Below are 72,089 nucleotides of genomic sequence, written 5' to 3'. Positions count from 1 at the left end.
CGCAGAAGCTCCGGGACTGCCTGGGGAGCTGCGATTTAAACACCCGAAAGTAAGTACTCCTAGCTAGTTCCGCGCATCCCCATTGATTCTAGCTAGTTTCATCAATACCATTTAGCATGCTTGCTTATCAGTTTGATTGACCTCTGTTTCTTGTAGAGTGGTTGTGGCAGGAACCGGGGAATAATTACTATGGATACTACATTTGCGAGTTTATCCGCCACACGACCTGTGAGCGGGGCTACTCTAAAAAACAATATGAGGTGTGTAAGCAATTATATTCACAATTTTATTTTATTACCAGCATTTGTGTTGAGTTTCATTCATATATATGTATTGACCCCTTTCTTCAAATTAGATGTTTCATATGTGGGATGAACTCCTACCACAAGATCGCATACGAGCAATTCAAGAGGAATTGGCGAGATTCTTTGTTGACCAGGTCATCAATGAAGACGGAGAATACCATGTGGAACTTGAGTTTAGATGTTAGGGGATTGTAAGAGATTTTATATTGTATATATGTAGCTAGTAGCGTCGGATAGATACACGAAAACTTGTTGTTCGACCAATCTCTCGGAGAAGGAGAGGTCGATCACTTCTCTCTGTATATGTTTATGACGATCTTCTGTACTTAATAGTTTCCTTCATTTGCTTACTAGCTAGCTAGCATGTCGAGTCCTCTCTATACGTATAGTACGTAGCGGCTACCAAGCACGGAGATAAGAGAGGGCACTTCTCTATATTAGCTAGCTAACACAATATATGAAACGCCTAAATTAACCCTACAAAACCCCAACACCCCCTCCCCCCCCTAAAAAAACCTGCCCCTAAACTGTTGACGCGTGGATGCCTTTTGGTCCCGTCCCGGTTGGTGGTACCAACCGGGACAAAAGGCCCTCCTGCCTGGGCAAGGCGCAGCGGTCATGTGAAGCCTCATATGTCCCGGTTCGTAGACGAACCGGGACTAAAGGTATTGGACTTTAGTACCGACACTTTAGTACTGGTTCGGGAACTAGGACAAATAGGCCTTATGAACGAGGACAAATGGGTCTTTTTCTACTAGTGCATGTGAGATGTTTTCTGAATTTCTCTTGAATAGGGTTGAATAGACCATCCTGCATGCGTTCCTCGCGTGCTGGCAGCCGCCAACACTTGTCCTCGAAACCAACCTTGTGAATATGCCCTGAGAAACTGCTGGGTGTCACATTACAGACAAGGCCAGAGGCCAAATGACACGAGCTAGCGTGAATGCAACACATCAATTCTTGGTGATAACGTGAAATGAAGAGACTTCCTAAGAGGCTCAATTGAACCGTACGTGTAGTTTCGATCGAGCTTGACGATGCTGACCTGCACGACGATGTCATGACGAACAAACCCACGCATGCAAACGCAATTTACTGCGCATGGGCATATACCAGGGGAACAAACTGACTGGATTTCTCTCTTTCAGGAGCAGTAAGGAGCAGATACCAATGCTCCCCAACTTATAATATTTACTAATTCAATTGTGGACAGTCATTAGTTTATGCTATATACACAGCCCATGACAAGATCAAATAGGAACTTTGATTGGATTACCACAAACGCAGATATATGTTCGCGTCGCTATCCCCGCCCGCCAGGCCTTCACCGTCCAGCATGAAGCCAGTGCAAAAACGGCTACAGGTCGCCGCGTCCCAACTTTCTAATCTATTTATAACCGGAGTTTTCAGAACCAAAGCTCAGCTCGAACCCAAATAATTCCCGCGCGCTACACTGCGGCGGCCAGCAGCAGCTGCCCTGCGTTTCGCCCACCCTAAGTTCTTCCAAGATTAACTTCAAACCCATACTACATGCCAGCATAGATTCGAAAACCCAACCTTCCGATGTACACCGTACGTACGTAGCGGTCGTCGTGTTTTCCTGACCGTTCGATCGAGTAGGTACAAGTGCCACTGCCACTTATACCGTTATAGCTAGGTGCGATCATCAGTATCAGTCAGTGGTGATGCATGCATACCTCTACGTCAACTTTCTTACGCAAGTGTGTTGTTCATCAGCTGACGGGCGGGAAGGCGTCCGTGCATGTGGCGGCATGGTGCACAGCCTACGGTGACAACAAGCCGTGCAATGTGCGTTGTTCAAATATACTGTCTACCTTGATTTTACAAACAGTTTTGGCTAATAATAGCTATGGATCGAGTAAAATGACCAGTGCATCTCTTCCACAATGACCCGGGACAGATCTTAGCACATGCGTAGGCTTCGTTAAGCTCCATCACAAACTTCATTTCTCTTAAATATACAGTTATCTAGTAGGTCTGCTTTTGCTCAACCAGCGGAGACAACGGCCATACGGAGAGCTTGACTCTTATTACGTCTGTGTAAGGAAGAAGACGAGTGGTTACCGGGCTTGGGCCGAGGTTTTGTGTCTATAATCGCTAGTAACAGTGAGCAACTTCAGTGGGCTGGATATATCGCTCCGTCATGCACTTCTGCATCGCTAACCGATCGGGCTTCAACAGCTAGCTCGATCCATACAACTGTAATTCTGGTATCCCGAAAAAAAGCTGTAATTCTGATTTATTTTTAGAGGAGCTGCGATTTTGATTTTATTTATTTATTTATTGCGTCGAAGCTGTAATCACGTCGTGACAAGGGATGCAGTCACTGTATTCACCCTTGGAACTTCTTTCAGCTTCTTCCAAGAACTGAGAGAGGACATGCAGAAATACGGAGAGAAAGAGAACGACGAAACCGGCAACAAGGAAAACACCTCGCCGAGGAGCTAGCATTTCTATATTGTTGTACACGTACGATTGAGCGGGACACAATCTCAGCTTTGTTCCGCACGTCCATATACGGGCATTCCTATGCTCCGTGCATGGATAGAAACGTTAGTTTTGGTGAGAAATGATATTCTAACATGCACTAGTGATTTTTGGTGTATGGATCCATCATCCATTGTTGCTTTGAGATCTGTGTTATGTTTTCTGATTTTGGCAAACTTTTGTTTTCTTTCAAAATACTACATTAGTGTTTTCTTATTCAAATTGTACCATAATGTCTTGTTGTGTCCCCCGCAAAAAAAAGTCTTGTTGTGACCAGTAAATCCTCTGCGAAAAAAACACACTGTTAGTGGTGGTACACAACGGAACGTTATGATACATTTTGAAAAAAAAAATCAACCTAAACATTATGTAATGCTTTGAAAGAAGATAAATTTTGCCAAAAAGCAGAAATGGTGGCACGGATATCAAAGAACTGATGAATGGTGAATGCATCCACCATATATCATGTGCATGGTAGACAAAACCACCCTCCAAAATGTGTAGCTTGTAATTGATCCCAGAAAATTTCTAGTTTTTCATCAAGTTGGGCCGAAAAGCCTCTCCTATCTAGAAGATAGGAAAGGAGAAAGAAACAAGGTTAAATTAAAAAAAGCAAATGTGGCACGAATCTTAAAGCAATGACGGACAATGGATGCATGCACAGTATATCATGTGCATTGTAGAAAAATCACTCCCCAAATATTTTAGCTTTTAATTGATCCAAGCATATTTTCGTGTTCTATAAAGTTGCACCAAAAAGTCTCTCCATTCTAAAATATAGGATAGGAAATCCATGTAAACCGGAAAAAGATAAATTTTGCAAAAAAAGAAAGAAAATGTGGCATGGATCTCAAAGCAAGACAAAAGGTGGATGCATGGACGTTATATGATGTGCATTGTATAAAAATCACTCTCCAAATTTTGTAGCATATAATTGATCCCAATCAGATATCTAGTTTTTCATAAAGATGGAACAAAAGGTCACTCCTTTCTAAAAGGTAGGGAAGTCATAAAAACCCTAAACAAAATCAATTTTGTTAAAAAATGGCATGCATCTGAAAGAAATGATGGACGTTACACGCATGCAGGGTATATCAAGTGCAACATAGAAAAAGCACTCTCCAAATTGTGTAGCTTGTAGTTAAACATAACTGATTAATAGTTTTTCATAAAGTTAAGCCAAAAGTTGTCCTTTCTACTCCCTCCGTTCCTAAATATTTGTCTTTCTAGATATTTCAACAAGTGACTACATACGGAGTAAAATGAGTGAATCTACACTGTAAAATATGTCTATATACATCCGTATGTGGTAGTCTATTTGAAATCTCTAGAAAGACATATATTTAGGAACGGAGGGAGTAGAAGATAGGAAATCCATTCCCAAAACGGAAACATGCAGCATGGATCTCGAAGCAATGAGGGTTGGTGGTAACATGCACGACAATCATGTGCATTGTAGAGAAGTTGTGCAAGGATCTCAATGCAAGGACAGGTGGTGGATGCACGCACTATATATCGCATGGTAGAAAATTACTCTTGGAATTTTATACCTTGAAATTGATACCAGCGGCCAAGTTTTTCCGTGAAGTTGGGACAACATTTTGCTTCTTTCTAAATTATAGGAAAGCCACATAAAACTAAAAGAAGATAATTGTTGCAAACAACCAAAAATGGTGGCACAGATCTCTAAACAGTGAATGATGATCTATTGATGCATGGCATATCATATACAAGGTTGAAAATCACTCTCCAAATTTTGTAGCTTATATTTGATCCCAACAGATTTCTAGTTTTCCATAAAGTTGGACCGAAAAGTCTTTCCTTTCTAAAAGATAGTAAAGCCACATAAAATCGAAAAAAGTTAGATTTTGAAAAGAAAATTAGAAAAGGTGGCATGGATCTCAAATCAATGACGGACGATGAATGAATGCAATTTATATCACATAGTAGAAAAGTTACTCTCGAAATTTTATAGCTTGTTTGATAGCCGCGGATTCTTACTTTTTCAATAGAGCAGGGCCAGAAAGTTTCTCCTTTATAAATGATAGGAAATCCAGATCACACCGAAGCAAGATAAATTTCGTGAAAAAACACAAAAGTTGTGAAAACCTCAAATCAATGAATGATGGTGGATGTATATCATGTGCAAATTAGAAAATTCACTCTCCAAACTTTATAGCTTGTAATCTATCCCGATAGATTTCTAGTTTGTCAGAAAGTCAGACCACAATGTCGCTCTTTCCTAAAAGATTGAAAGCCACACAAAACCGAAACAAGATAAATTTTGCCAAAAACTAAAAAAATTGGACGGGTCTCATAGTAATGAGGGACGACGGTGTATACATGCACTGTGCATTGTAGAAATATCATTCTTCGGAACTGTAGCTTGTAGTTGATACCAACAGATTTCTTGTTATTCAGCTCGCGAAAAATAAAGATTTCTTGTTATTCGTAGAGTTGGACTGAGAAGTCGTTCGTTTCTAAAAGATACAAAAGCCACTAAACAGAAACAAGATAACTTTGCAAAATGGTTAAATGGGATGTGAATAAGTTCATAGTATCTGATTCATAATCTACATTTTTGTATTATACGGTATGTCAGTGGCACGTATGGTGGCCCCACACAACGGGCCACCAGTCGGTTGATCTTACTAGGAATTGGATGAGTATGGGTAAATTGATCTAGCCATGTTTGGTGAGGCGTTTTATTTTTCGGCTCGAGCCCACTTTAACGTGACTACTATGACGCCATTGACAAATGATGGAGATGGTGTATACGAGTCGAGACGGCGGCAGTTATTTGATGGAGCTACTGAAATGGTGGTTGGTGTCCAGTTCCTTTACCGCTCTGGTGTCGACTTCTCCCTTAGTTTGTTGGTCCAGCCGGACTATAGTCTCGATGACTTCCCCGCCGAATGCAGACAAAATTAGATCGGCTCAGAAACTTGAGAGACAATGGCGGTACGCCATCGGCTCGTTGTAGAAGTGGAAGACGATCAGCTTCCAAAGGACCCGGAGGCAATCTCTTGTTTTCTAAGGGGTGCTTTGTACTTTTGGACATTGGTTATTGTATGTTTTGGCCCCTTCGCAGAAGACATAAGTTTGTTGCGAAAAGTTTAGTTATTAGTTTGTCTGTTTTGTTTTTGGACGTTCACTTTCTGCTTCAGTTGGGGCATGAAAAACAAGGCAGGAGACTTTATTTTGGACGCAGGCGAAGGTAGGCGACATTGGCCTATCGCTATGCAGAGCGGGACCCTCGTCGTGGTCGTGCAATCGGGTTGCTAGTTAAAAAGGAAAAATTGACGAAGGCCTCTGAGTGACTGTGCGCCAAGGCAGATGGGACGCTCCCCTATTACCACTAGGCGCACGGCCGGCATATACCATCGTCGTGCTCGTGCATTCGATCGATCTATATATTGACACGTGCACGGATCCCGGCCATATGCTTTGCACAACACACAGAGAGAGAGAGAAAGAGAGAGAGGGGGGGGAGAGAGAATGGACGAGGAACTAGAGCTTGCTCTTGCTCTTGCTTCCCTCGCATCCTCCGTGCTCATCAGGTCACTCACCGCCAGATCATCGTCGCCGCCGCCGCCGGCAGACAGCCTCGCGGCAGCTTATTCGCTCATGCCCATCCTCATCATGTTCTTCCTGGCCGTCAACGCCGTGCACATGAGGGCGGCGGTGCCGCCTCATCGTCCCCGCGGGGCTGCCTGTCTGGAGGAGCTCCTCGTTATCGTCGCGGCGCTAGCCGCTGTCATCTCGCTCTTCCACCGTGTAGCCTGACTGCATGCATGCACAAACGTACGTACATGTGATAAGTGTATCCACCTGCTCCTGCTCTATATATATACTGCTGCACGTACACTGTGAGTAGTGGCAATCTCTCAACTCTCAAGCACCAGCGGAGTAGCCGTCTGGAGGATCCTTTTTTTTAGATTATTATATGCTGTTGGCAGTTTTGTTTAAGAACCCCATCGTGAAGGCAGGGTTCCTACTGTTCATTAAGAAGAAGAGAGGAAAATCGGACCCAAAAACTGAAGATATATACATACTCCCTCCATTCGAAAATAGATGTACTAACTTTGTATTAAAGTTAGTACAAAGTTGAGTCATCTATTTCTAAACGAAGGAAGTATTTCTTATTTCTATTGTTAGTTGAGCATGTTTATATACGTAGTTCAAGTCTTTAATTAGTGGCACCGATATGCTAGAGAATAGAGATGAGGTTCCAAATTAGTATGAGGCGATTGACCAGATAAACTTTGTCATCTAAATCAGGTGGAGGTGGTCTACGGGAGCGACAGCTTGTTGCGGTCATAATTGGACACACGTGCCGATACTGGAACCGAAGGATGATATAGTAGTATATGATTATATGTGGGGAGTAAACACACTTTGAGAAATATTTGCTACCAGCCGTTGTTGGCGACTTGGTGTATTTACCTAAGGTTCTCCTTGATTACATTTTAATTATTTCGTTTGGACTAGCTATATATCTGGTTGTGTAGCCGTGGGAAATTTCATTCTATTCATCAAACAGCTGTAATAATATAGTCGAGCCGTATACGGTTTGTGTGTATTCCGGATACTGTCGAGTGAAGAACAAAGTTAGTTGTAAACACTCCAAAGCGCAAGCTTTTTTGCTTGATGCATGGATGGAAATTTGAGTACGTCTCATGCGCATGCCTGGCTGGCGACTTGTCATCTGGCACTTACATACTGATTCTGATTGTTATGCTGCGCTCTGATCTAATCAAGCCGCTGTTGCGCTCTAACTAGGTAGCTCAACCTGACGGCAGAAGCCCTGACAAGCGTTTCACAAATTAATGGGTGGTGTTGTGTGTGACAGGACTTTTTTCATGCTTCTTGTCGTGCACGCCACAGTGCCAGTGTCACCTCTTCTGTCTCATTCCCAGCAATGCAATGGAGACAAAGGTGTTGCTCGGACCTTTCGATGTCCCGCGAGCCTTGGTCTGTCCATCCATCCATGCATATCTGTCCAACGACCGTGTAACTAATTAAGAAGCATCCATGTAACTGCTCTCCTGGCTCCGCTCTCCTCGTTGCCAAGCGTGCATATAGTGGCTGGGTCGGCCGTCCGGGCCGTAGGTGCCTCCGCGCAGCCGACTGATCGACCGTGTCCTCGGCCGCATCCTGCTCACCGATGGACTTGCCGATGCTCAGGTACGTCTGCCGTCACCATGTTTCTAGGGGAACATGCCGCTTCTTTTGAATCATAGCCCCAAACAGCTTCATCATGTCTTTGACTCGAGAGGGTTGTTTTCTTCGTCTCTTCTTGATAGTCATATTCTCTTCAACTTCAAATCTTAGTCTTCTTGAACTATTTCTTTTTAACCCTGATCATGCCTCTTTGGTACTTGAAAATCAACAGGGGATGTTGGGTCGAGCTAGAACACAGACAACTAAGGGGGCCTTTATTTAAATCTTAAGACTTTGTTGTTCGTGTTCACTATACAATTTAACCCCGTCTTTCCTTTATCAGCATTCTTCAATCAAGCTGACAACTTTGCGTTCATGTTCATTTTCGTTATTATTTCTTGCTCCAAACTTTCTGTTACTTATGTAAGTTGTCAGGCGAACAAATCCTGACCGGTTGATGGCTTCGTTAATTCAAAGCCGGGCTCAGTTCAAGTTTCTCTCTATAAAAAACCAGTGGACTAACTTGCAGCTCCTTGAAGAGAAGCAGATAAATGAGTTCACCAATGGATGCTGGCGTTTCTTTATGTCTTGTAGTATGGATGCTGGCGAGACACCAAACCAACGTGGCATTTACATGGCAGCTGGCTAAGAATCTAGAAACACAAGGAATAAATCATTTTATTAATTTCACAAGCAAAAAATAATGCGCCTGCTACATACATGTGCCATTTTTCTCCGTGACCCATTTACCACTGCACCCGGCCGGCATAGTTCCTTTTACACAACTAATGGATATGTATGCCTATATTGTAACCTCAGACTTTATACTAAATTCAAAGAAATAATAAACCAATATTTTGATTAGGCTAAAACTCATTGAAAATTTGTTGAATTTTGACATATATAAAATTCTGATTCTGAAAGCATTTTCCACATTTTGGTGAGGCCCGAATTTTTTTTCTAATATCAAATTATTAAACATTGGATGCTAGAGCTAGAACAAAGGTAACTAAGAGGATTTTGATGTCTTTTTAGATTTTTTCCAACGACTTTGTTGTTCGTGTTCGTCACCGTTTACCAACGCCATTTACTTGCTCTGCATCATGTTTACTGGATTCATTCTATTATGCGCTAAGGCCGAGGATTTCATCATTTGTGTACATTGGCATTTAGTGTCGTCCTTACTTGCTCCATATCATATTCACTTACTCCCTTCGCATGGGAATATAAGTAAGTCATGGGTTTTTAGGTCCTCAATTTTACTAGCTAAACCTGTGTTGTACGCCATAAAAATTATATCTCTAGATTGGTCGAATGAACTTTTTAGATATATATTTTGTTGTGGCCTATTATACATATTTAATTTGTTAAATCTATGGCCTAAAATTTGCATGCCCGACTTATATTTTCGTCAGGAGGGACTAACTAATTCCCCTTGGAGATAAAACCAAAGGCTTTGTTTTTCGTGTTCATTGTTGTCCTTTGCTCCATTTTTTTTTTACTTTATAAAATTTGGTAGGCAATAAAACCTCGGACAAATTGTATGCACCTTGGTAAGAAAACGTTGTAGAAGTCTGCCTACTACAATTCTCTAAAAAGGAAAAAAAAGAAATAACCCAATTTCTGCTTGGAAATGTAGGAGTGCAATCGATACAAATGTACGAAGCGAGAAGTTCAAAGCATGTGTTGCCTACTATGATTGTTCATAATTTTTTTAGATTCTCGTCTCTAAGAATAGGCGACCCTCTTGAAAATATGTTAGGTTAGTACTGCTTGTGCACAATGAGTATTCTGTTGTTTCTTCATCTAAAGCATGAATGTTGGATGGAGCTACAAAAAAATACAGCTAAAAAGACTTTGATGTAAATTTGAGATATTTTTGATGACTTTATTGTTCATGTTTGTGTTTTTAACGTGGCGTCGTCCTTGCTCCACATTCTTCTATAACACCGAGGACTTTGTTGTTGGTGTTCTTTCTTTTTTTTGCATGGTGTTTTTGTGCTTGTTATTGTTCCTTTCTTCAAAGAATTTTTACTTAATTAATTAATGTGTTAGGTGATAAATCAGTGACAAATACTCCCTCTGTCCCGTAATATAAGAGCGTTTTTTACACTATACTAGTGTCAAAAACGCTCTTATATTATGGGACGGAAGGAGTAGCTTGCAACATGTTAAAAATATTTTTTTGTACAAACATACCCCAACATATTCCTTAGAAAGATAACAAAATAACTCAACTTATGCTTGCAAACGTAGGTGCGCAACCGATACATGTGAAACCCTGTACCTGCACCTTGGCAGACACTGAACCAGGGTGGCAAATGAAGTAGCGGATGTGTAAGGTCTCTAGAAACACAAGAGAGAGAAATCATTTTGTTACTTTTGCACACAAAAAAAACATTGTATGCACCTACTCCTATATGTGCTACTTTTCTCTGTCGCCCATTAACAATTGCACCCTCTTCTTCCTTTTTAACACAGTACAATCAAAGTCCCTCAGATACACGAGCATATACTCACCCCTATGAACGAACACACACACATCTTATCTCTATTAGCACCTTCGAGAGACTGGGCCGGCATATCACCTTCAGATTGACGAAGTCGACGCAAACGCTTTCGTGGTAGATGGGAACGTCTCCTCCCACTGAACGCACATTGCTGAAAGGCCTAAAATAAATCCAAATAAATATGAGCACCAATGTCAAGTCTAGGACTTGAACACTGGTTGACTGGGGTTATCACTGTCCTCCTAACTATCCAACCATAGATTGGTTCGCTATAGAATTCTTTTTTCTACGAAACCATGATGTGCACACCTATTTTGTAACCTTAAAATTACAGGCCAACTTCAGAAACCTTCAAACTAAATTTCCATTAGGTCAAATTCATGTTAAAAAGTGAATTATCATAAATTGAAGTCTAAAATCGTTTGGATAATTTAGTGAAATCCAAGAAAAACTGTTTATGAAAATTTTAACCTTTGGTTACTGCAGCTAGAACAAAGAAAACTCAAGAGGACCGATGTGATTTCTAGAGAATTTTGTTGTTTGTCTTTGTTTCTGTTTAGTGACTCCCGTACTTGCTCCACATTCTATTTTAGTTAATTAATTCTATTAGGTGAGAATGCCGACGACTTTATTCTTAGTGTTCATCACCGCAAACTAACATCCTTATTGCACATTTTCTATTTAATTAATCAATTCCATTGGGCGATAAAACTGATGGCTTTGTTTTCATGTTGATATTGTTCCTTATTTTAATTTCTTAGGAGATAAAACCATTGAACAAATAGCTAGCACCTTGCTAAAATAAAATCAGCTGTAGAGACCTACCCTACCACATTCCTTAAAAAGACAAATAATAACTCACGAAGTGGAGCTGGCTAAGCTCTCCAGAAACACACATGAATAAATTATTTTGTTAATTTCCCCAAAAATAATTTATTTACCCGCTCCATATATTATCTTCATTTCTCAGTGAAACATTTTACCATTGCATGCTGGTCCTGTGGACCCTTATTTGTACCCACCTCATATGGGTGCGTGCTACTATTTTGTAACGTCAAAATTTTAGGCCAAATATGAAATAATCTAGCCAAATTTAAATTCGGTCAAAATTCATGATAAATTAGTCGATTATGATTGATGAAATTCTGAAAGTATTTTTGACAATACGGTGAGGTCCAAAAAAATGTTTTTCAAATTTTATCCTTAGATGCTGGAACTAAAACAAAGACAACTAAAGTGGACTTTCATGTTAATTTTGAGTTTTCATGAGGACTCCATCATTCATGTTCGTTACCATTTCACGGAGGTATCACTTCCTCAACATTCTATTTACTTAATTAGTTATGTTGGGCGATAAAGATGATGACTTTGCAGTTCTTGTTCTTCACCGTTAACTGGCGTCCTTGGTTGCTTCATATTATATTTGCTTAGTTAAACCCGTTAGGTGATGGAACCAAGGACTTTGTTTGTTCGTGTTTGTTATTTGTTCCTTACTCCAAAATTTTAATTTTATTTTGTGAGTACCAACTTTTTACTTACTGAATTGGTTAGGTGATAAAACCGGTGCTTGTGCGTTGTTCATAGATAAAAATAGTTGTAGAGACGCCTCCTTACTCCTTAAAAAAATACAAAAAATACTTGGGATTCACTGAACCAATGTGTCAAAGTGTGGCAGCTTGCTGACTAAGCTCTCTCGAGGCTCATGATATGTGGCAATAACAAAAACGTATGCGCCCGCTCACCATATATATGCCACTTTTCTCCGTAGCCCACTTACCATTGCACCCCACCCCTATACAGTTCTTCCCTTTACTCAGCCGCGCCCATGGATGTGCACGTCTATTTTGCCGTCACTCTGGCCAACCTCGCGTTTGGTAGGTCTCTCTCGATCAAAGTTGTCATCAAGCCCGTGGAAGAGCATTCGCCGGACTGCATCATCGTCCCGACCACGGAGGCCGTCACGCTGATGGATTTCACCTTCTCCGTCGGCACCACCCTCGTACAGATCAGGGTTGCTGTGCTTGCCGAAGTGATGCATCCTCCAGATGAACAGCACGGTGCTTTGGTGTTGGTGTTGGTCGTCGCCGGCTTTGTCACTGGAGCAGCTGCTGCGGCAGCCATCGGATCTCTTGTCACTGCAAGACTAGAGAACACACATGACAACTAGCTGGCGAGGACACTTTTAGCTAGAGATTTAGCGAAGGCGAGCTGCTTGAAATGTAAATATGGAAATACGTAGTCTTGAGATTCAGCGTGTGGACTATATAGGACATCTTGTTTTGATGTTGCATAATTACATTTAGGTTAGTTTTTACTGTCCTCCCTTCCCAACAGCCTCCGCCACCCAAAGTAAGTCGCTGCCTCCAACTTCTCCGTCCTCTCTTTTCCTTGCCGCAAAGTTCCTTCCTAGCTCGGCCTCCATGGTCCCTCTTATCTACACCATTCGTTTTGCTTTGGGATTTGTGCAGGAAAGCACCGTCACAAGCATGCAGCTGTTTCATGCAGTGTCATTTGCAGGCGCTGTCCTGTCCGTTGCAGGCGCCTATACCAACGAAGGTTTCTTCTTCTTCAGAAACATGAGGAGGAGGGGCCTATATCAAGAGGAATTCCTGAAGCACAAAGACATGACATGTCTTCTCATGAATTCTTCTAGAAGTCGTCACTCAAGAGCGACAAAGCACAAAGATATTTTGGGTTATGGCATGGATGAATACATATCTATGTGAGAAATGTTTAATTATGTGTGTATATTGTGAATTTTAATTCCAACATTTATGTGTGTGTGCGCGCGCGCGCGCGCGCAATGTTATGTGTCTATTGCTCTTATGTATGAAATGTGTTCCCTCGACACCTGGGGTTGCTGAGAAGCAGTGCGTTTGGGGCAGCCCTAGCTGCTAGCACTAGGAAACAAATCACCACTAACGGGATGCTCAGAGGCCGTCAGTGGCGACCTGTTCCCTACTGGTATCTGCTGCTAGTGCGGCAAAAACTCACCATTGACAGTGCAGCCAATGCTAGTGCTACCAATTTTTATTACTTGTATGGCTTACAGTCCAAGAACTGCAAACTTGTTAGTGGACAATACATTACTGATGTTGAGCACATGAACCTGTGAGCGATGACTTCTACAGCTTGCTTCCCATTGTACACTAGAATAGTTTCAATTATGTGTTGAACTGTCACTGCTTCATCCTCTCCTCTAGTTTGTTAGAGCATCTTCACTCGTTCGGCCCCCAGCACATAGGCCGACGCATTTTAGGGCGTCCACCCGGCGAATTTTAGACCCTGGGGGCGACTAAGGCCCCAGCCACGCCCCAGGTGCCGCCCCCCAAGGCGCCAGGCACGCGCCAAATATTTAAGCTCGATCGTTCCCGCTCCAAAAAGGCCACAATCCAGCGATCATCGCAATAGTTCAGTGATTCAATGCCACAGTTCGGCGATCAAATGGAAGTAGTTCGTCGCATAAACAAAGGAAGGACGCGAAAGGAATGCATCAGGCATCGAGCTCAACCTCCAGCGTCGTCGGCGGCATGCGCGGGCTCGGAGGAGTCGGCGCGGCTTCTGGACTGGTCGGTGCGGCTTCTGTGCTGTTAGGCGTCGCAGAGATATCGTCAGTCGGGCTTGGCGGCGGCGGCGGTGTCGGAGTCGCCGGTATCTGGCTCAGGATGAGGCCTCGCTCCGCCAAGAACCACGCCTTGAGCTTCTCGTCGCTGCCCTGGAGCATTTCCGCGCCGCCTGTTAAGAAAGCTAGGTCGTTGTTCCTCTTCTTCGCGGTGACGTTGGACCGGAGCAAGTCGAGTTTGACGGTGCTGTTCGTCATCAAAGCAGCCCAACTTGCTTAAGTTTTCTCTTCTCGCTGGGCGGCCCTGGTGTTGGCGGCGGCGAGGCAATGCTCGATGGACTCTTGCACGCGTGCGGCAGCCGACTCGGCGTGCTTCGCCTTCTTGGCCCCTTTGTTGCCGTCTGGGTGCCTGTCTGCCGCTCCCGGTGTCGGCGCGTCCGGCTTGTATGTCTCCTTGGCCTTGGCGAGGGTGCGCCGGATATCCGTCCACTTCTCGCACTTGTGGATCCATTTGAAGACGTGATGGTACTTGAACTCCTAGTCGCCGTTGTCGTCGTGGTACATGGCGAACATGCGCAGCAGCTGCGCCGAAGAGCGTGCATCAGTCGGCACTGGAGCGCAAATGCGCGCGTGCACGGCGAGAGGAATAGGGAGAGGACGGCGTGTTGTACCTGATCTTTGACGCTGGTGCCGCTCTCCGGGCGAGCCGCGACCTCCTCGATGATCACATGCCATTTGTTGCACGCTGTTTGGATGAGCCCCCAATGGTTCGCCATCGCCTTCGACCACCGCTGCATGTGGACGCCTTTGAAGTAGGGGTCGACGATTTTGCGCTCGTCGAACTCGGCCTTGATGCAGTACCAATACGTGTCGAAGCTCTGGGTCGTGCCCGTGATCGGCTCGAGGCCGACGACCTTCCACGCTTCGGCGAGGCACTCATCTTCCTTGGTCGCCCACTTGATGCGCGGCTCGCCGGTCTTGGCCGCCCCTTTCTTCTTCTTCTTCTTGACTTTCCTCGTCGGCGCCAGCTCCTCCACTTCCTCCTCCTCCTCTTCCTCCGGCTCTTCCTCGCTGTAGTCGAGCTCGGCGTCCATGTCGCCGAGATCAATCGAGCCGTCTTGGGTAGTGAACTCGGGGGAAGCGACGGCGGCGGCCGAGCCGACTGCGATGATGTCTTCCATGTCGGCCTCCGTCGCGTCGGCATCACCAAGATGCAACAAGGAGGAGGCTTGCGAGTAGAGGTCGCGGCGGAGAGGTGGCGTCAGTGAAGTTGCGTAGTCCGGTGGCGAGTACGCGGAGGGTACTGCACGCCGGCGAACGCGGACGATGGCGTGCGCTGGACCGGGCGCCCATGGTGAAAGGTGATGTTGGGGTTGAAACCATCGTGGACGTCGCTATCGGCATAGCCCGATGACGGCGTGCTCCATGGGTGCGGTGACGACGAGAACCCAGCCGGACAGCCGATGCTTTGCTGGCTCCAGGACGCGTGCGGGCTGTGCCCACCGGGTGGATTCATCATCGCCGCATGAGTCGCCTCGGCTTGTTCGGCCGTGCGCTCCACCTGCTCCGTCGCCGCCACGGCGGCAGCCGCGTGCGCTGCCCTCTCCCTGGCCTTCTTGGCCCTGTTGCGCCTATCGATGGTGACGGCATCCCGGCACTGCTCATCCACCTTCCAGTCGGCGTTGGTCATGCCCGGGGGCTTGGACGGCGGCGCCCTCGACTTCCTTTGCTTCGGCTGGGCGACGGCGACGGCTGTGGAATCCGTCACAGCGCGAGGCATCACGTTACTTCTTCGGCGGCATGGCGGGCGGCTTGGAAAGGAGGAGGTGGAGTTAGGCGGGAGGAATGGAGAATGAGAGGGAGGCCGAGGGTGGAAAGCGGGAGTAAACAGCGAGAAAAGGGCCTCCTCTCGCCGACAGAGCGGCCACACGCCACTTTTCGCTTCTGCCAGCGCCCCCAGGCAACACCCGGGCGCTCGGGTTTGAGGCGGGATCACTGACTCTGGATTTGGCCCAAACCGGCGCTAAACGAGGTCGTGGGGGCGCGACTGGTCCGATTTTTGGCCACCTGCGCTAAAAATTCGCCTGGGGGGGGTGCTGTTGGGGGTGCGGCTGGAGATGCTCTTAGTGGTGATAGACTCAGCACACACGAATAACTCCTGACAGTCCCCAACTCAACCTTTCAGTCGAAGGTTTTAGTTTTTTTTTCGAAAAGGGGGTTTGCCCTAGCCTCTGCATGAGAATGATGCATACGGCCATATTATTGATAATCAAAATGTTCAACATAAGTCTCGTGGTCTCAAACAAAAGAAAAAAATGCTCATAAAGAGCACGAAAGCAAAAATAGGACATCCACAACCGGCAGGCAAAACAGAAGATAGGAAACTAAACACCTATACTATTACATGACCGCCATCCAAACCGGTTGAAGATAACCCGTGCTATCGTCTCCCACCGGATAGATCCAGTAACCAAATGCTCCCTGGCCTCCATCGGAGTGAGTAGCAACCACATACGAATGAGTGTAGTGGTCTTGAAAACAACCGGCAAGAAATGAATATTTGTTGTTCTGTTAAAAACAAGTCGTTTCTGCAGTTCCAAACTGCCCATAATAAAGCACATACCCATATACGGATATGCCTCCCTGTTTCTACATCAATCCCATCTAGCCACGTCCCAAATAACGTGTTGATGGAATTCGGAGGAGTAATATTAAAAGCTATATGGACCGACCTCCCCAATTTTTTTGCCAATGGGTAGTCAAGAAAGAGGTGTTTGATTGATTCATCACTATCACAAAAACTACATCTTTTAGATCCAGTCCAATTGCGCTTCGCCAAATTGTCCTTAGTTAGGATGACTTGTTTGTGGACAAGCCACATAAACACTTTGATTTTTAAGGGCATTTTGACTTTCCAAACATGTTTCGAACTAGGAAGAACGGTAGTGTTGATAATATCCAAATACATGGATTTAACTAAAAACTCACCATTCTTAACTAGTTTCCAGCGCAACTGCTCGGGCTGTTTAGAAAGGTGGACATCGATCAATCTTCTCACAGGATGGAGCCAAGCTTCCCAACGGTTCCCGCTAGCGTCCTCCTGACTCGTTAGTGATCGGTTGTTCCATAGTTATGGTTTAGGTGAGAAGTGATTCAATGGATGTAAATGACAACCAGTGAGAAGAACAATACTGCATGGATCAAGGCAAGGTTTTTAATTTCAGACCTCGCCGAAATATGAAAAATTTCAGAAATTTCACATATTTCAAAAATTATTTCGGATTTTGAGATTTCAAATTTCACTTAATTTTAACGAATTCTAGCATATATAAATTTATTTTGAAATCAATTTGGATCTGCGTTGAAATTTCAGGGTTAAACATATTTTGGAACCCACTGAAATATGCGAAATTTCGTTGAAATTTTAACCCTGGATCAAGGCAAGCCTTCACCCTGGGTTTTTAGAACCCTGTGTGGGCTCTCTCGTCAAAACCTTCATTAGTGGAAATAGTATAGACGTTATCGTTGTTGCATTTGGTGCAGCAACAACCCCCTTTCAAACCATAGATAGTATATCACTATACTTGCCATCATAAAACCATAACTAGTAACCACCCTTCCATACCACATACTCCATGCCATATACAAGTGCAATACCATGTACAACCAGGACTTCAAAATGTGCAATGCCATGACCATGATAACATCAGAACAAAAGAAAATTTTCATAGACTAAACACCTTTTTTAGCCGGCAAAAAAAAAGACTACACACTTTTTTCAGAATTGCATGCAAATTAGTTCATGGTTTTTTTTTATGATTTTCAAACAAGCACAGCTCAAAAAAATTGTAACAAAATATAATTCTTAAGGAATATTTTGAGTCAAAGAGGCCATTAGTCTTTCTTGTGTCATTCTATAATGCGAATAAGAGTCCAACTATTTCAATTTGGTAGACTTCTCTTTGTGAATCCAGCATTAACTGCAAGGGTCTCTCTATGTCACATCTAGATGTGAGATAATATCTCACATCTAACATGATGTCACATTTTGTTTGTGGCTCTCTTTCATTGACAACTTTCTACAACTGGTTCGTTTATTTTATTGTTTGATGGTTGTCCAGCCAAGTTTCTCCGTTGGTGCTAAACAAGCTGAGTCGTCTCGACTGGGCCGGTATACACAGCTAGGCACCGAAGCTTGTTGGTTTGTAGCACACAGGAAAAAAAATCCTAAGTGTGTTGTTTCGTCTCAGAAAAAAACAAGAAAAAGTTGCAAGAGAAAAGCCACAGTTAACAAGGAATCGAACTACCAAGCTCCAACTACTTAACGCCTGTTTTCTAGCCACTAGAAAATGCATGTTTGTGATAATTAATCAGCGTCAATATTTAGGAACTCACTACATCGTCAGATTTGAAACCTTTTTGAACATTTATAAAAAAATTGTGAACAAATTTATAGATGCAGAATATTTAATAAAAATGTGAACAAGATTTGTAGTTGCAAACATTTTTTAAAACACAAACAATTTTTGAAAAAGTAAATAATTTAAAAATCTCAAAAAGTTTTTAAAATGCAATCAATTTTTTAAAATTTTGAATATTTTCTGAAACACTAACACTTTCCCAACAACATGGACAATTTTTTTAATGGTTATGTCACATCTAAGTATGACATCATCCCACATATTGTCTCTTGTTCGTTTGTCCAGAAAAATCACAATAGCGGACGAGTGTGCCTGGGCCAGTCCCTCCGCACACGGACAATTGTGAGTCGATGGCTGACTTGTAATTGGGGCCACTACAAAATATACGCCCCCTAGTTGCGAGTCGAAGGTTGACTTGCAATTGGGCCCCTAAAAAAACTACATGCCTCGAGTTGCAAGTCGGGCGTGGACTTGCAACTAAGGTGAAAACAAAACAACACCCCCGAGTTGCAAGTCGAGGGTGGACTTGCAACTGGGCCAATAGAAACCCCTAGTTGCAGGTCCAGGGTCTAATTGCAACTATCATGAAACAAGAACAAAAAAACAACACCCCCCCCTCCGAGTTGCAAGTTGAGGGCAGACTTGCAACTATGGCAACTACAAAAATACATACCCGAGTTGTGAGCATATGGTTGACTTGCAACTGGAGCAATTACAAACTACATCCATCGAGTTGCAATTCGGGGGTGGACTTTTAACTTGAGTGAATACAAACTACATCCCCCAAAGTTGCGAGTTGACGGTGGACTTGCAACTAGGGAAACTACTAAACTACATCCCCGAGTTGCGAGCACATGGTTAACTTGCAGTTGGGCCGAATACTAAAACTATATCCCTCGAGTTGCAAGTCGGGTGTGGACTTGCAACTGGGCCGACAAAAAAACCCTAGTTGCAGGTCGAGGGTCAAATTGCAACTACCATGAAACAGGGAAAAAACACCCCCGAGTTGCGAGTAGTGGGTGGATTTGCAACTAGGGCAACTACAAAAACTACATCTCGAGTTGCGAGCACATGGTTGACTTGCAACAGGGGCGATTACAAACTACATCCCCTCGACTTGCGAGTCGATTGTGGACTTGCAACTGGAGTGAATAGAAACTACATCCCATCCCCCGCCCCCCGCCCCCCTGAGTTGCGAGTTGAGGGTGGACTTGCAACTACAAAACTACATCCTCGAGTTGCGAGTAGAGGGTGGACTTGCAACTAGGGCGATTACAAAAACTGCATGCCTCGAGTTGCAAGTCGGGGGTGGACTTGCAACTGGGTCGATTAGAAACTACATTCCTTCGAGTTGCGAGTCGATTATGGACTTGCAACTGGGCCAGTAGAAAATCCTAGTTGCAGGTCAAGGGTCTAATTGCAACTACCATGAAACAAGAACAAAAAAGACCCCCCCTGAGTTGCGAGTTGAGGGTGGACTTGCAACTAGGGTAACTATAAAATTACATCCCCGAGTTGCGAGTATATGGTTGGCTTGCGACTGGGGCGATTACAAAAATTACATGCCTCGAGTTACAAGTTGGGGGTGGACTTGCAACTGGGGTGAAAACAAAACAGCACACCCGAGTTCCGAGTCGAGAGTGGACTTGCAACTGGGATAAAAGAGGCCGGGACCCAGTTGCGAATCGAGGCTGGACTTGCAGCTGGGGCAAAAAGATGTCTAGGCCTAGTTACAAGTCAAGGGTGAGATCACAATTGGGACAAAAACAATGTCGGGTCCCAGTTGCGAGTCGATGCTGGACTTGCAACTTGGACAAAAAGGTGGGGCCTAGTTGCGCGTCGAGGGTTGACTTGCAAAATCGGACAAAAATAGTTTGACCCTGGTTGCATGTCAAGAATGGACTGGCCCTTCAATTGTATGTCGGGGTGGAGTTAGAACTCAAAAAATGAAATGGTTGGCCTCCCTATTGCGTGTTGATAGTGGACATGAAAAATGGGGAAAAATGAGGTCGGAGCCTATTTCGTATCATGGGTGGACTTGCAAAATGGACAAGAAAAAACGGCCGCCAATGTGACAAAAATGGATCGGTCCACTTGCGTATCGAAGGTGGACTGGCAAATGATGGACAAATTGGTCGGGTCTATCGAAGGTAGATTTACAATTGGTAAAAAAAATGCATTTTAGGGTTGGAGTTCCAAGTAGAAGAACAAATTGGTGGCGCCCATTTTGTGTTCAAGATGGACCTAAAACTAGGACAAAAAATTTGATCGGACCTAATTGCATATCGACCGCAGGGCAAAGCCTGTCTTTCTTACAAAGCATGTTTCGTCGGCACCGAACTTAAAAGAAAATAGAAACAGGCAATGACAAACGACGTAGCATGTTTCTTCCACTTCTACAACACAAAACAGATAAAATAAGGCCACAAGAGTGCAGGAAAAAAAAGTCCACCAAATAAACAGACATGCACCGCGAACAGGTCAACAGGTGGAGAAAACAAAACATGTGACGCATGAAATACATTAGTCGACGATGCGAGATCAAGAATTTGCGTTAAAATTATCCAAGAGACAACAACTTAGATGAGACATTGCTAAATCTCATCTTCATGAAGTTTAGAAGGAATGGGGGGACAATGTCAAAATGATCCGGAAAGACGACGACGATGATAGAGCATATTTTTTTTCTTGTCTCCTCAAATTCTACGTCACCGACTAAAAACAACACAAGAAACAGATTGCCAGAGGGGTGTGATAATGGGCCGACAAAAGCGAAGCTAAATAGGCCTAGGCCAACAAACAGGACACGCAACAAACAAACAACGAAAAGCGTGACGAAAAAGAGGGCTTGCATAAAATTTATGAAAACTAAATCAAATGATGACAAATTTAGATGAGACATCATTTAAGAAATAGTTGGGAATTTAAAATCTGCTAATAAAATTTTTAAAACCATGGATTTTAAATGATAAAAAAATAAAAAATAATTTAAAACCAAAAGAAAAATTAAAAAAAAAGAACGAAAAAAACAAGAGTTATGTTCCAAAAGACCGAACAAAAAATACGAGTTGGCACCCTAGCGTTCTATAACTCACGGAACTACATTCAAAAATAAAAATCACGCACCTACCAGTACCTTGTCTTGCCTTTTTCCACTCTAAATCACATTGCTTCAAAAAAACTATACAGGCAACAAATACGCGGACAACCCAGTCCAAAAAATGCGTAAAAAGGAGTCCACAATCGAGACAAACAACGGCTGCCAGCCTGAGCCCGCGAATTAAAAAGGAACGACAACAGCCCACTACCACTTGCATGGCCGGGACACAGGCCGGGAGGTCCTATACGACGCATTATGCGTCAACTAGGCAGGGTTTCGCACAGGGGAGTTCGTATCTGGGCTTAGTGGGCCGCGATGCGCTGATTTCTGTGCTTCTTTGTTTGGCGCGCGTTCTTTCGGGCGTGTTTCTCTGTTTCTCACGTTCTTTGAAAACTTCCCTGTGATGTTTCTCTGCTTTTGCTGTTTCTCCGTTTCTCTGTTCTTTTCTGTGTGTTTCAACTGTTTGTTAAATTGTTGTAAAGAAGATTTCCAACAAGACCAGACACAAAGACAAGGAACATACAAACGAAGATTTCTGCTGTTTCAACTGCTTGTTAAAACAGTTGAAAATCCAAGAAAGTATGAGTATAGAAGCATGTTCAAGCTTCTTTACAAACTTATTCTGCAGCCTTAAACCTTCTTTACAACTGAAAGTAATGCCACAAAATATCACCGGGAAACCAGCAGAACAGTTTCATTAGGAAACCTTCTTTATAACTGATAAAGAAACAACAGAAGAGTTCCCTCACGGTACTATTCCTTTGAGTTGGAAAAATTTGTTGCATTGGGACCCTTGATAATAAAAAGGGAAATATGTTAGTTGGTACAACGAAGTAAATTGGATGTTGCACCGAAGGGATGTGTATAAAGTTACCTAACATGTGTTCATATGTGGGTTCAAAATGATTGCCTTGAAATCTTTATTTGAACATGCGGAAACCCTGTTGAAGCAAAAATAATTTGAAATTAATTGCAACCTACGCACCAACGAAAACAAGTGTCTACCAGAGAAATTATGGTCGGTTGTACTTGCGTTAAATAGAAGTAGGGATTTTAATACATGTCTCTGCAGGAAAGAAGTTACAAATTGCAGCTGAATTTCATTGTCCTTGCAAGTGACAATCTCGAAAAGCAATTTCCCACGTAGACCTTGTAGATCATCCTTCAAAATTTTAGGAAAGTTGCAGTTCAATTTATGTTATGTTCCGAAGAATCAGAAAAATGGAATGGAACTGTTTTCGTTGGAGAAACTGGGGTGGGGGTGGGGGTACATACATTAGAGAAACCCTCGATTCCGAGACCTTTGTAGTTGCTAAGATACTGAGAAGGAAAATTCCTGAGTCATACCTGTACAAAAAAAGAAAGACATGGAAATTCCAGTCAATTCAAAACACTTTCTATCTTTTATTGAGAGTATAGAACAAAGAAGTTGTTCATCACTCATATAAAAGCACATGGGAGAGTTCCAAAAAAGATAGAGAAGGCGCCTGAAATTGACCTTCAGAGCTGGTACAAATCTCGACTCAAAATTTCCTATGTTAAAAGTAGTATTTCCATATGTAGCAGCAAACAAAGGCTTGAAGTTGTGCACTAATTGTAGGCAGAAATGCATCTCCAGTTTAGTATGGGTTCATGATGTCAAAAAAATCTGCTCCAAAGAAACATTTTCCAAGGAACATTATTCAAGTGTTATTCAAGGAACATAATTCAAGTATTTAGGGAACATTATTCGATGAACAATTTCCAAGGAACATTATTTAGGAAACATTATTGGAAGGGGCATAATTTAGGGATCAAATATTGAAGGAACAATTTTGTAGGGAACATTATTTAAGGAACTATTTCCAAGGAACATTATTTAGGAAACAAATATGAAAGGAACAATTTTGTAGGGAACATTATTGGAGGCATAAAAAATTTGAGCGAAAAACTTTATCAAAGGAACATTCCCAAGATAACATTATTTGGGAAACATTATTCAAGTATTAGGAACATTATGTAGAGAACATTTTTGAAGAAACATTATTTATATACCAAATATTGAAGGAACAATTTTGTAGGGAACATTATAGAAGGAACAATTTGAAGTGAACATTACAGAAATTAGGGAAACATTTTTCAAGTATCATTATTTAGCGAACACTATTTGAACAAAGGGTCCAAAATATTGAACAAACATTATTCAAAGGAACATTTCGAAATGAACAATATTACGGGACATTATTCAAGTATTTAGGGGATATTATTTACGGAACAGTTTCAAACGAACATTATTTATGAAACAATAAAAATTAAAGGAACAATTTTGTAGGGAACATTATTGGCGGAACATTTTTTAGGGATATATAAATGTTGAGCGGAAAAATTTATCGAAGGAATAGTTCCAAGTGAACATTATTAGGGGACATAATTCAAGTATTTAGGGAACATTATTCGGTGAACAAATTCGAGGGAACATTATTTAGGAAATATTATTGAAAGGGGCATAATTTAGGGATCAAATATTGAAGGAACAATTTTGTATGGAACATTATTGGCGGAACATTATTTAGGGAACTATTTCCAAGGAACATTATTCAAGTGTTATTCAAGGAACATAATTCAAGTATTTAGGGAACATTATTCGATGAACAATTTCCAAGGAACATTATTTAGGGAACATATTGAAAGGGGCATAATTTAGGGATCAAATATTGAAGGAACAATTTTGTAGGGAACGTTATTGGCGGAACATTTTCCAGGGAACATTTCGAAGTGAACATTATTATGGGACATAATTCAAGTATGTAGAGAAACATTTTCCAAGGAACATTATTCAAGGAACATAATTCAAGTATTTAGAATCACTGATGGTTGTGCTATTCGCAGAAGAAAGCATGATAATGAGAACACTAAATACATTATCATAGAAAAAAGGTCAACAAACTATATCAATGACAGTAAAAAGATCAAACGACTATGTTAGTACTTAAAAGGGATTGGTAGACAAGTTCTGCTTTTGTGTGTGTGCCCAAAGAATAATTGCTAAGCAACACAAAGGACAAGAACACCATGAATAATCATGTTATGATAATACTTGCAAGGAAAATGATACGGAAGTATGGTAGATGAATGACACCATACTACAAAATCATTGTTAACTAACTATGTCCACCCAAAATACTGCAATTAACAACAAAATTTGTATCTGTATAATTTCACAAATATAGTGTGAAAAAAATCGGTAGTACTGCTCCTAGAACAACAGAGGAAATTACCTAAAACACCAGAACACTACTGTGCAAGCAAAGGACTATTTAGGGCATCAAATGCAAATTAAAGAAAACTTTTTAACATTAAAAAAACAAAGTCGTGCGGGTAGGATGCAACACATGCATCGTTTATCAATACAAACATGTGAATAAATTCATGGCCTAACATTTACAAAATTACTCCAGCCTATAATATGGACAAGCGACCTAAATGTTAATAGATGCATGCTTACCAATGGTTGAATAGAAGAAAACCTAATACATGCTAACAAGTCTCCAGAACTAATCCATGTTGCTGCTACAAAATTCATAAAATAAACATAACATTTATAAAACATAGAAAAACTTCTATGTCAACCTACACAAACCACCCTATCATCATCAAGAAACAAAAACAGAAATCCCAAGGCCAAGTGCTAGAACACACAACCTCCTAACAACAGCATGTTGAATCATACCCCTAAATCCGAAATCTCTGAGCACAACCCCTTGTCTAATCTCAGAAACATCCAAATCAAATAAAAAAAACGCTCCACATGACATTATGCACAAATTCAGGAGTCCAGATGTTCAGTTGAGTTCATATTTCAGTCTATGTATGTCCCTACCGCTGCTTGTCCACAAGGCCGGCCATACGCGGTAGTAGCCCTCGAGCCTCACGTCCGCGCCTACCCCCGTGTGCAGGATGGGCTGCAGAAGAACAAAACACAACACATTCAGAAATCAGAAACCAACCAGAACTTAGACATTCAGAAAGTAGACATAATTCAGACCAAAACATGAGACAGGTTACAGAGTATGAAAAGAAAGGTGGCCTGGTTGTGCGGTTCATCACACAAGCATCATCATTCATCATGGCATGTCATGTGCATGTCGGATGGGATCTGAGTTCAGCTTGCTACTTACATGCCTCATTTTAGAACTTTCTTTGTGAGAGAATTCAGTTTTGTATAGTACCTAGAAGACCTTTTTTAGGGAAGAAGACTTGCTACCTTCCAAAGCGGCAATCAAGCCCGGGATGCCAAGGACAGCTTCTGGTTTACAATCCAAACAAGCTCCACTCCCCGCCGCCTCCGCCCGTCGCACCTGCCGCCGGCAAAGGGGTGAACACAGTCAGATGGGAGTGTCGGTGCAAGTGGCGCCGGAGAGTGACGCGTACGGGGATGGACCTTGTCGACGCCGAGCAAGGTCCATAACATGGGAATTTGGGCGCGTTTACCTCGTCGACGCCGAGCTTGACGAAGCTTGACGGGGACCTAGACGGTGCTGACCTTGACGGAACCCTAGACGACGCCGACCTTGTCGGAACCCTAGACGGCGTCGACGCCCACGCCGGAGATACGGACGACCTGCAAATAAAGATCCAATGCGACGAAGTTAGCCAGATCTGATGCGGTGGAATGGATGAGAAAGAAGCACAGAGACCCGACGGCTCCTTCGGAGGGCGGCGGTCTCTTGCCGGAGTAGGATCCCAGAGGAAGAAGCAGGTGAAAAAGCGGTCGAACGACGGAGGTAAAGGGAAGCGGTCGAGGGAGGAAGGGGGACAACGAACAGGAAATAAAAAGGCCGGCCCAAACGAGTCGAGGGATGTGCGGTACCTCGACAATTTGACGCAAAATGCGTCAAATAGGATATTCCACACAGGCCGCTGCGGCAGACAACACGAAGCGAACGGGTGCGCCAGGCGAGACGATCATGTTTGCGCGAAAATTAAAGACAAACAATATCAACGGTTCTGGACTTAGATGTGAAATAAGTATTTCACATCTAGATGTGAAATAGCAAATCCGTAACTGCAATATCGAACAAAATTTATGGGCAATAGTTGCACAGCTGTTGGTTTAGTGCCCGGGTTTATACCAACAATTTTTCGTAACCGTCTCAGAATTTGATCCTGTTTATACTTTTAGATAGACTTTGGCCATGCTTAGTGCCCGAACAAATAAATATCTCCTCGAGATTTGATCGACAAACTTTAGACAATTCATTTTTCGTGAACTACACATCCGGCTTGACGGCTTGTGAATCAAGTGATTATTGTGTCAGGCGACCAAAGCGATGGAGAAGTATCTGGGATTGCCGATGTATCTTTCTTGTTCGTGGATGCTTCCTTGATGACAAAAACATCTCACTATACAGCTTGGGAGAAACCGGACCACCTTAATAATAAAGAGATTATCTTGGTGCTGTGTCATCGATGGCCGAAGGTTCCAAGCTTTAGCGATGACATTAAGCAATTTGCTACAACTAAGTAATTTTTGTTTCACTTTCAGACACCGAACGAAACTGCAAAAGCACTATAAATGCCATGCCTTTTGCCCCCAGAAATACAAGAGCACTGCAGCCGTCGCCCCTAGTTCGCCATTACCGTACGTGCACGTCTACTTCGCCATTACCGTGGCAAACCTCGCCTTCGGCCTCCCTCTGGGCTCTGGATCGAGGCCGTAGTCAATGCCCCTGGCGCAACATTGGGCGAACGACTACATCTCGTCATCTTCCCGGCCAACGTGGAATCCGTCGTGCTGTTCACCGTCGGCACAAACATCGTACAGAGTTACAGACCAGAGGTCCCGTGCTCACCCAAGTGATGCGTGTTCTCGCTGCTTTAGTGTGGGTGTTGGTCGTCGTCGCCGGAGCAATTGTGGCTGCCGCCATGGGGTCGCTTGTCGCTGCAAGACGGGGGAACTCCCGCGACAATTTCACACCGACCTAACCAGGATTTTAAATGAAGAAGCTCTCATAGTCTGTCGTCTGAGAGATGAACGCTGCTTTTTAAAACGTACAGTTGAAATGTATGCAGCATTTGGGTTAGCTCTGCCATTGCTGAGCATGTGTACTTAGATATTGTTGCTGTGAGATTGCATCGAGTACACTTTGGCCATTACTGTGGCCATCCTCGCCTCCGTCGGTGTCTCTGGATCAAAGCTGTCGTCAAGCCACTGGCTTTTTTTCCTAACGACACCATTGTCAACGCTCCAGTGTCGTACGTGCATATCAGAGGTGCCGTTCCCGTGCTTACCTAACCAGGCGCAAGTTGCTTTGGAGTGGGTTTTGGTCCTCTGCAGCCATTCATGGGGTCTCTTCTCACCGTGCAGGGGCGGGCCCAGGAATTGAAGACTGTGTATTCAAATTTTGAAAAAAAATGGAAGCCATAACCTTCCTTTTGGCGTGTATAACTGATTTTAGCAGCATATTGTACTTGTTCTAAACTATATAAAATATATTGCATAGTATATTATATTCATACATATTGATCATAACTTGGTATAGTTCACCATATAGAAGTAAACATTGTTTAACATATTGTGGCAAAATCTAAGATATATAAATGATAAGAAACCTTACAAATTACAGGAAAACTTTGCCATCCTTGATGCTTTGAAAATGAGTGATGATATCCTCATGCTTAACTTGCAAGAAGAATTCCCTCTCAATGAATGTGACCAAGCAATCATTCAAGTATTTTTGCCCCATCCTGCTTCTTAGCTTGTTTTTTTGTATAGTTCATTGATGAAAAGACCATGTCAATACGTGTTGCAACAGGAAGAACTAGCACCAATTTGAGAAGTTTGTAAACAATCTCATACCAAAGAGCCATCCCTGTTTTAACAAGCATCATAGACAACTGTGTTAAACTTCTCAAGTTTGTGAAATTTTCATCACGTTTTAGAGTACCATTCTTTAAGATAATGCTCATTGTAACAAATTCTAAATTTATAAACATTCTCACATTGCAGATTTAAATGGAAATTTGCAAATTCTCATGTATAAATAACTCATAATAGACTGGAAACACGTTCTAATTTCACTGTACTCAAATAGACAGACAAGTGTTCACACTAACTTACTTTTGTATGTATGTACTGCAGCATATTTACGAGAAGAAAACAGTGCCCCTGCCTGCAGCGATAGATGATTTCAAATCGAGCAAGAAATAATAATTGGTATGAGAGGAGAGGTCCCAATTTCAAAAGTGAAGGGTTAATACATCTAATTAGCAGTTATAACTGAATCTAATCGGTGGGTTGTGGCTTTGAAACTGAATCAATGCCTGCTGGCAGCTGCCCGCTACTGACTACAGCTGCAGGGATCAGAACCAAGGTGAGCGGGGGATGGATTGCCGCGCCGCCGAGCGCACGTGTGATTGCCGAGCAGGCGATGGCAACAGCCCTGGCCGCCAGGCGGCTGGCCTTCGCGTGGGAAGAGAACAGGGGAAGAAAGATGTCGGTTCATCTCTGTCTGATCTGATCGATCGATGTTTTTTTGGGCAATGGACTGATCGATGGTCTGCGTGCGTGCGTGGGTTACAGCTACTTGGGCCAATGGGCCAAGTCGTGGAGTTTTGAGCGGAAATACTAGACGAGTAGGTTTTAGTGTACAACTTCATTTTTCCTTACCCTCAAAAAAAAAACTTCATTTTTCCTTATAAATACACAGTGTATATCAATATATACCTAGTTTTTTTTGCCAAAAATAATGGGTATTCAACTGAATACCCTTGAATTGAGGTGGGCCCGCCCCTGTCACCGTGAGACGAGGGAACTTCAACTTACACCCACAACCACACAAGAAAGACACTTGCCTTAGGAGAGGCAGGAGGCTCCTATGTGGCTGGCTGGCCGTCCGGCGAGGACGGCGGGGTACAGCGAGGCAGACAGGGACGGGGATGTTTTCTTTTTCTGACCCACCATCTCTAAATTTTTTTTTGAGGGATGCCCACCATCTCTAATTGCATATGGTATATAGGCCGGTCCATAATCCCAGGGTGGGCCGCAGCCCACACTGTCCACCCTGTAGCTCCATCGTTTTTTTTTTTGAAAGATCCAGCTTCATCGTTGGTTGCTAGAATGGCTGGCCTTCTAAATATTATACTATTCTGCATTTGAAATATATGTTGGAATGAGCTGTCTTGAGATTCATAGTGGAGATATGTCGTTTTTTAAGTTTTAGTTTTGGCAACCGGCGGGAGCTCCGTCTAGTCTAGCTAGCTAAGGAAATTTAATCACCTAGAGAGATGACTTGCAACGAAAGCTATACAGCTAGGTGCTCCATGAAATGTACATCTAGATTTGCCCTCTCCTAGGAAATCCCAACTTCGAAATTGCCCTCTCCTATGAAATCCCAGCTTCGAAATCGCCCTCTACTAGGAAGTCCTCTTCAGACTTGTCCAAGGAGTTCGAACTTCGAAGTTATCTTCTTCCAGGAGTTTCCAACTTTGGAATTTCTGTCCTAGGAAATCCCAACTGATCCAGTCGTAAGAGCTATCGTAGTGAGTAGGGTATAGTAGCTACATAGACCAGTGTCAGATACATGACACTCTTTTGTGGATAAATTTTAAATGTTAAACGTCCACTTATTTGAGGATGGAGGAAGTATGTTACTCCCACTATGACTAGTCTAAGCTATGGATGGATACTACCTTTGTAGTGCATAATATCATAAGCTAGTATATTAGATAATCTAATTTATCATATTGTATAACTAATAGTAGCCACTCATTTAACATGATATTTTATCACATTTTGATACTAGTATCCTCTCTTTCCTCATTAAATGCTATTGTCATCTCAATATATCTCTAGTTGACATTACATGAGGATGCATCATACTATGCTATGATATCCCGCCGTGGGAGGTCTAGTTTTTCTGAAAGGCAATCCTAAGCATAATATCCAAAGAATGTAATACGGTTAGTCACCTCGTCAAAAGTTTATTTGGAATGTGTGTATCGTCTTTGTTTACATACTATAAATGAGTCTTAGGTAGAGTAGTGCATGTATGTTCTTGTGTTTGGGTACTTGTGATTTGGCGTTCTCGGTAGCTTAATCTTGGTCATTTTTTGTTTTGTATTTTTGCATGATACTACACATTACATTAGTGCAGAACAGTTCATCCATGTCAGCAGGGCCGGTCCTGAGATTTCAGGGGCCCAGGGCGAAAACGAAACCGGGGGCCCTTTATGCATCGTTGCATGTTTTGATATTTTTAAATACGGGTTACTCTTAAATTTTTAACGACGAAGTGCAAAACCAGCATGTCGACATAGTTTTGTGATTTAACTAAATATGATTATATTAATTTTATCTTACTTTAAATTTGTCAAGGAAGTTACACACGGTGTATATTTCATATATAGTTGGCCACACACAAAAAATAATATTTGAACGGCTCCTTATCGCGCAGCTAGAATTACTTTATAATTTACAACGCTAAAAATAATTTAGCCACCTAAATATATTAAATAGACCATGCATTCTCTAATTAATTTGTCTCAGCTATTAGTATCATTAATCCATGGATCCTAGTAGTCATTCTCTCCATTGCCTTTCATCGAACACAGCCAGATTCATTAATCAGAAGGCCGGACAATTACAACCTACTCTTCTCCGCTAATTTCACCAGCTACTCCTATCTAACAGAACCTAGATAGCTCTTGGATAATGAATCAAGAAGATGCTTACCTATTATGTTGTCCAAAACTGGGGTATTGTTACTCCTGTCCGACGAACAAGAAATCACCCGAGACGCCGTTGAAGGAGGAAGCATCGGTGAGGCCTCCGCGGGAGGACGCTATGGCGGCAGGAGTCGTGCGTGATGTGTGCTTGAGGGATTGATGTGCGGCTAGGTCGATCGCTGATGTTGTGTGTGGGCCTACACGTGGGAAGCGGAAATTCCACTAATTGAGGGTATCGTTGATTTACTTGCCCACTACTGCACCTTCACGTACAAGGCATGTTGCACCTAATTAGTGCTGGGTCATTTGTTTTCACGGGCCTAATACACATAGCACACATACGTGGGGGCCCCTACCATTCGGGGGCCCGGGGCGGCCGCCCCCCCTGCCCCCCCATCAGGGCCGGGCCTGCATGTCAGTTTGAAAACACCATTCATGGTGGTCTTGCCACCCTCGGAGGTGATGGGAAGAGAAGTCTCAACCCATCATCGGCGGTCAGCCAAACTTCCTAAGAAAGGACACATCTCTTGTAGATTTTTTGGCGGACCGCCAATGGGATGATTTCCTTGGGCGAGATTTCCGCGACAAGCCGAGCATGGGACTGCCTCAACTCAGGCGCTTGAACTGCCAAAGTAATTTGTACTAGTAAGAGCTAGTTCTAGGAAAGTGGAGAATGCTTAATTTGATGCCACATCCCCAGCACACACTGACATACACACGAAATGATTATTATATTAGCACAAAATCATATTCATATTAAATGTCAAACTCTTTGAAAAACATCATACATAGTAAAGGTCTACATGTTTAGCCAATGATGTCAATTACGATGGAATAAGAAATGAAAGAAACCATTCACTTTCTTGGTTATATCCTTTCCATTATAGTAGAGTGAGTTCCTCTTAAATGAGACGTGGAGGATCAGTTTCTTATCAGTTGAAACTCATCAAGGTGTTGTCATCATTGTTTGAAACCGTTGTTGGAGAATTAATGTGTTTGTTGGGGAACGTTGCAGAAAATAAAAAAAATTCTACGCTTCACCAAGATCAGTCTATGGAGTTAATCTAGCAACGAGAGAGAGGAGTGCATCTACATACCCTTGTAGATCGCGAGCGGAAGCGTTCAAGAGAAAGGGGTTGAGGGAGTTGTACTCGTCGTGATCCAAATCACCGATGATCCTAGTGCTGAACGGACAGCACCTCCGCGTTTAACACACGTACGGTTGGGGAAGACGTCTCCTCCTTCTTGATCCAGCAAGGGGGAAGGAGAGGTTGATTGAGATCCAGCAGCACAGCGGCGTGGTGGTGGAAGCAGCGGCGATCTCGGCAGGGCTTCGCCAAGCTCAGCGAGAGGGAGAGGTGGTACGGGGGGAGAGGGAGGCGCCAGGGACTAGGGTGCGGCTGCCCTCCCTCCCCCTCTTTATATAGGGGGCCTAGGGGGGTGCGCCGGCCCTGGAGATCCCATCTCCAAGGGGGGGCGGCGGCCTAGGGGGGGGGACTTGCCCCCCAAGTCAAGTGGGGCGCACCCCGCCCCTAGGGTTTCCAATCCTAGGCGCAGGGGAGGCCCAAGGGGGGCGCACCAGCCCACCAGGGGCTGGTTCCCTTCCCCTTTCAGCCCACGTGGCCCTCCGGGATAGGTGGCCCCACCCGGTGGACCCCCGGGACCCTTCCGGTGGTCCGGTACAATACCGGTGACCCCCGAAACTTTCCCGGTGGCCGAAACTGGACTTCCTATATAGAATTCTTTACCTCTGGACCATTCCGAAACTCCTCGTGAGGTCCAGGGTCTCATCTAGGACTCCGAACAACTTTCGGGTTTCCGCATACTAATATCTCTACAACCCTAGCGTCACTGAACCTTAAGTGTGTGGACCCTACGGGTTCGGGAATCATGCAGACATGACCGAGACAGCTCTCCGGTCAATAACCAACAGCAGGATCTGGATACTCATGTTGGCTCCCACATATTCCTCAATGATCTCATCGGATGAACCACGATGTCGAGGATTCAAGTAATCCCGTATACAATTCCCTTTGTCAATCGGTACGTTACTTGCCCGAGATTCGATCATCGATATCCCAATACCTCGTTCAATCTCGTTACCGGAAAGTCACTTTACTCGTACCGTAATGCATGATCCCGTGACCAAACACTTGGTCACATTGAGCTCATTATGATGATGCATTACCGAGTGGGCCCAGAGATACCTCTCCGTCATACGGAGTGACAAATCCCAGTCTTGATCCGTGTCAACCCAATAGATACTTTTGGGGATACCTGTGGTATACCTTTTTAGTCACCCAGTTACATTGTGACATTTGGTACACCCAAAGCACTCCTACGGTATCCGGGAGTTACATGATCTCATGGTCTAAGGAAATAATACTTGACATTGGAAAAGCTCTAGCAAAGTAACTACACGATCTTGTGCTATGCTTAGGATTGGGTCTTGTCCATCACATCATTCTCATAATGATGTGATCCTGTTATCAACGACATCCAATGTCCATAGTCAGGAAACCATGACTATCTGTTGATCAACGAGCTAGTCAACTAGAGGCTTACTAGGGACATGTTGTGGTCTATTTATTCACACATGTATTACGATTTCCGGATAACACAATTATAGCATGAATAATAGACAATTATCATGAACAAGGAAATATAATAATAATCATTTTATTATTGCCTCTAGGGCATATTTCCAATAGTCTCCCACTTGCACTAGAGTCAATAATCTAGTTACATTGTGATGAATCGAACACCCATAGAGTTCTGGTGTTGATCATGTTTTGCTCGCGGAAGAGGTTTAGTCAACGGATCTGCGACATTCAGATCCGTATGCACTTTGCAAATATCTATGTCTCCATCTTGAACATTTTCACGAATGGAGTTGAAGCGACGCTTGATGTGCCTGGTCTTCTTGTGAAACCTGGGCTCCTTGGCAAGGGCAATAGCTCCAGTGTTGTCACAGAAGAGGGTGATTGGCCCCGACGCATTGGGTATGACTCCTAGGTCGGTGATGAACTCCTTCATCCAGATTGCTTCATGCGCTGCCTCCGAGGCTGCCATGTACTCCGCTTCACATGTAGATCCTGCCACGACGCTTTGCTTGCAACTGCACCAGCTTACTGCCCCTCCATTCAAAATATACACATATCCGGTTTGTGACTTAGAGTCATCCAGATCTGTGTCGAAGCTAGCGTCGACGTAACCCTTTACGACGAGCCCTTCGTCACCTCCATAAACGAGAAACATATCCTTAGTCCTTTTCAGGTACTTCAGGATATTCTTGACCGCTGTCCAGTGTTCCATGCCGGGATTACTTTGGTACCTTCCTACCAAACTTACGGCAAGGTTTACATCAGGTCTGGTACACAGCATGGCATACATGATAGACCCTATGGCTGAGGCATAGGGGACGACACTCATCTTTTCTCTATCTTCTGTCGTGGTCGGACATTGAGCCGAGCTCAATTTCACACCTTGCAACACAGGCAAGAACCCCTTCTTGGACTGATCCATATTGAACTTCTTCAATATCTTATCAAGGTATGTGCTTTGTGAAAGACCTATGAGGCGTCTCGATCTATCTCTATAGATCTTGATGCCTAATATGTAAGCAGCTTCTCCAAGGTCCTTCATTGAAAAACACTTATTCAAGTAGGCCTTAATGCTGTCCAAAAGTTCTATATCATTTCCCATCAAAAGTATGTCATCCACATATAATATGAGAAATGCTACAGAGCTCCCACTCACTTTCTTGTAAACGCAAACTTCTCCATAAGTCTGCATAAACCCAAACGCTTTGATCATCTCATCAAAGTGAATGTTCCAACTCCGAGATGCTTGCACCAGCCCATAAATGGATCGCTGGAGCTTGCATACCTTGTTAGCATTCTCAGGATCGACAAAACCTTCCGGCTGCATCATATACAGTTCTTCCTTAAGATAGCCGTTAAGGAATGCCGTTTTGACGTCCATTTGCCATATCTCATAATCATAGTATGCGGCAATTGCTAACATGATTCGGACGGACTTCAGCTTCGCTACGGGAGAGAAAGTCTCATCGTAGTCAACCCCTTGAATTTGCCGATAACCCTTAGCGACAAGTCGAGCTTTATAGATGGTAACATTACCATCCGCATCCGTCTTCTTCTTAAAGATCCATTTATTTTTTATCGCTCGCCGATCATCGGGCAAGTCTGTCAAAGTCCATACTTTGTTTTCATACATGGATCCTATCTCGGATTGCATGGCTTCAAGCCATTTGTTGGAATCTGGGCCCGCCATCGCTTCTTCATAGTTCGAAGGTTCACCGTTGTCTAACAACATGATTTCCAGGACAGGGTTGCCATACCACTCTGGTGTGGAACGTGTCCTTGTGGACCTACGAAGTTCAGTAGCAACTTGATCCGAAGTACCTTGATCATCATCATTAATTTCCTCTCCAGTCGGTGTAGGCACCACAGGAACATTTTCCTGAGCTGCACTACTTTCCGGTTCAAGAGGTAGTACTTCATCGAGTTCTACTTTCCTCCCACTTACTTCTTTCGAGAGAAACTCTTTCTCCAGAAAGGACCCGTTCTTGGCAACAAAGATCTTGCCTTCGGATCTAAGGTAGAAGGTATACCCAATGGTTTCCTTAGGGTATCCTATGAAGACGCATTTTTCCGACTTGGGTTCGAGCTTTTCAGGTTGAAGTTTCTTGACATAAGCATCACATCCCCAAACTTTTAGAAACGACAGCTTAGGTTTCTTCCCAAACCATAATTCATACGGTGTCGTCTCAACGGATTTAGACGGTGCCCTATTTAAAGTGAATGTAGCTGTCTCTAGAGTGTATCCCCAAAATGATAGCGGTAAATCAGTGAGTGACATCATAGATCGCACCATATCCAATAGAGTGCGATTACGACGTTTGGACACACCATTACGCTAAGGTGTTCCAGGCGGCGTGAGTTGTGAAACAATTCCACATTTCCTTAAGTGCGTACCAAATTCATGACTTAAATATTCTCCTCCACGATCTGATCGTAAGAACTTTATTTTTCGGTCACGTTGATTCTCTACCTCATTCTGAAATTCCTTGAACATTTCAAAGGTCTCAAACTTGTGTTTCATCAAGTAGACATACCCATATCTACTTAAGTCATCAGTGAGAGTGAGAACATAACGATAGCCTCCGCGAGCCTCAACGCTCATTGGACTGCACACATCAGTATGTATGATTTCCAATAAGTTGGTTGCTCGCTCCATTGTTCCGGAGAACGGAGTCTTGGTCATTTTGCCCATGACGCATGGTTCGCATGTGTCAAATCATTCATAATTGAGAGACTCTAAAAGTCCATCAGCATGGAGCTTCTTCATGCGCTTGACACCAATGTGACCAAGGCGGCAGTGCCACAAGTATGTGGGACTATCGTTATCAACCTTACATCTTTTGGTATTCACACTATGAATATGTGTAACATCACGTTCGAGATTCATCAAGAATAAACCATTGACCAGCGGGGCTTGACCACAAAACATATCTCTCATATAAATAGAACAACCATTATTCTCGGATTTAAATGAGTAGCCATCTACAATGTTCATGCTCAAAGCTGGCACTAAATAACAATTATTGAGGTTTAAAACTAATTCCGTAGGTAAATGTAGAGGTAGCGTGCCGACGGCGATCACATCGACCTTGGAACCATTCCTGACGCGCATCGTCACCTCGTCCTTCGCCAGTCTCCGCTTATTCCGCAGCTCCTGCTTTGAGTTACAAATATGAGCAACGGCACCGGTATCAAATACCCAGGAGCTACTACGAGTACTGGTAAGGTACACATCAATTACATGTATATCACATATACCTTTAGTGTTGCCGGCCTTCTTGTCCGCTAAGTATTTGGGGCAGTTCCGCTTCCAGTGTCCCTTTCCCTTGCAATAAAAGCACTCAGTCTCAGGTTTGGATCCATTCTTTGGCTTCTTCCCGGCAACTGATTTACCGGGCGCGGCAACTCTCTTTCCGTCCTTCTTACCCTTGCCTTTCTTGAAACTAGTGGTTTTATTGACCATCAACACTTGATGCTCCTTTTTGATTTGTACCTCCATTGATTTCAGCATTGAAAATACTTCAGGAATAGTTTTCACCATCCCCTGCATATTGTAGTTCATCAAAAAGCTCTTTTAGCTAGGTGGGAGTGACTGAAGGATTCTGTCAATGACCGCCTCGTCCGGGAGGTTAATGTCCAGCTGGGACAAGCGGTTGTGCAACCCAGACATTTTGAGTATGTGCTCACTGACAGAACTATTTTCCTCCATCTTACAACTATAGAACTTGTCGGGGACTTCATATCTCTCGACCCGGGCATGAGCTTGGAAAACCATTTTCAGCTCCTCGAACATCTCATATGCTCCGTGTTGCTCAAAACGCTTTTGGAGCCCCGGTTCTAAGCTGTAAAGCATGCCGCACTGAACGAGGGAGTAATCATCAGCACGTGACTGCCAAGCGTTCATAACGTCTTGGTTCTCTGGTATGGGTGCTAAACCTAGCGGTCCTTCTAGGACATATGCTTTCTTGGCAGCTATGAGGATGATACTCAGGTTCCGGACCCAGTCCGAATAGTTGTTGCCATCATCTTTTAGCTTGGTTTTCTCTAGGAACGCGTTGAAGTTGAGGTTGACATGAGCGTTGGCCATTTGATCTACAAGACATTTTTGCAAAGGTTTTTAGACTAAGTTCATGATAATTAAGTTCATCTAATCAAATTATTTAATGAGCTCCCACTCAGATTAGACATCCCTCTAGTCATCTAAGTGATACATGATCCGAGTCAACTAGGCCGTGTCCGATCATCACGTGAGACGGACTAGTCATCATTGGTGAACATCTCCATGTTGATCGTATCTTCCATACGATTCATGTTCGACCTTTCGGTCTCTTGTGTTCCGACGCCATGTCTGTACATGCTAGGCTCGTCAAGTTAACCTAAGTGTTTTGCATGTGTAAATCTATCTTACACCCGTTGTATGTGGACGTTGGAATCTATCACACCCGATCATCACGTGGTGCTTCGAAACAACGAACTTTCGCAACGGCGCACAGTTAGGAGGAACACTTTCTTGAAATTATTATGAGGGATCATCTTATTTACTACCGTCGTTCTAAGCAAATAAGATGCAAAAGCATGATAAACATCACGTGCAATCAAATAGTGACATGATATGGCCAATATCATATAGCTCCTTTAATCTCCATCTTTGGGACGCCATGATCATCTTCGTCACCGGCATGACACCATGATCTCCATCATCGTGTCTCCATGAAGTTGCTCGTCAACTATTACTTCTACTACTATGGCTAACGGTTTAGCAATAAAGTAAAGTAATTACATGGCGTTTAATCATTGACACGCAGGTCATACAATAATTAAGACAACTCCTATGGCTCCTGTCAGTTGTCATACTCATCGACATGCAAGTCGTGATTCCTATTACAAGAACATGATCTCATACATCACATATGTATCATTCATCACAACTTTTGGCCATATCACATCACAAGGCATATGCTGCAAAAACAAGTTAGACGTCCTCTAATTGTTGTTGCATGTTTTTACGTGGCTGCAATAGGGTTCTAGCAAGAACGTTTCTTAGCTACGTAAAAGCCACAACGTGATATGCCAATTTCTATTTACCCTTCATAAGGACCCTTTTCATCGAATCCGCTCCGAAGTGGGAGAGACAGACACTCGCTAGCCACCTTATGCAACTAGTGCATGTCAGTCGGTGGAACCTGTCTCACATAAGCGTACATGTAAGGTCGGTCCGGGCCGCTTCATCCCATGATGCCGCCGAAGCAAAATAAGACTAGTAGTGGCAAGAAAATTGACAACATCTACGCCCACAACAAATTTGTGTTCTACTCGTGCAAAGAAAACTACGCATAGACCTAGCTCATGATGCCACTGTTGGGGAACGTTGCAGAAAATAAAAAAATTTCTACGCTTCACCAAGATCAATCTATGGAGTTAATCTAGCAACGAGAGAGAGGAGTGCATCTACATACCCTTGTAGATCGCGAGCGGAAGCGTTCAAGAGAACGGGGTTGAGGGAGTCGTACTCGTCGTGATCCAAATCACCGATGATCCTAGTGCTGAACGGACAGCACCTCCGCGTTCAACACACGTACGGTTGGGGAAGACGTCTTCTCCTTCTTGATCCAGCAAGGGGGAAGGAGAGGTTGATGGAGATCCATCAGCACGACGGCGTGGTGGTGGAAGCAGCGGCGATCTCGGCAGGGCTTCGCCAAGCTAAGCGAGAGGGAGAGGTGGTACGGGGGGAGAGGAAGGCGCCAGGGACTAGGGTGCGGCTGCCCTCCCTCCCCCTCTTTATATAGGGGGCCTAGGGGGGTGCGCCGGCCCTGGAGATCCCATCTCCAAGGGGGGGCGGCCTAGGGGGGGGGACTTGCCCCCCAAGTCAAGTGGGGCGCCCCCCCACCCCTAGGGTTTCCAACCCTAGGCGCAGGGGAGGCCCAAGGGGGGGTGCACCAGCCCACCAGGGGCTGGTTCCCTTCCCCTTTCAGCCCACGTGGCTCTCTGGGATAGGTGGCCCCACCCGGTGGACCCCTGGGACCCTTCCAGTGGTCCCGGTACAATACCGGTGACCCCCAAAAATTTCCCGGTGGCCGAAACTGGACTTCCTATATAGAATTCTTTACCTTTGGACCGTTCCGAAACTCCCCATGACGTCCGGGATCTAATCCGGGACTCCAAACAACTTTCGGGTTTCCGCATACTAATATCTCTACAACCCTAGCGTCACTGAACCTTAAGTGTGTGGACCCTACGGGTTCAGGGATCATGCAGACATGACCGAGACAGCTCTCCGGTCAATAACCAATAGCGGGATCTGGATACTCATGTTGGCTCCCACATATTTCTCGATGATCTCATCGGATGAACCACGATGTCGAGGATTCAAGTAATCCCGTATACAAGCCCCTTTGTCAATCGGTACGTTACTTGCCCGAGATTCGATCGTCGGTATCCCAATACCTCGTTCAATCTTGTTACCGCCAAGTCACTTTACTCGTACCGTAATGCATGATCCCGTGACCAAACACTTGGTCACATTGAGCTCATTATGATGATGCATTACCGAGTGGGCCCAGAGATACATCTCCGTCATACGGAGTGACAAATCCCAGTCTCGATCCGTGTCAGCCCAACAGATACTTTCGGGGATACCTATAGTATACCTTTTTAGTCACCCAGTTACGTTGTGACGTTTGGTACACCCAAAGCACTCCTACGGTATCCGGGAGTTACACGATCTCACGGTCTAAGGAAATAATACTTGACATTGGAAAAGCTCTAGCAAACGAACTACACGATCTTGTGCTATGCTTAGGATTGGGTCTTGTCCATCACATCATTCTCCTAATGATGTGATCCCGTTATCAACGACATCCAATGTCCATAGTCAGGAAACCATGACTATCTGTTGATCAACGAGCTAGTCAACTAGAGTCTTACTAGGGACATGTTGTGGTCTATTTATTCACACATGTATTACGATTTCCGGATAACACAATTATAGCATGAATAATAGACAATTGTCATGAACAAGGAAATATAATAATAATCATTTTATTATTGCCTCTAGGGCATATTTCCAACAGTGTTCATATCAAGTTTTGATGGAGAAAAGACAAAAAAAGTTCTAATTAGTAACTATCTAGATCAGGCGAGAGGGGAGAAAAGACATTAGAAAAATAAACAAATTTTGATAGGGATATGTTCCTATCGATTATACAATTACACAGAGTAAGCCATGTAAATCATCCAGGGCTAAGTATATGTTCTTATAGTTTTCCATCAAAACTATACATGATGCTTAACAATTATGATCATAAGTAATAGGATTAAAAACTATAAATAAAAGCAACAAAGCAAAACAAATATCCATTTGAACGGTATAACAAAATCAATTTACAACATGAACAATAGTGTGTATGTAAATGCAAAGTACAGATAGACACAATCAAGCGAAAATGGTCAAGGGAATATCATAACAGTTAGAACACATCATTAATTGATGCAAATTGACTAAGGGATTGAAATTAATACATAGCTACACAATATGGTCATCACATCATCATAAAGGCATGTATCGGGTTATATCTTTCAAGGTAACGGCGGTGACATCAGGGTACGTCTTGGTATAGGGGGATAGACGGTGGATGGGCGTGTAGCCAATCCAACTTTGTGGCACCATTGTGGTATGAGGAGGGGCTTGTCCATGAATATGCACATGTGGATCGGGATTGGGGATGATAGCACTTCACCACACTGGTTCAGAGATGGCGGTGCATAAGCAAATGGAGATGTGAACATCAGAAGCCGGGGGAGCGAAGGGGTGGATGCGAGAGTGCGGAAATCAATCGATCCAAGTATGGTTAGGGTTTGTGGGAAAATGAGAATGGGAGAACTGACCATCGCGGCCGTGACCATACACCCTATAAACATAGGTGATAGACATCTCTAGCAGTCCCAAAATCAAACTATCAAAGATGGCATAAATACAATGGCGGTTCAAATTCTAAGCCTTCTGAGATAGAATTACCCATATGCTATATACTCCCTCCGTCCCACAGTACAAGACGTTTTTGTAAGGTATGTTAGCTTGCAAATATGTCTTATATTTTGGGACGAAGGGAGTACCATATACAGTATATACTAAAAGCACAATACGAGGTTCTTTTCTAAGCACCACGTTAATCCGCATCATCGGTAACATTTTGATGTTTAGATCTATATATTTATGGCCAATATTTAAGCATAGATCCCAAAGAAAAGGAGCCACGTAATTATACTAAAAGCACAATAGAAGAAAGTTTTTGGTTTAGATTACATACTATAAAACATTTCAAAAACGATTTCATAAAGCATGCAAATACTGCATTCAAATACTTTTTTTTAACAATCCAACTTTAATAATCTTGGAAAGGAAATACAATAGATCAACTATATGTTAGAGGATGATCTATGGTTCTTCTTCTCCCGTCATGTTATCATTAGATGTTCAAGGTGAGAGGAACCGAAAGAGATTGAAAGGACAGAGATCCACAATGTTGTTTGTTTTATCTTAGGAAAATAAGTCCAAAAGTTCCACAAGACACGTAAGCAAATATCTGAGCGTCAATCCAACTTATAACTAGACCATAACCGACATATTTTTATCTTGTGTATATATATGAGAAAGTTTATGGTTTTGTATATACTAGAAAGTTGTTGGTTTTCCTCTACCTTATAAGACGGGATGAGTGATTGCTCTCTATAACTAGGCATACGTCCTACCATGGAAGGTGATGTGAGGTTGATGGAATTATTGGTGCCAACCGCGTGCACATGATGATGGAATATTATCAACAATGTACATAATTCTTTAGAGGTGATCGCAAAAAAACATGGATGATTGATTAGGCACCCACATGAAAATCGTTGGAGGAGTACATAAATGATACTCCCCCCATTTTTGTATACAAGGCCACTATCAAAATTACAATTTGCAGCTATACAAGACCACTAACACAGATCAATGTAAAATTGATGAGGTTTGCTTCGTACTAGCAACCAAAGACATTAATACATCATTAGAAGCAAAGACTTCAGGAGGTGTTGGTCATTTTGGTTGTAAATTTATTTATTCTTGCTACAAATGTATATGCAAGCAGGAACCATACAAGGAGTCTGGATACGAAAATAATCGGATTAATCCATATAGTCACACATATGCGCGTGCACACACGTGCACAATAACTAATCTAGTGGGTGTGAGGATTGCATATAAATTTTATTGGTGTAGTTATTGCATCTCGACCCTCAAGTATATAAATAGATCATCGACAAGATGGTCATACGTTAATATATAAAATAGTGTGTATTGCATAATGAAGTCATATAGATTTATACAAAATTTATTCCTTATAATTGCATTTCTTATTATTAACAACATGGTCATGCGTTAATATATAAAATTATTATATATTTTGCAGGAAATTCATATCTTAGTACTGACGGACGCATATGTTGGAGTATAATGTATGCTCCTCTCAATTTGTTCAGACTGATGGGTGAGCTGATTAGATCAGTACTACAACTTAGGGCATCTCCAGCCGTGCCCCCAGGAAGGCCTTCCCAGACGTTTTTTTCGCGCCGGCACCGAAAAAACGGCCCAGTCGCGCCCCCAGGAGCCCGATTTTCGCCGGCTTGGGCCGAAAACAGCGCCGGCGGACCCAGTCCGAACCCGGCGCGCTGGGGGGCGCCCGGGGGCGCCGGGCGAACTGTTTTGGCGCGAAAAAGCCGCGGGCCCGCCGCGTCAGCGACACGGCTCTCTTCTCGGCCCTTCGTCGTCCTCATCGCCTCGTTTCCCGCGGCGAATCAATGCCAAAGCTGCCGCGCGCTGCCGCGCCGGTCAGCCTGCACCATTGATGCCACACGGGCGGCGCAGTGAAGACCGGAGGACGCGCATCCCTCGCCCGCCACGTGTACGCACGGTGGCACGCACGCCTCGGCCTATATATGACGCGCCCCGGCGCACTCGCCGACTCGCACTCTCCCGCCGTCGTCGTTCCTCCCTCTCCTCTCCTCTCTTTCGCCGTCTCCAGTTCACACCCATGGCCGAGCGCTTCCCAGGCGACGGCGCGGTGGCGAACGGCTTCGACCGCCGCCATCTTCATGAAGACGAGGCTCGCCTCCTTTACGAGGCCGAGTACCCGGTCCCGCCGGACATGCGGGTGCCCGGGGCGTGGAGGATCAGCGCGGGCGGCGTGCCGGTGCCCCCGGTACCCACCGACGCGGCGCGGCGTGCGGAGATCGCACGCATCCGCTCGAACCTGCCGCGTGCGGTGAGGGAGGGGCCACAGTACGTCCCCGACAGCCCGCTTTGGGACCCTTACTTCTGCCGTTGTCACGCCCAGCAGCTCGAGGCCACCAACGGCGCCGTGCCCTCCAGCAGGCTCAACGCCGCCGGCCGGCGTTGGTGGTGGGGCGTGCCCGGGCGCATGTTGGAGGCCGTCCTCGAGTACATCGAGGGCGGCAACATGCCGCGCCTCGAGTACCCCGCTCCCCCTTCCTTCTCATGCCGCCGGGGAAGCTCCTGGACCCCGAGGCGCATGGAGACCGGGGGGTCCTCCTCCTCGTCCGGCGGCTCGCCCTGCCTCCGCCCCGTCAAGCCGGAGCCCCAGGGCACGCCGGTCAGCGCGCGCACCCGCAGCTCCGGCGTCCGCATCGGCGCCAACGCCTCTCCACCCACCGGCCGCTTCGTCCTCGTCGAGCCCAAGCCGGAGCCCGGCTTCCCCGCGGAGTACGAGGAGATAGCCCGGCGCGGCTTCTCCGACGAGAACGCCATGCGGTGGGCGCGGGACGACTACCTCCGCGACGAGATGGTCCGGCAGCGCCGGGCCCTGGAGGAGATCGCCGCCCGCAAACGTGGGCGCGAGGACGAGCACGGCGTCGTGGTCCTCGACAGCGACGACGACGACGACGACGACGCCCCCGGACCGTCCAACCCGCCGCGCCAACCGGGGGAGGGATGCAGCAGGGGCGGCGGAGGCGTAGGTTGGGGCGGCGACGACGACGATGACGACGACGGCGGTGACTACACGCGGTTATACAGCCTCCTCGGCATGTAGAACCGCGTGGGCGGGCGGCGAGGCGGGCGGCGAGGGAGACGGCGGGGGTAGCCCGCGGTAGTTTTTTCTGTTTTTGTAAAATATGTTCAAGTTTGAACGAACTCGCCGATGTTTGCATTAAATTTGAGTTGTTTTTGCGCCGTATTTGACTTTTTTGACTAACCGTGGGCGCCGCGACTGGGGGGCATCACGCCCCCAGTGCGCGGTTTAGCGCCGGTGCACCTCCAGGGGGCGATTTTTTGCCCCTCCTGGGGGGCCAACAGCTGGAGATGCCCTTACAGCCAAGAGGTTCAAGGTTCAAAACCCAGTAACACAATAAAATATTTGCTCCATCCTCCGCTTTAGTTGTCCATGTCATAACTCCAAAGAAGTATAGACATGAGGAAGAGTGTTGGAGTATATGTCAGGTCCTCTCCAGCAGTTTGGAATTTTAGAGTAATTGCTGAAGCATGAATTCAATAACATAGTGTCAGATCATGTGCATAGTACGACGCGGAGTACGTACTAGTGACAAGTTTTTCTGAACGTGACACTATTAACCGATCACTGAAGGGGTGGTGAGCTGGCAGTAGTGTTAGAGCATCGACTACTCCTTTGTTTGTTTTTTGACAGCTGGAGCCTCCACTATTGGAGAGTATCGGAATCCACGTCCAACAATTCTCGCGGAATGCTCTCGGAGTTGGAGTGGAGAAGAGCAGCTCTGAAGTGTGAATTACTATGAGTGTGACAATTGTATAGACCTGACGTGGATAGATAACTACTATGAGAGCTAATTAAATACGCGGGCGATCCTGTTAGATAGTACTAAGTATGAGGCTGCTGATTCGTGCGTGCTGTAGTGTAATCGTGTTCTCCGCTGCGCGGGGGACAACAAGCGACTGTACTGCGAGTCTGCGACAAGTTTGAGACACGCGCGGTACTTTTGCCTTTTATGATGCGACAAATCGGGCATATCCCCCGTCTACGCTAAACTGCACTATATATACCACGGAGCTTTCCTCGGCGCCGCCATCACCACAGCTAGTCTACACTCAATTAGTTTTTCGCTGGAGTTAGCTCACAAGCGTCAAATTGGTCCCCATGGACGTTCGCATCTGCTTCGCAATCACTCTGGCCAACTTCCTGTTCGGTCGGTCCCTCTGGATCGAAGCTGTCATCAAGCCCGCGGCTCAGCATTCGCCAGTCGACTTCATCGTCGTCATCTCGGCCGCCGTGGAGGTCGTCGCGCTGCTCACCGTCACCTTCTCCTTTCGCAGGAGCGTGGTGCAGATCCGAGTTGCTGTGCTCACCCAAGTGACGCGTCCTCTAGCTGCTTTCATATGGGGGTTCGCCATCGCCGGAGCAGCCGCTGCGGCCGTGGCATGTCTCGTCGTCGCAAGACAAGAAGGGAACTCGCACGATGTCTACACGCCGACCTAGAGCTATGGTAACACATTCTCAAAACGAGTGTCGAATGATACAAGGTTTATCTACCTTCAATGCTCTGCTCGGTTAATGATACGACAACTCACCTAATGTACACCCTTACCCTCTTGTGTGAGTAGTCCACTATGAGACTACAGGTTTACAGTACTAGATACCAATCTCTCCCTTCCTCTTAGGGCTTCAAGGTGTATGATCACGTGAGTTGCCCAACATGATTATGAGTTACGAATTACGATAGTTACTTTTGTTCAATATATGACATGTATTTGTTGTCTTAATGGTTTCATAAATATATTTATAGATGTATATTGTATTTATATCCCTGTCTTCTATATTCCAACCCAAGCTAGATTTTTCTTTCTTTCTTTCTTTCTTTTTTGTGATGGCCAACCCTAGCCAGGTTGTGAAGAGAGAAACTTGGGGGGAAGCCTGGTTTATGATTATGATAAGTCACCATCTATTTAGTCTATTTTTAGAAATACCATCTGATTATTCTAATATTGTGCGACTTCGAAACTTTTATCTTGGCATCTGGATTTTGTTCAAAATTGTCATGGATGTCATGATGGGATGGACAGATGGATAAGATGTCACAGAGTGCACATGTTGCCTCTTTCCTGGCAAGATGAGTTGCAGCTTAAGATCATGGCGACCGACTCAAATCTATAGGCTCTAAACAAAATTGTTAACAGATAGAGAAATCGATCTACGTAAGGATTGGATAAGGTGGTTGTCCCACAAAAAACCACTGTAAAACATTAACTTTATGGACGGAACTTCCCTTCCCGGATCTCTTTTGCCTAAATTTTATCACATAAACGAGTTTATGTCTTAGATCTGGTCATTTCTTGAGTTTTAGCCAAAAATGTGCAACCCGTTTGAGCTAGTGGATGATGCATTTCACTCACTTTCCTCAGCACTCGGCTCAAAAAAACATTTACTCGACACTCACCATTACATACTAGTACTTTGTTACTTCTTCACAAGAGTTAGGGCATCTCCAACGCGCATCACCAAAACACCCGCAAATATCCGACCGGGCGGTCCGGACACTATTATGCCTCATACGCGAATCACCAAATTGGGTTGGACCGATCAAAATGTCTGAATTCCAGTAGCCCATCCCTATATATTGGGAGCTTTGGGGGAGTATGGACATTAGCCATGTCGGTCTCTTACAGCCCATACCCACCCCAAAACCTCGCTCGGGCCATCCCTTTGTAGAACCCTCCACGCATTCACACCGGACATGGTTGGTCATCCACCTACCCACATTCATGCCGGCACGACGACGAGGAGTCTAGTACTTCGGTTATCCGAATTCACGCCTTCGCCGCTCCGCCTACGCCAACTATGTAAAACCGCTTGACCACATGCCAAAGACCTACCTCTGACCCCCTTCTCCCACCGTGCGACCGCCTTCTACCGTCCGACCACCCTATTTTGCATCGCGTTCGCCGTCCGCCTTTGCAATCACTAGCTACTGGCTTCGTGGTTCAAGTAGTTGTCACCGGGGCGCAACCCCAAAATTGCGAAGAAGGTGCACGCAGCGGACACCAAATGCCAGACCCTCATTGAGGTGGGCCAACCTCTGAGCTCTCCATAGTCGAGCTCGAAGGAGGAGGGCGATTCGATGGTCATGGTAGAGGTGGTGGAGGAGGAGCTGTCCTCGGTGGAGGCGGAAGCGCCCGTCGAGGAGGCGATGTCCATCGACGCCGTGTGGCATGTGGCGTTTGGGTTCACCCTAATGCAGGCGGAGCAGCAATACATCCTATCCCTCTTGGAGGAGCACCGCGCGACGCTGGCTCATAATTGAAGCGAAGCGTGCGGATATCCGCCATTGTGGAGCTCCTCGTGAGCTCGGGTGTCCTCAACGAATAGGACATGTTTTGAAAAATCCTGATGATCCTTCTGCCGTGGTTTATAACTTGTGCTATTATCGTAAGTCCTGGAGAGAAGCCAAGATCAAGAAAAAGCTGAGGAAGGGGCCAGGAAGATGAGGATGGTTATGGAGGAAATCTAGACAAGGAGCATGACTGGAATCCAATGACAAGGAGGATTGCATTAATTTCTTTGGTTTCTGCTCTCTTCGTAGCTTTTCTGTGGCCAGATCCTGGTGGTTTCGGCAGGATTTGGAAGTTCTTATGGTTGTAATATCTGTGGGTGTGATCCTGCTATTTGTATTTCTGTTTCTAGGTGTGATCAAAACGTGACTTGATGGGTTAAGTTTTGGCTTGTGTGCCTTTGGAGCTCAGCTTTGGCGTGGTGTGGTAGGTTGCTGTTTGGTCTGGGTGATGAGCCTTGTTTTGCCAACGGGGGCCTTTGCGTTTTCTTTTTCATTTGTTTGTTCAGGGAAAAACTTTCGATCTGTTCATTATCTGTCAGGCAGTAGAAGAAACATCAAAAATAACCAAAAAAATACATCCAGGTTCATATACGACTGAATTGCATTCTTGATACAAGAAGTAGTCGAAGAAGTTCAGTTTCATACATCAAGTATCAAATTTTACACTTGGATACATGATGCTGCACAAAACAGCCTGACCCACTCACGCGATGCCGGCGTGGAATGCCCCTTTGATCTGGAGCGTTCGGGCGGTATATTTCGCGCGCGAGCGGCACGTGAGGGTGAGGCAAAGGGATGTGTGCAGCTGGAATTAGTTGTGATTGTGGCTTGTAGTTTTTGTGTTCTTTGCAGTTCGATCTGTCAATTTCAATTAGGGTTTTCATGCCCTTGATTAATCTCTCTGTAATTGGTAGTTAATGGCACAAATTTGTACTATCTCCATCTCAAAATATAAGACATTTTTGTAGGCTCTCAAAATGTAAGACTGTTCTGTAGGCTAAATTAGCCTGCCAAAACGTCTTATATTTTGAGACAGAGGTAGTAGTAGTTCTACGAATGTTGTACGGTATTAAGTGGTAAATGTAGCAGTAATTTACTGTTTTGATAGATTGCTCTGTTAGGATTACAATGCCCTTTTTTCACATATGTTCATGCAAATACTAGAAAGTTGACATCTTTCAATTGAATCATGTAATGTAAGCAAGGATGTTCATCCATTCACTTTGGAAATACATCACCATGGTTTTTTTTTCTGGCAATACGTGCACTTCACCAACGGCATGTGCAGCGCCGTCCTCTGGCTACGCCCTCCGCCTCGCCGTTCGGTATGTGCAACGTGGGTTGAGTGAATAGGACAGCGGACATGTGAGAGACGGGTGGCATGAGTGCCGCCGCTGGATTTGGGGACCAGAGGAATGGTGATTGAACTAGGGATTTGACACTTGATTTAAGAATTTAGGGCCAATGGCTATTTTGAAGACTAAATGATCAAGGAGGACCAAAGTAATAAGTTGTAACTGCAAGTTTTCAAAAAAAGAAAAACTCCAGCAATTAGAGGTGAATTGGTACATGGAGGCTGTTTGGTTTCCTCCCGCGCTCGCCCTGCCAGTAGCTGGCACGCTAATATATTGGCGAGCGAGTCTGCCGCCAGCGTCTTGCCTGCTTATGGGCGTAAAAATTGAACTGCCAAATATTTTCGTGTGGCTCCCAAAATTTGGCGTCCGTCCAAGCGGTCACCCATCCTAGCGGTCAATGCCGGTTTTTTGGCGCGGCAGCTCGGGGCTATAATCCAAACTGCCCCATGGCGTGCCACGTTGGCCTCGCGTGGTTGGGCTAAGCTGTTTTGTACCATTTATGCAACATCATGCACCCAAGTGTAAAATTTGATACATGATGTATGGAACTGAATTTTCAGGACAACTTCTTGTATTAATAGCGCAATTCGCTCTTCTTATACCACCAAGCGATGACTACAAGCACTTGTTGTAATAACTTTGTGGCGGTTTCTTTAACGAAAATCGACATGGAGGCTCGTTGTTTCGGAAAAAAAATGTTGCCAACCTCTTATTACTTCTCCACTCCAATGCACCAATAGCAGCAAAACATCTCACGAGACAGAAACAACCAACACAAATATACACCTCTTGCCAGCCTATAAGCACAAAGGGCGCAAATGCAACCATGGAAGCAGAAGTCCAAGGCACACAAAACAAACAAACAATGAGGAAACAATTGCAAAACAGACCAAAAAAACACCACGCCAATTAACGAGCCATAGGGGAACGGAGTAGAGCAAACGGCATCGCAAAGGATGATATCACGTGCGTTGCTGCGAGAATTGGTTGTAAACTTGCAACATATTTCAATGAGATTTGATTGTGTGGAATATAAATATTTTGATTAATGACACGCAAACCAGTATTAAGAGTACATGCGAGTTGTTATATTTGATTATGTATAGTTGTAAAATATTTATTAAATATAAGTAGGATAATAGAAAATATATATTTTCCCATGTATGGTTACATGTGGTGGTGGGTCTTTTTTCATGCATGGTTGCATGTTGAGGTGGGCTTTATCTCATCCATAATTATGTGTTTTTTTGCGGGCAATTCAGAGAGCTTTATTCAACAAAAGTGCTTCCCGGGCAATCAGCCAGGAGGCTGGTCACCAAGAAGCTAGGGGTCTCCTCGAGCCAGCAATCGGTCACATTCAGAGTGCATGCACGTTTTGCACAGGGATGCGCCAGTAAATTTGCTACCCTGTTTACATGTTGAATCTCAAATACTAAAGTATCAAAAACTAGCTCTCCTATTTCATCTAAGATAGGAGCCACAATCGAGCATGAATTATGGCGAGAATTCCAGAGTTGCACTAACTCCTAACTGTCGGTCTCCATTATCAGATGTGATATGCCCCGAAGTTTTAGCAAAGAGCGCTCCTTCTCACAATGATAAAGCTTCCATAATTAATGGATCTGAAATGTCACCGAACGGCTTGCACCAGGCTCCGAGTAGCACTGATGCTGAGCGAGCTACATCACCTACACCTCCTCGGCCATCTGCCACATTGAGTGCACCATTTGTTGATATCTTGATCATACCTGATTCAGGTGGCCGCCATCCAAAACTAGGTAGAAGAGTAGTTTCTTTCCGTGGTAAATCCAGCAGCGCTAGGGCCTCCCTTGTCGACCTTATAGCTGCTGTTGGGTCTCTTCCCTCTTCCCCATGCTTGATCCGATTGCGAGAATGCCAGATCGTCCACATGATGGTGATAATCTTTGCTTGATCTTCATCTCTGATCCGGTCTCTGCATAGGATGTCTCTGGCCCACGAGTGTCTGTGTAGTCGAGGAAGCCTCAAATCGAACCAGGCACAAGCTTCATTCCAGAAACGTCATGCATGGGAACATTGAATGAGCGCATGCATGAGATCCTCCTCCCTTGCCAGAAAAACTTTACAAGTATCTAAGACTAAAATGTGGTGATACTTTAGAGTGCTTTCATCCAGTAGAATCCCTCTCAGTACCCTCCACCAGAACACTCGCACTTTGGGAATCACTTTGAGTTTCCACAAGGCTGTCCACATCTGTTTATCATCTCGAGAAGCATCGGTAGCCGTCCCTTCCTCTAGAGCAAGACGCTCGTTCTGAGTAACTAGAGCATGGTACGCCAATTTAACAGTGTAGTTGCCTGATCGTTCAAAAGCCCAAGCATAGAAATCCTCTCCTCCTCCCCTTCTGAGTGGGATGCTAAAAATGGCATCACCATCCGGGGCAATGAAGGTAGTCCTAATCAGATCCTGCTTCCACGTCCAGTTATCTGTATCAATGAGGTCCGAAACTGTCTGAACCGGCGTGGTAGGAGGTTTTAGCAAAGGTAACATAGATATGGTGCCCGGAATCCACTTGTCCTGCCAAGCATCAATGGACCTCCCGTATCCAACTCTTTTGATGAGGCCCGCCTGTAAAGCTTCCCTACCAGCAATGATAGCCCACCAAGTCACTGACGCTGACTTTGGAACAGAAGCATGCAAGAAATCCGTGTCAGGAAAGTAGCAGCCCTTCATTACTCTTGCGCAAAGGGAATTAGGGTTGGTCATAAAGCGCCAACCATGCTTCCCGAGTAGCGCAAGATTGAACTGATGGGGGTCACGAAACCCCATACCACCTTGGCACTTTGGTGTAGCTAAACTCTTCCAGGAAACCCAATGCAATGCATTTTTGTCAATAGAGCTGCTCCAGAAATATTTGGCCATTGGTGAAGTCAAACTCTTGCACACCTTCTTTGTTAGTAAAAAGGTACTCATTGAGTACGTGGGAATCACCTAAACAACTGATTTCAGCAGTGTTTCATGACCTGCGCAAGCAAGTAGTTTCTCAGACCATCCCTGTATCTTCCCGCGAGCTCTCTCCCCGATGTGATCGAAGGTACCGCTGGTGATGCGGCCGATCGCCGTGGGCAGCCCCAGGTAGCACTCACTGAATGCCTCAACGTCGATGTTGAGAACCTATTTAAGCTGCTGCTTGAGCTGGGCCAGCGTGTTAGAGCTGAAATAAATAGCACTCTTAGAACGATTAATGCACTGGCCCGATGATTCTCTGTAAATCCTCAGGATGTCATTCAACCTCTCTGCACTTTGGGTAGTTGCACCAACGAAGATCAAGCTGTCGTCAGCAAAGAGCAAATGTGAAACCCATGGTGATCTGTAGCTCACTCTTATGCCTCTGTCAATGTGCCCATTCTTGTAAAACTTCAGCATAGAGGAGAAACCCTCCGCACAGAGCAGAAAAAGAAAAGGCGATGCCGGGTCCCCTTGTCTCAACCCACGCGAGGATGTAAAGGAGGGCAACAGCTCACCGTTGACCCGGACTGAGAAGCGTACCGAAGATACACACTTCATAATCAGCCGGACAATAACCATGTTGAAGCCCAACTTTGTGAGAATAGCCTCGAGAAAATGCCATTCGACACGGTCGTAGGCTTTCATCATGTCGAGTTTGATTGCACAAGCATAGTTCTTCCCCTTTTTCTGAAGGAAATATGCCCTAGAGGCAATAATAAAGTTATTATTTATTTTCTTATTTCATGATAAATGTTTATTATTCATGCTAGAATGTATTAACCAAAAACATAATACATGTGTGAATACATAGACAAACATAGTGTCACTAGTATGCCTCTACTTGACTAGCTCGTTAATCAAATATGGTTAAGTTTCCTAACCATAGACATGAGTTGTCATTTGATTAACAGGATCACATCATTAGGAGAATGATGTGATTGACTTGACCCATTCCGTTAGCTTAGCACTTGATCGTTTAGTATGCTGATATTGCTTTTTTCATGACTTATACATGTTCCTGTGACTATGAGATTATGACACTCCCGTTTACCAGAGGAACACTTTGTGTGCTACCAAACATCACAACGTAACTGGGTGATTATAAAGGTGCTCTACAGGTGTCTCCGAAGGTACTTGTTGAGTTGGCGTATTTCGAGATTAGGATTTGTCACTCCGATTGTCGGAGAGGTATCTCTGGGCCCTCTCGGTAATGCACATCACTATAAGCCTTGCAAGCAATGTGACTAATGAGTTAGTTGCGGGATGATGCATTACATAATGAGTAAAGAGACTTGCCGGTAACGAGATTGAACTAGGTATTGAGATACCAACGATCGAATCTCGGGCAAGTAACATATCGATGACAAAGGGAACAATGTATGTTGTTATGCAGTTTGACCGATAAAGATCTTCGTAGAATATGTGGGAGCCAATATGAGCATCCAGGTTCCGCTATTGGTTATTGACCGGAGATGTGTCTCGGTCATGTCTACATGGTTCTCGAACCCGTAGGGTCCGCACGCTTAACGTTCGGTGACGATTTATATTATGAGTTATGTGTTTTGATGTACCGAAGGTAGTTAGGAGTCCCGGATGAGATCGGGGACATGACGAGGAGTCTCGAAATGGTCGAGGCGTAAAGATCGATATATTGGACGACTATATTCGGACATCGGAAAGGTTCCAAGTGATTCATGTATTTATCTGAGTACCGGAGAGTTACGAGAATTCGCCGGGGAGTATATGGGCCTTATTGGGCTTTAAGGGAAAGAGAGAGGGGAGGCTGCACACGCCCGCAAGGCTTAGTCCGAATTTGACTATGGGGAGGGGCTGTGCCCCCTCCTTCCTTCTCTTCTCTTTTCCCTTTCATCGACTCCTACTCCTACTAATTGGAAGGGGGGAAATCCTACTTCCGGTGGGAGTAGGACTCGTCCAGGGCGCACCATAGGAGGGCCAGCCCTCCCCCCTCCTCCACTCCTTTATATACGGGGCCCGGGGGAACCTCTAGACACACAAGTTGATCTATTGATCTCTCCCAGCCGTGTGCGGTGCCCCCTCCACCATATTCCACCTCGGTAATATCGTAGTGGTGCTTAGGTGAAGCCCTGCGTCGGTAGCATCATCAACACCGTCATCACGCCGTCATGCTGACGGAACTCTCCCGCAAAGCTCTGCTGGATCGGAGTTCATGTGACATCATCGAGCTGAACGTGTGCTGAACTCGGAGGTGCCGTACGTTCGGTACTTGGATCGGTCGGATCGTGAAGACGTACGACTACATCAACCGTGTTGTGCTAACGCTTCCGCTTTCGGCCTACGCGGGTACGTGGACAACACTCTCCCCTCTTGTTCCTATGCATCACCATGATCTTGCGTGTGCGTAGGAATTTTTTGAAATTACTACGTTCCCAAATAGTGGCATCTGAGCTAGGTTTATGCGTACATGTTATATGCACGAGTAGAACACAAGTGAGTTGTGGGCGATACAAGTCATACTGCTTACCAGCATGTCATACTTTGATTCGGCGGTATTGTTGGATGAAGCGGCCCGGACCAACATTACGCGTACGCTTACGCGAGACTGGTTCTACCGACGTGCTTTACACATAGGTGGCTGGCGGGTGTCAGTTTCTCCAACTTTAGTTGAACCGAGTGTGGCTACGCCCGGTCCTTGTTGAAGGTTAAAACAACACTAACTTGATGAAATATCGTTGTGGTTTTGATGCGTAGGTACGGTTCTTGCTCAGCCCGTAGCAGCCACGTAAAACTTGCAACAACAAAGTAGAGGACGTCTAACTTGTTTTTGCAGGGCATGTTGTGATGCAATATGGTCAAACGTGATGAGATATAAGTTGTTGTATGAGATGATCATGTTTTGTTGAAGTTATCGGCAACTGACAGAAGCCTTATGGTTGTCTTTTTATTGCATAAGATGCAAGCGCCAAATAATTGCTTTACTTTATCGCTATGCGATAGCAATAGTTGGCAAGAGCAATAGTTGGCAAGACGACCATGTGACGACACGTTGATATAGATCAAGATGATGGAGATCATGGTGTCATGCCGGTGACGATGGAGATCATGACGATGCTTTGGAGATGGAGATCAAAGGCACAAGATGATGATGACCATAGCATGTCACATATTTTGATTGCATGTGATGTTTATCTTTTATGCATCTTATTCTGCTTTGATTGTCGGTAGCATTATAAGATGATCTCTCACTAAATTTCAAGATATAAGTGTTCTCCCTGAGTATGCACCGTTGCGAAAGTTCTTCGTGCCGAGACACTACGTGATGATCGGGTGTGATAAGCTCTACGTTCAAATATAATGGGTATAAGACAGTTTTGCACACGCAAAATACTCAGGTTAAACTTGACGAGCCTAGCATATGCAGATATGGCCTCGGAACACTGAGACCGAAAGGTCGAGCACTAGTAGAAAAGGGGGTATCAGTCCCGGTTTGTAAGGGCCTTTAGTCCCGGTTCTTGAACCGGGACTAGAGGGTCGTTACTAATGCCTCCCCCCTTTAGTCCCGGTTCTAACACGAACCAGGACATATGTGCCTCCACGTGGCCGGTGCGCCGAGCCCAGGCAGGAGGGCCTTTGGTCCCGGTTGGTGGCACCAACTGGGACCAAAAGGCATCCACGCGTCAGCATTTCAGTGGCCGTGGTTTTTGTTTTTTTAAGGGGGGGGGGGTTGGGGGTTTTGGGGGGTTAATTTAGGTGTTTAATATATTGTGTTAGCTAGCTAATTAATAGAGAGAAGTGTCCTATCTTATGTCCGTGCTTGGTCGACGCTACGTACTGTACATAGAGAGGTCCTCGACACGCTAGCTAGTAAAAAAATGGAGGGAACCATTAAGTACAGAAGTTCGTCATGCATACCGAGAGAAGTGATCGATCAACCTCTCCTTCTCCGAGAGATTGGTCGAACAACAAGTTTTCGTATTATCTATCCGACGCTACTGGCTACATACATATACAATATGTAAAATCTCTTACAATCCCCTAGCATTTGAAATCAATTTCCACATGATATTCTCCGGCTTTATTGATGACGTGGTCAAGAAAGAATCCCGCCAATTCCTCTTGAATTGCTTTCATGCAATCTTGTTCTAGGAGTTCATCCCGCATCTGCCACATCTAATTTGAAGAAGGGGGTTAATACATATATGAATGAAACTCAACAGAAATGATGGTGTAATAAAATGAAATTGTGAATATTATTGCTTACGCACTTCATATTGTCTTTTAGAGTAGCCCCGCTTATTTTTCAAAGTCGCGTTGTAGATGAACTCGCACACGTAGTATCCACAGAAATCATTCCCTTGTTCCTGCCACAAGCACTTTACGAGAAATAGAGGTCAATCAAACTGATAATGAAGCATTATAAATGGCATTGATGAAAGTACAACTATAGAATCAACGGGAGATGGCGCAACTAGCTAGCTAGTAGTACTTACTTTCGGGTATGTATATCGCAGCTCCTTCGGCAGTCCCGGAACTTCTGCGGTGAACTGTTTCCAAACCCTGCAAGACAAAGAAAATAATTATTATTACTTGAGATATCAGGAAATGAACAAAAAGTTGCCGATATGGTGCGATAAATGATCGATTGAACTTACTTGTTGAGCATTTTAGTCATGTCCGCATAGGTTTGGGGATCTTTTCGTCTCGAGTCTAAGACGTTTACTACTCCCCGCTCAAGCTTAATCTCCAGAAGAACATAGTGGAATCTGCGCACGCATGCATAACTCATCAATTACATTACTATAACCTCGCTCGAGTAATAAGGGAAACCGAATATGCACACGACAGTAACACTCACTTGAAGTTGTAAGGAAAGAGTATTAAATCTTTGTTTTGATTTTTGATCAACGATTGTAGCAAGTACCCCTCGGCCTCTTCGGCATCCTTTTCAACCAAAAATTCATCTATGATATTTGTGTTAATGAACCCAATATCATACATTTCTTGTTTTTTACACTCGACGATCTTCAATCTGCATAATATAGTGAGGATAATTAATTATAAATACATGCAATGAAAGAGCCGAGCTATATATAGAGACTTAATTACAGAAATAGTATTTACAGACAGTAGCAAAAGACCGTTAGTTTATCGAGGGCCTTTTGATTGAAGAATGCGAAGAACTCCTCAAATGGAACAGTCAACAGATCAGTTCCAACGAGGTCGTGCTCCTCTTTAATATTCAGATACAAAGCATTCGTCCCCTCAGACTCTCTGCGGGTTTTCATGTACCAATCATGGAATCTTCGCATCATAGTTGTTAGAGATTTTTCATTTTTGACGAGAGGCTCCCCGTACTCGTATCTGTGTTTGTCCACCTCCAAGAAATCTGGAATTTGATCGTCAGGCAGGTAATCTCCAAGATTGCCATAACCGGCCACCGTCTCCGGAGCATTAGCGACAATGTCGCCGCTAGACACATTGAGCGGGGGGCACGATTGCTGTGCTTGTTCTCCGAGCTGGGCAATTTTTTCCCAGCTGCTCGTTCTTTTGACCTTTTATCACAGACAGTACTTCCCGACCGCTGGGCTTCGAGATGTGTCTTTGCAGTAATGTGCTCATAGTTGGTTCTCGGCGGAGACTTTGGTGGTTTCCTCAGGGCATCGATAGTGCGCTTTGCTTTCATCGGATCTACCTTCTCCTCCGGAGGTGGATGTCTCTTTGCTTTCACCCCTTCAAAGAAGTCCTTCACGTGGGCCTGCACGATCGTCGCGTTTTCCTCCTCGGTCCTCTCGTACGGTAACTTCTCTAGAGGATTGAGAGGTGGACCGTATCTGGATTGCCTCCCGCCTCTGCTGGCTGTACTGCTAGACGCCGGAGCAAACAGAGAGGTTGTGGCGCCTGTCTTCTTTCGTGCTTGTTTACGAGGCGGAGGAGAAGGACAACGATGCGCCGGAGCAGCCGGGGCGGCGGCAGGTCTCTTTCGCCCTTGCTGGCGAGGCGGAGAAGGAGGAGGCTGCTGGCTGCTCAGGCGCGCCGGCGCAGGCGGAGTGCCACCACGCGCCGGAGAAGGAGGAGGCTGCTGGTTGCTCGGGCACGCCGGCACAGGCAGAGAAGGAGGCAGAGTGCCACCACGCGCCGGAGAAGAAGGAGGCTGCTGGTTGCTCGGGCTCGCCGGCGCAGGCGGAGAAGGAGGCGGAGTGCTGCCACGCGTCGGAGAAGGAGGCCCAGTGCCCTGATCGACACTCGCCGGAGGAGGAGGCGGTGGAGGAGGCGGAGTGCCTTGACTCGCCGGAGGAGGAGGAGGAGGCGGAGGCGTCTAGTTCGGAAGGTTGATGAGCTCCTTTCGCCATAGGCATGGAGTCTTCAGAGCAGAACTCAGCCTAGTCTCCCCTTCACCGGTAGGGTAGTCAAGCTGGAGGTCCTCAAATCCCTCCGTTATTTCATCCACCATCACCCTGACATATCCTTCTGGAATCGGCCAGTAGTGAAAAGTTGCACCTTGTTCAGTAGGATAAACAGAGCCAACATCCACCTTGACCTTCAAATTCATCCATCGCGTCATAATGTGGCAATTTTGAGCCCCCGTGATAGCATCCACGGGATAGCTGGCAGGAGCCGTCAAGACATGCTCTGGCTGAAGCAGCTCGGTGGAAGCCACGCTGCTTCTCCGCTGAGATGGCAGGGTAGCTTCGGGGGAAGCTTCGGCAGGTCGTTTGTTGCGATCTGCTTCTCGTTCCTCTAGCCCCATTACCCTTTCGTGCAGCGCCTGCAGTTGGCTCTGCTCCATTTTCTTCCTCCTCTCGTGGGTTTTGTAACCCCCTACATCCGGAAAACCAACCTTCCGTGCAATGGAGCCTGGCGTGCCTCGTGTCCGTCCAGGGTGCTCAGGATTCCCGAGGGTCATTGTGAGCTCGTCCTTCTCCCTGTCTGGAACGAACGTCCCTTGCTGCGCTGCATGGATATACTGCCGAAGCCTTGTGACTGGTGTTTTCAGTTGCTCGTCCGTCCAACGGCACTTCCCTGATACAGGGTCCAAGGTTCCGCCAGCCCCGAAGAACCAAGTCCGGCAACGGTCTGGCCATCTCATTGTCTCCGGTTCGATCCCTTTATCAAGCAGATCATTCTCAGCCTTGGACCACTTAGGCCGGGCTTGCAGGTAGCCACCTGACCCCGTGCGATGGTGAAACTTCTTCTTCGCAGCATTTTGCTTGTTTGTCGCCGACATCTTCTTACTCTTTTCCGATGTCGTGTAGGCCACAAATGCGGGCCAGTGATCTCTGATCTTCTCATATTTGCCGATGAATTCTGGTGTCTCTTCTTTGTCGACAAACTTTTTCAGCTCTTTCCTCCACCTCCTGAATAGGCCTGCCATCTTCTTAAGAGCACAAGACTTGATTAATTGCTCTTTAACTGGCTTCTCGGATCCTCCTCTGGCGGTAGGGTGAAATTTGCCTTCAGCTCAGTCCAAAGATCATCTTTCTGCATATCATTGACATAAGACACCTGAGGGTCTTCCTCCTTAGGCTTATACCATTGGTGGATGCTGATCGGGATCTTGTCCCTAACAAGAACCCCGCACTGAGCAACAAATGCGTTCTTTGTCCGGATGGGTTCAATCGGTTCGCCGTCGCGCGCGATTGCTGTGATCTCAAACCTTTCATCCGAGCTCAACTTTTTCTTCGGGCCTCGTCTCCTTACCGAAGTTGTGCTCGATCCGGAGGGCTAGAAAAAGGAAGAAAGACGAGAGTTAATTAATATGTGTACATATACCAAAACAATGAATGCATCAATTAACTAGTCAGCACGGGCTTAACTAATATATATATACCTGGCCGGACTCGGTTCGGTCACCGGAGCAGTCAGCACGGTCTCCTTCTTGTACCTCCATTGGGTCATCACCGGAGCCATCATGAACATAGCCCTCTTCTTGTACCGGCATTAATGGGCCGGAGCCATCATGAACATAGCCCTCTTCTTCACCCAGTCCTTCCTGACCAACGACGTCGTTGAAAAATGACGCAACGACATCAGTTCCTTCTGCGATTATCTCCCCCAACATCGCTTCTGTTGCTTCGTCTCGGTAGTGCTCCATAGTTTCTGCAAATATTTACAACATGTCAATTATTATTCAAACATGGTACAGATGGATATATATTAGTGGCAAACGTAGAACTAGCTAGCTAATCACAATAAGGAATCATGTTAGTGGCCTCGACGCTGCTTCTCTAGGGTTTGGGGTGGCCTAGACAACGCTTCAAGGGTTTGGGGTGGCCTCGACACAACGCTTCAAGGGTTTGGGGTGGCCTCGACGACAACGCTCTTTTAACTTGGTAAATTTGGGTGGCCTCAAGAGAGTTTGTCGGGTAGGGGCGCAGCGGGAGGGGGTAGGAGACCAACATCGTTTTTTCTCTAGGGTTTGGGTGTCCTCGAGAGTTTTGGTCGAGCGAGAGGGCCGAGGGGGGGTATATCGACGACGACAGAGGAGAAGATCGAAGAAAAAAAAGAAGAAAAAAAGAGGAGAAGAAGAAAGGAATAGAGGAGAAGAAGAAAAAATAGAATTTTCTATTTTTTCTTCTTCTCCTCTATTCCTTTCTTCTTCTCCTCTTCTTTTTCTTCTTTTTTCCTCTTCTTATTTATTTCTCCTCTTCTTCCTCTCCTCTTATTCTCCTTTCTTCCTATTCTTATTTTCCTTTTTCCTCTCCTTCTTTTTCTTCTTCTTCTTCCTTCTTCCTTCTTCTTCTTTTCTTCCTTTTCCTTATTTTACTTTTTCCTCTACACTAACCTAAAATGCACTAACCTAAAATCAATATCTACTAACAACCTAAATAAAAAATTAAAACATATATTAAAAAACATATATAAACAAAAAAATGCTATGAACATTATATTCATACATAGATAGCCACATTCATTCATCATATAGCTACCACATACATATATACATTATATATATGAAAAAAATGCATATATACACATACATACACATATACAAAAAAATACACATATATACACATACAAACACATATATACACATATACACACAAAAAATGCATATATACACATATACACACAAAAATGCAGGGCAGGGGCGGCGGAGCGGCGGCCGCGCAGGACAGGGCGGCGGCGCGGCGGCCGCGCAGGGGCGTGGGACGGGAGGGGCGCGGGAGCATGTGATCACAGGGGGCGGCGACGACGGCCAAGACGAGCAGCCTGACGGCGTCGGTGGCGGCGGCGACGGCGAAGGCGAGCAGCCTGACGGTGTCAGTGGCGGCGGCGACGACAAGGTGGAGCAGGGGCGTCGGGCGGTGACGGCGACGAGGAGGCGCAGGGGGCGTCGGGGGAGAAGTGGAGGATTTGGTCGAAAACTGCTAAGTGTTGTATATATATCAAGAGCATTGGTCCCGGTTCATGGCACCAACCGGGACTAAAACACCCTTTAGTCCCGGTTGGTGCCACCAACCGGGACCAAAGGCCTCTTTTCAGCAACCCAAAGGGCGGGAAGCGGCGGCCTTTGGTCCCGGTTGGTGCCACGAACCGGGACTAAAGGATGGGCAATGGTACCGGTTGGTGCCACGAACCAGGACCAATGCACCCCTTTAGTCCCGGTTGGTGCCGCCAACCGGGACCAAAGGCCCCTGCGCTGCCCGCGTCGTGGCCAAAATTTAGTCCCACCTCGCTAGTTGAGAGGGGCTCAGAGTGGTTTATAAGCCCTGTTGCGGCTACTCTCTCGAGCTCCTCTCAAATGCAGGCTTACGGGCCTAATCTCACACTATGCTGTTGTGGGCCTGTTTGGCCTACTGCGGGCCTGAATCCTGGCCCAGGTTGAGTTTCTAGTCGTATTCAGGCCGTGGTGGCACAATAGGTGGCAATTTTTTTTATTTTTTTCCTAGTTTTTTGTTTTGTTTTTTGCATTATTTATTTTCTTTTGTTTTTTGCTTTATTTTTTAATTCTTTTTGCTTTTAGGTCAGAAAAATTATAAACTTTCTATTAGTGTCATTAGTTTTAGAAAAATTATTTTGTTTTTTTGTTTTCTTTGTTGCTTTATATATTTTATTTTGTTTCTACTTACAACAAAATACTTATTGTTGCTATTTTTATTTATTTTATTAAAGTTTATGTTTAATTATTTTTCTTTTAAGTCACAAAAATTATAAACTTTCTGTTAGTGCCATTAGTTTTCAAATTTGAATAGTTAAAATTTGAATTCTTTGAAATTTGTGTGAATCACAAGTTTGTGATTAACTTTACTAAAAATATACATAGATGCGCCTATAGAGAAAAAAGGTCTAGACGAACCGGGACCAATGGCCCATGTGGTTGCCCTCTTGAGAGTGTTCTTGGTGAGAACATAGTTGACAAGGAGCGAACCGGGATTAATGGTATTACGAGGGCCGAACCATAAGACATTAAAGCATTTCAAATGAACTCTGAAAAAGTTGAAAGTTGGCATGGTATCATAATTTCACGCACATAGCATGTGCATGTACAAAACGGACAATGGTATCATACTCGTCTGTTACAAAGTTGGCATGGTATCATCATAATAGTTGCGGGAGAAAGTCTTCACTTTTTCTTCGCTTGTGTCATTTGCTTATTGCGCCGTAACCATGGATAATCTTCATCGTTTATCAGGATGCTGGGGTCAGCCTTGACTTTGAAGGGAGGAATTTCATGAAACTTTTCATAATCTTCAGACATGTCTGTCTTGCCCTCCACTCCCACGATGTCCCTTTTTCCTGAAAGAACTATGTGGCGCTTTGGCTCATCGTATGATGTATTCGCTTCCTTATCTTTTCTTTTTCTCGGTCTGGTAGACATGTCCTTCACATAGATAACCTGTGCCACATCATTGGCTAGGACGAACGGTTCGTCAGTGTACCCAAGATTTTTCAGATCCACTGTTGTCATTCCGTACTGTGGGTCTACCTGTACCCCGCCTCCTGACAGATTGACCCATTTGCACTTAAACAAAGGAACCTTAAAATCATGTCCGTAGTCAAGTTCCCATATGTCCACTATGTAACCATAATACGTGTCCTTTCCCCTCTCGGTTGTTGCATCAAAGCGGACACCGCTGTTTTGGTTGGTGCTCTTTTTATCTTGGTCAATCGTGTAAAATGTATTCCCATTTATCTCGTATCCTTTCCAAATCGTAACAGTCGAAGATGGTCCCCTGGACAACAAGTACAGCTCATCACAAACAGTGTTGTCACCTCTGAGACGTGTTTCCAACCAACTGCTGAAAGTCCTGATGTGTTCACATGTAATCCAGTCGTCGCACTGCTCCGGGTGTTTGGAGCGCAGACTGTTCTTGTGTTCATCGACATACGGGGTCACCAAGGTAGAGTTCTGTAGAACTGTGTAGCGTGCTTGAGACCAAGAATATCCGTCCCTGCATATTATTGAGTCCCTTCCAAGCGTGCCTTTTCCAGTCAGTCTCCCCTCATACCGCGATTTAGGGAGACCTATCTTCTTAAGGCCAGGAATGAAGTCAACACAAAACCCGATGACATCCTCTGTTTGATGGCCCATGGAGATGCTTCCTTCTGGCCTAGCGCGGTTACGGACATATTTCTTTAGGACTCCCATGAACCTCTCAAAGGGGTACATATTGTGTAGAAATACGGGGCCCAGAATGACAATCTCGTCGACTAGATGAACTAGGACGTGCGTCATGATATTGAAGAAGGATGGTGGGAACACCAGCTCGAAACTGACAAGACATTGCACCACATCACTCCTTAGCCTTGGTATGATTTCTGGATCGATCACCTTCTGAGAGATTGCATTGAGGAATGCACATAGCTTCACAATGGCTAATCGGACGTTTTCCGGTAGAAGCCCCCTCAATGCAACCGGAAGCAGTTGCGTCATAATCACGTGGCAGTCATGAGACTTTAGGTTCTGGAACTTTTTCTCTGGCATATTTATTATTCCCTTTATATTCGACGAGAAGCCAGTCGGGACCTTCATACTAAGCAGGCATTCAAAGAAGATTTCCTTCTCTTCTTTGGTAAGAGCATAGCTGGCAGGACCTTCATACTGCTTTGGAGGCATGCCGTCTTTTTCGTGCAAACGTTGCAGGTCCTCCCGTGCCTCAGCTGTATCTTTTGTCTTTCCATACACGCCCAAGAAGCCTAGCAGGTTCACGCAAAGGTTCTTCGTCACGTGCATCACGTCAATTGAAGAGCGGACCTCTAGGTCTTTCCAGTAGGGTAGGTCCCAAAATATAGATTTCTTCTTCCACATGGGTGCGTGTCCCCCAGCGTCATTCGGAACAGCTAGTGCGCCGGGACCCTTTCCAAAGATTACGTGTAAATCATTGACCATAGCAAGTACGTGATCACCGGTACGCATGGCGGGCTTCTTCCGGTGATCTGCCTCGCCTTTGAAATGCTTGCCTTTCTTTCGACATTGATGGTTGGTCGGAAGAAATCGACGATGGCCCAGGTACACATTCTTCCTGCAGCTTCCCAGGTATATACTTTCGGTGTCAAGTAAACAGTGCGTGCATGCGTGGTATCCCTTGTTTGTCTGTCCTGAAAGGTTACTGAGAGCGGGCCAATCGTTGATGGTCACGAATAGCAACGCCTTTAGGTCAAATTCCTCCTGTTTGTGCTCATCCCACGTACGTACACCGTTTCCATTCCACAGCTGTAAAAGTTCTTCAACTAATGGCCTTAGGTACACATCAATGTCGTTGCCGGGTTGCTTAGGGCCTTGGATGAGAACTGGCATCATAATGAACTTCCGCTTCATGCACATCCAAGGAGGAAGGTTATACATACATAGAGTCACGGGCCAGGTGCTGTGATTGCTGCTCTGCTCCCCGAAAGGATTAATGCCATCCGCGCTTAAAGCAAACCATACGTTCCTTGGGTCACGTGCAAACTCAGCCCAGTACTTTCTCTCGATTTTTCTCCACTGCGACCCGTCAGCGGGTGCTCTCAACTTCCCGTCTTTCTTACGGTCCTCACTGTGCCATCGCATCAACTTGGCATGCTCTCCGTTTCTGAACAGACGTTTCAACCGTGGTATTATAGGAGCATACCACATCACCTTCGCAGGAACCCTCTTCCTGGGGGGGGGTCGCCGTCAACATCACCAGGGTCATCTCGTCTGATCTTATACCGTAATGCACCGCATACCGGGCATGCGTTCAGATCCTTGTACGCACCGCGGTAGAGGATGCAGTCATTAGGGCATGCATGTATCTTCTGCACCTCCAATCCTAGAGGGCATACGACCTTCTTTGCTGCGTATGTACTGTCGGGCAATTCGTTATCCTTTGGAAGCTTCTTCTTCAATATTTTCAGTAGCTTCTCAAATCCTTTGTCTGGCACAGCATTCTCTGCCTTCCACTGCAGCAATTCCAGTACGGTACCGAGCTTTGTGTTGCCATCTTCGCAATTGGGGTACAACCCTTTTTTGTGATCCTCTAACATGCGATCGAACTTCAGCTTCTCCTTTTGACTTTCGCATTGCGTCCTTGCATCGACAATGACCCGGCGGAGATCATCATCATCGGGCACATCGTCTGGTTCCTCTTGATCTTCAGCAACTTCGTCCGTTGCAGCATCATCGTGCACATCATCTGGTTCCTCTTGATGTTCAATAGCATCACCGTATTCAGGGGGCACATAGTTGTCATTGTACTCTTCTTCTTCGCCGTCTTCCATCATAACCCCTATTTCTCCGTGCCTCGTCCAAACATTATAGTGTGGCATGAAACCCTTGTAAAGCAGGTGGGTGTGAAGGATTTTCCGGTCAGAGTAAGACTTCGTATTCCCACATATAGGGCATGGACAACACATAAAACCATTCTGCTTGTTTGCCTCAGCCACTTCGAGAAAATCATGCACGCCCTTAATGTACTCGGAGGTGCGTCTGTCACCGTACATCCATTGCCGGTTCATCTGCGTGCATTATATATAATTAAGTGTGTCAAAAATCATTACAGAACATCATGAATAGATAATTAAGTGACCAAATTAATAGAAGTTCATCATCACATTAAAACCAAAGTACATACATAGTTCTCATCTAACAACATAAAGCTCCGCAGAGCATATAATTAAACCATACATTGAAACTATGTAAAACATTTCAATGCGAAAACAAATGCGATCATAATCGCAACCAAGGTAACAACTGATCCAACGGCATAATGATACCAAGCCTCGGTATGAATGGCATATTTTCTAATCTTTTTAATCTTCAAGCGCATTGCATCCATGTTGATCTTGTGATCATCGACGACATCCGCAACATGCAACTCCAATATCACCTTCTCCTCCTCAATTTTTCTTATTTTTTCCTTCAAGAAATTGTTTTCTTCTTCAACTAAATTTAACCTCTCGACAATAGGGTCGGTTGGAATTTCCGGTTCAACAACCTCCTAGATAAATAAAATCTATGTCACATTGGTCGGCATAATTGTCATAAACAATAAATGAACCAAATAGTTATGAAAAGATAATATATACCACATCCGAATCATAGACAGGACGAGGGCCGACGGGGGCGGATACCAAAACCATCGCACTATATAAGATGCAATAATAAAAGTAAGAAAATAATACAAGTATCTATCTAAACATACAAGTAAGAATATTTTTCCTTTCAGAAAGAAGATAAGAACAAGAGGCTCACCATGGTGGTGCCGGCGATGAGATCGGCGCGGGTGATCGACGGCGGTGAAGACGGGTACGGGGCGTGACGGACCGCTAAACCTAGACAAATATTGAGGAAAATGGAGCTTGGAGGTCGAGCTTGGAGAGGAGAAAGCTTAAGTAGTGTGGCTCGGGCATTCCATCGAACACCTTGTGTGCATAGGAGGTGAGCTAGAGCACCACCAAGCCCTCTCCCCCTCGGCGGCCAGAAAAAACAGAGCAGTGTGCTCTGCTCTTACGCGAGGGGGTATATATAGGCACCTCATTGGTCCCGGTTGGTGGCATGAACCGGGACTAAAGGGCAGCCTTTGGTCCCGGTTCAAGCCACCAACCGGGACCAATGGTGGTGGGTCAGGAGCGAGGCCCATTGGTCCCGGTTCGTCCCACCAACCGGGACCAAAAGGTCCAGACGAACCGGGACCAATGGCCCACGTGGCCCGGCCGGCCCCTGGGGCTCACGAACCGGGTCCGATGCCACCATTGGTCCCGGTTCTGGACTGAACCGGGACTAATGGGCTGACCCAGCCTGGACCAATGCCCCCTTTTCTACTAGTGGAGCGTGAATCATATAGTAGATATGATCAACATAGTGATGTTCACCATTGAAAACTACTCCATCTCACGTGATGATCGGACATGGTTTAGTTGATTTGGATCGTGTGATCACTTAGATGATTAGAGGGATGTCTATCTAAGTGGGAGTTCTTAATTAATATGATTAATTGAACTTTAATTTATCATGAACTTAGTCCTGATAGTATTTTGCAAATAATATTGTAGATCAATAGCTCGCGTTGTTGCTTCCCTATATTTTATATGTGTTCCTAGAGAAAACTAAGTTGAAAGATGATTGTAGCAATGATGCGGACTGGGTCCATGATCTGAGGTTTATCCTCATTGCTGCACAGAAGAATTATGTCCTCGATGCACCGCTAGGTGACAAACCTATTGCAGGAGTAGATGTAGAGGTTATGAACGTTTTGCTAGCTCAATATGATGACTACTTGATAGTTTACTGCACCATGCTTAACGGCTTAGAATCGGGACTTCAAAGACGTTTTGAACGTCATGGACCATATGAGATGTTCCAGAAGTTGAAGTTAATATTTCAAGCAAATACCCGAGTTGAGAGATATGAAGTCTCCAACAAGTTCTATAGCAAAAAGATGGAGGAGAATAGCTCAAGCAGTGAGCATATGCTCAGATTGTCTGGGTACTACAATCGCTTGAATCAAGTGGGAGTTAATCTTCCAGATAAGATAGTGATTGATAGGGTTCTCTAGTCACCATCACCAAGTTAGTAGAACTTCGTGATGAACTATAGTATGGAAGGGATGACGAAAACGATTCTCGAGCTTTTCATGATGATGAAATCAATGAAGGTAGAAATCAAAAAAGAGCATCAAGTGTTGATGATTGACAAGACCACTAGTTTCAAGTAAAGGGCAAAGACATAGAAAGGGAACTTCATGTAGAATGGAAAGCAAGTTGTCACTTTCGTGAAGAAGCCCAAAGCTAGACTAAAGCCTGAAACTGAGTGCTTCTACTGCAAAGGAAATGGTCACTGGAAGCGGAAATGCCCTAAATATTTGGTGGATAAGAAGGATGGCAAAGTGAACAAGGGTATATTTGATATACATGTTATCGATGTGTATGTTACTAGTGTTTATAGTAGCCCCTGAGTATTTGATACTTGTTCGGTTGCTAAAAATTAGTAACTCGAAACAGGAGTTACAGAATAAATAGAGACTAGTTGAGGGTGAAGTGACGATGTGTGTTGGAAGTGGTTCCAAGATTGATATGATCATCATCGCACACTCCCTATACTTTCGGGATTAGTGTTAAACCTAAATAAAATGTTATTTGGCGTTAGCGTTGAGCATGAATATGATTTGATCATGTTTATTGCAATACGGTTATTCATTTAAAGTCAGAGAATAATTGTTGTTCTGTTTACATGAATAAAACCTTCAATGGTCATACACCGAATGAAAATAGTTTGTTGGATCTCGATCGTAGTGATACACATATTCATAGTATTGATGCCAAAAGATGCAAAGTTAATAATGATAGTGCAACTTATTTGTGGCGCTGCCGTTTGGGTCATATCGGTGTAAAGCACATGAAGAAACTCCATAAAGATGGATTTTTGGAATCACTTGGTTATGAATCATTTGATGCTTGCGAACTGTTCCTTTTGAGCAAGAAGACTAAAACTCCGTTCTCCGGAACAATGGAACGAGCTACTGACTTGTTGGAAATAATGCATACCGATGTATGCAGTCCAATGAGTGTTGATGCTCATGGCGGGTATCATTATTTTGTGACCTTCACAGATGATTTGAGCAGATATGAGTATATCTACTTAATGAACCACAAGTCTGAAACATTTGAAAAGTTAAAAGAATTTCAGAGTGAAGTGGAGAATCATCATAACAAGAAAATAAAGTTTCTACAATCTGATCATAGAAGAGAATATTTGAGTTACGAGTTTGGCCTTCATTTAAAAACAATGTGGAATAGTTTCACGGTGCACGCCACATGGAACACCATAGTGTAATGGTGTGTCCGAACGTCGTAACCGCACTTTATTGGATATGGTGCGATCTATGATGTATCTTACTGATTTCCCACTATCGTCTTGGGGTTATGCATTAGAGATAATTGCATTCACTTTAAATAGGGCACCATCAAAATCCGTTGAGACGACACCTTGGGAACTGTGGTTTGGTAAGAAACCAAAGTTGTCGTTTCTTAAAGTTTGGGGCTGCGATGCTTATGTGAAAAGGTTTCAACCTAATAAGCTCGAACCCAAATCGGAGAAGTGCATCTTCATAAAATACCTAAAGGAAACGGTTGGGTACACCTTCTATCACAGATCCGAAGGCAAGATATTCGTTGCTAAGATGGATCCTCTCTAGAGAAGGAGTTTCTCTCTAAAGAAGTGAGTGGGAGGAAAGTAGAGCTTGATAAGGTAATTGTACCTGTTCCCTTATTGGAAAGTAGGTCATCACAGAAATTAGTTCCTGTGATTCCTACACCAATTAGTGAGGAAGCTAATGATGATGATCATGAAACTTCAGATTAAGTTACTACAGAACCTCGTAGGTCTTCCAAAGTACAGTCTGCACCAGAGTGGTACTGTAATCCTGTTTTGGAAGTCATGTTACTAGACCATGATGAACCTACGAACTGTGAGGAAGCGATGATGAGCCCAGATTCCACGAAATGGCTTGAAGCCACGAAATCTGAGATGGGATCCATATATAAGAACAAAGTGTGGACTTTGGTGAACTTGCCCGATGATCGGTAAGCCATAGAATATAAATGGATCTTCAAGAGGAAGACACACGCTGATAGTAGTGTTACTATCTACAAAGCTCGACTTGTCACAAAAGTTCTTCGACAAGTTCAAGGTGATGAATACGATGAGATTTTCTCACTCGTATCGATGCTTAAGTCTGTCCGAATCATGTTAGCAATTGCCACATTTTATGAAATCTGGCAAATGGATGTCAAAACTACATTCCTTAATGGATTTATTAAAGAAGAGTTGTATATGATGCAACCAGAAGGTTTTGTCCATCCTAAAGGTGCTAACAAAGTGTGCAAGCTCCAGTGATCCATCCATGGACTGGTGCAAGCATCTCGGAGTTGGAATATACGCTTTGATGAGTTGATCAAAGCATATAGTTTTATACAGACTTGCAGTGAAGCCTGTATTTACAGGAAAGTGAGTGGGAGCACTACAGCCTTTCTGATAAGTATATGTGAATGACATATTGTTGATCAGAAATAGTGTAGAATTTTCTGGAAAGCATAAAAGGAGTGTTTGAAAGGAGTTTTTCAAAGAAAGATCTCGGTAAAGCTGCTTACACATTGAGCATCAAGATCTATAGAGATAGATCAAGACGCTTGATAAGATTTTGCAATGAGCACATACCTTGATAAGATTTTGAAGTAGTTCAAAATGGAACAGTCAAAGAAGGAGTTCTTGCCTGTGTTGCAAGGTGTGAAGTTGAGTAAGACTCAAAGCCCGACCACGGCAGAAAATAGAAAGAGAATGAAAGTCATTCCCTATGCCATAGTCATAGGTTCTATAAAGTATGTTATGATATGTACCAGACCTATTGTATACCTTGCTCTGAATTTGGCAAGGAGTACAGTTTTGATCGAGGAGTAGATCACTGGCCAGCGGTCAAGAATATCCTTAGAAAGGACTAAGGAAATATTTCTCGATTATGGAGGTCATAAAGAGTTCGTCGTAAAGAGTTACATCGGTGCAAGCTTTTACACCAATCCAGGTGACTCTAAGTCTCAATCTGGATACATATTGAAAGTGGGAGCAATTAGCTAGAGTAGCTCTGTGCAGAACATTGTAGACATAGAATATTTGCAAAATACATACGGCTCTCAATGTGACAGACCCGTTGACTAAACTTCTCTCACGAGCAAAACATGATCACACCTTAGTACTCTTTGGGTGTTAATCACATATCGATGTGAACTAGTTTATTGACTCTAGTCAACCCTTTGGGCGTTGGTCACATGACGATGTGAACTATGGGTGTTAATCACATGCAGATGTCAACATTAGTGTTAAATCACATGGTGATGTGAACTAGATTATTGACTCTAGTGCAAGTGGGAGACTGAATGAAATATGCTCTAGAGGCAATAATAAAGTTATTATTTATTTCCTTATTTCACGATAAATATTTATTATTCATGCTAGAATTGTATTAACCGGAAACATAATACATGTGTGAATGCATAGACAAACATAGTGTCACTAGTATGCCTCTACTTGACTAGCTCGTTAATCAAAGATGGTTAAGTTTCCTAACCATAGACATGAGTTG

At 44.6% G+C, this 72,089-nt stretch overlaps 1 protein-coding gene and 1 long non-coding RNA gene across 2 annotated transcripts; both read right to left on the bottom strand.

Moving 5' to 3' along the window:
- Positions 1-22,269: 22,269 nt before the first annotated feature.
- Positions 22,270-22,729, bottom strand: LOC123116849 (uncharacterized). Its single transcript, XR_006457217.1, has 3 exons — positions 22,630-22,729; positions 22,444-22,510; positions 22,270-22,361 (listed from the first exon to the last, which is right to left on the bottom strand). It is a non-coding gene; the product is annotated as an uncharacterized lncRNA (long non-coding RNA).
- Positions 22,730-22,762: 33 nt separating this feature from the next.
- Positions 22,763-45,973, bottom strand: LOC123114998 (uncharacterized). Its single transcript, XM_044536319.1, has 5 exons — positions 45,948-45,973; positions 26,040-26,169; positions 25,813-25,906; positions 25,429-25,510; positions 22,763-22,916 (listed from the first exon to the last, which is right to left on the bottom strand). Exons 1-5 carry the CDS (start codon positions 45,971-45,973, stop codon positions 22,763-22,765), a joined length of 486 nt encoding a protein of 161 aa, XP_044392254.1.
- Between the last annotated feature and the right edge of the window lie 26,116 nt (positions 45,974-72,089).

Source organism: Triticum aestivum, chromosome 5B (assembly GCF_018294505.1).
Source record: "Triticum aestivum cultivar Chinese Spring chromosome 5B, IWGSC CS RefSeq v2.1, whole genome shotgun sequence".
Taxonomy (NCBI): Eukaryota; Viridiplantae; Streptophyta; class Magnoliopsida; order Poales; family Poaceae; genus Triticum; species Triticum aestivum.
The sequence above is the reverse complement of the archived record's forward strand: the minus strand, read 5'-3'. Positions and strand labels throughout refer to the sequence as shown.

Coding starts and splice junctions, on each gene's coding strand:
- LOC123114998 (XM_044536319.1), bottom strand. CDS start 45,973: ATGGCGGCGCCGAGGAAAGCTCCGTG. Junction 25,907..26,039: donor TCAAGCTCGGCGTCGACGAG/GTAAACGCGCCC, acceptor TGCCGGCGGCAG/GTGCGACGGGCGGAGGCGGC. Junction 22,917..25,428: donor GGCCTTGTGGACAAGCAGCG/GTAGGGACATAC, acceptor TTTTTTGTACAG/GTATGACTCAGGAATTTTCC.